General features: G+C 34.4%; 8 protein-coding genes and 2 pseudogenes across 8 annotated transcripts; 6 read left to right on the plus strand and 4 right to left on the minus strand.

Annotated features, from left to right (window-relative positions):
- Nucleotides 1–1,091: 1,091 nt before the first annotated feature.
- On the plus strand, nucleotides 1,092–2,693 carry LOC120130965 (UDP-glycosyltransferase 13-like). Its single transcript, XM_039148105.1, has one exon. The coding sequence runs from the start codon at nucleotides 1,225–1,227 to the stop codon at nucleotides 2,557–2,559; it is 1,335 nt and encodes a 444-aa protein (XP_039004036.1). The 5' UTR covers nucleotides 1,092–1,224; the 3' UTR covers nucleotides 2,560–2,693.
- A 2,402-nt stretch (nucleotides 2,694–5,095) lies between these two features.
- On the plus strand, nucleotides 5,096–6,302 carry LOC120130641 (clp protease adapter protein ClpF, chloroplastic-like). Its single transcript, XM_039147843.1, has 3 exons — nucleotides 5,096–5,594; nucleotides 5,723–5,782; nucleotides 6,018–6,302. Exons 1-2 carry the CDS (start codon nucleotides 5,259–5,261, stop codon nucleotides 5,738–5,740), a joined length of 354 nt encoding a protein of 117 aa, XP_039003774.1. The 5' UTR covers nucleotides 5,096–5,258; the 3' UTR covers nucleotides 5,741–5,782; nucleotides 6,018–6,302.
- A 1,311-nt stretch (nucleotides 6,303–7,613) lies between these two features.
- LOC120130994 lies at nucleotides 7,614–12,474 on the minus strand. Its single transcript, XM_039148123.1, has 5 exons — nucleotides 12,072–12,474; nucleotides 11,061–11,296; nucleotides 10,152–10,922; nucleotides 9,024–9,983; nucleotides 7,614–8,915 (listed from the first exon to the last, which is right to left on the minus strand). The coding sequence occupies exons 3-5, from the start codon at nucleotides 10,204–10,206 to the stop codon at nucleotides 7,822–7,824; spliced, it is 2,109 nt and encodes a 702-aa protein (XP_039004054.1). The 5' UTR covers nucleotides 10,207–10,922; nucleotides 11,061–11,296; nucleotides 12,072–12,474; the 3' UTR covers nucleotides 7,614–7,821.
- Nucleotides 12,475–23,584: 11,110 nt separating this feature from the next.
- On the plus strand, nucleotides 23,585–39,710 carry LOC120131035 (uncharacterized protein At5g01610-like). The gene is made up of 4 exons (XM_039148146.1): nucleotides 23,585–23,862; nucleotides 24,302–24,356; nucleotides 25,066–25,540; nucleotides 39,699–39,710. Exons 1-3 carry the CDS (start codon nucleotides 23,761–23,763, stop codon nucleotides 25,443–25,445), a joined length of 537 nt encoding a protein of 178 aa, XP_039004077.1. The 5' UTR covers nucleotides 23,585–23,760; the 3' UTR covers nucleotides 25,446–25,540; nucleotides 39,699–39,710.
- Nucleotides 31,486–33,946, plus strand: LOC120131003 (probable WRKY transcription factor 3). Its single transcript, XM_039148126.1, has 4 exons — nucleotides 31,486–32,200; nucleotides 32,438–33,048; nucleotides 33,160–33,318; nucleotides 33,417–33,946. Exons 1-4 carry the CDS (start codon nucleotides 31,736–31,738, stop codon nucleotides 33,577–33,579), a joined length of 1,398 nt encoding a protein of 465 aa, XP_039004057.1. The 5' UTR covers nucleotides 31,486–31,735; the 3' UTR covers nucleotides 33,580–33,946.
- On the minus strand, nucleotides 34,357–36,224 carry LOC120130506. Its single transcript, XM_039147739.1, has 8 exons — nucleotides 36,097–36,224; nucleotides 35,785–36,011; nucleotides 35,538–35,670; nucleotides 35,290–35,452; nucleotides 35,059–35,187; nucleotides 34,788–34,982; nucleotides 34,586–34,708; nucleotides 34,357–34,493 (listed from the first exon to the last, which is right to left on the minus strand). Exons 1-8 carry the CDS (start codon nucleotides 36,222–36,224, stop codon nucleotides 34,371–34,373), a joined length of 1,221 nt encoding a protein of 406 aa, XP_039003670.1. The 3' UTR covers nucleotides 34,357–34,370.
- On the plus strand, nucleotides 38,852–40,294 carry LOC120131014 (annotated as a pseudogene).
- Nucleotides 40,112–46,182, plus strand: LOC120130517 (annotated as a pseudogene).
- Nucleotides 46,183–46,208: 26 nt separating this feature from the next.
- LOC120131046 (transmembrane emp24 domain-containing protein p24delta9-like) lies at nucleotides 46,209–48,120 on the minus strand. Its single transcript, XM_039148155.1, has 4 exons — nucleotides 47,948–48,120; nucleotides 47,651–47,860; nucleotides 46,641–46,717; nucleotides 46,209–46,555 (listed from the first exon to the last, which is right to left on the minus strand). Exons 1-4 carry the CDS (start codon nucleotides 48,038–48,040, stop codon nucleotides 46,411–46,413), a joined length of 525 nt encoding a protein of 174 aa, XP_039004086.1. The 5' UTR covers nucleotides 48,041–48,120; the 3' UTR covers nucleotides 46,209–46,410.
- A 1,717-nt stretch (nucleotides 48,121–49,837) lies between these two features.
- Nucleotides 49,838–51,103, minus strand: LOC120131025 (transcription factor MYB106-like). The gene is made up of 3 exons (XM_039148138.1): nucleotides 50,960–51,103; nucleotides 50,729–50,858; nucleotides 49,838–50,639 (listed from the first exon to the last, which is right to left on the minus strand). The coding sequence occupies exons 1-3, from the start codon at nucleotides 51,090–51,092 to the stop codon at nucleotides 49,838–49,840; spliced, it is 1,065 nt and encodes a 354-aa protein (XP_039004069.1). The 5' UTR covers nucleotides 51,093–51,103.
- Between the last annotated feature and the right edge of the window lie 207 nt (nucleotides 51,104–51,310).

Consider the following 51,310-nt stretch of genomic DNA (forward strand, 5'->3'; position numbering starts at 1 on the left):
AATAATTAAAATTTTATTTTTAAAGAAAATTCCACGAATAATAAATAAAAAAATGAAATTACATTCAATTGAAATTCATTGAATGAATGTCAAATTTTTCCACTTCTGTAGAATTGTATTTTGTAGTTTGTGTAAGGTGTTCATAATTCGGTTAAAATACAATTAATAGATTAAACTGAAATTTAGGTCGGTTAACGGTTAATGTCTTTTCAAACTTTGGTTTCGGTTAATTCAATTTAAAATAAATTAATCAACCGAAATTATTAAATATTTAATATATTATATATATTATTTAGATTTAGGAGAGTTTAAACTTCTGTTTTAACCAAATTAAATGACCAAACTAAATGAATAAATAAAATTATTAAATATATAATATATATTATATATTATTTATAAATTCGGTTAATAGATCAATTAATTGAACTTAGTTCGGTTTAGTTAAATTCATTTGAAAAAATTCGGTTCGATTAACAGTTAAAGAAAAAAAATAGTTAATGAAATTTGATTAATTCAGTTCGATCGTTTAACCGAATTAACCGTTCAAACATCTTAAGTTTATGAATAGAAGAGAAAATTCTTATAGAAAAATCTTTTCAAGTAACATCATAAAAAAATATAATATAATTTTTTAAATACTTATAAAATTAATATATAAAATAATACAATTTTATTATAAACGCAATTGTTATTTAACAAATATTATAAGATTATATTATTAAATAAATTAAATTAAACGTACATGTAACTTAATAAATCTAATGATTAGATGTTAAACCTACTTTTAACAACCATAATTCAAATCACCTTAATTACATTGAATGTTTTGGAATCCAATGGGCAGACAAGTGTTTGTTTTTCCCGACATTTCCTGTGAATTTGTGTACAGTTAAGTTGAAAAGTATCAGATGCTATCAACCTAATTTGATTTAAATGATTGTTTAAATAATATTTTAGGTTTAATTTTTTAATATATATATAAAATTTTTGTTAAAAAAATTAATTATTAAAATTAAATGTGTAATCCGAATTCAATTTAGATGAACAAGAGCGAAATTAGATGTGTAATCCAGGTCCATGTATCATATCGAAACCTCGAGGGGGGGGGGGGGGAACTACCCGATGCCCAAGGAGCTTAAGTAGTCCTCCCCCGATAAACCAAACTCCACAGCATCAGAAAGGCAAGCATTCAGCTTGGTCAAATTCAAGCCTTTTTAGCTAATAATGTCTCTTCATGTTGCTTTGCTCCCAAGCTCCGGCATGGGTCATCTTCAACCAATGCTTAGACTTGCTGCCTCTCTTATCCGCCACCAATGTTCAGTCACTTTAATCACTTCTCACCCTATTGTCTCTTCTGCTGAATCTCAGCTTGTCTCCAATTTCCTCTCTGCATTTCCTCAGGTTAACGAGAAGAAGATCACTCTCATCCCCATCGATCCCACCACTGTTAATACCACCGACCCTTTTTCAATCCAATGGGCCACCATTTGCCACTCTGCTCACCTGTTTTCTCCCATCCTCTCTTCATTGTATCCTCCACTCTCGTTCGTCGTCACCGATATAACATTGCTGTCGTCTGTGATCGAAATCACTGAAAATCTCCGTCTACCTAACTATATTCTCTCCATTTCGTCGGCTCGGATGTTTTCACTTGTCTCTTCTTTTCCTTCTATCCCTTCATCGATCCCGAAGACATCGATTCCTCCGCAGGTTCTGGACTCGAGCAGCTACTTCGCAAAGAACTTCTCAGACGCCAGCAAGAGCATCAAGCGTTTCGATGGCGTTCTGATCAATTCATTCGAAGGGCTCGAAAAGGAATGCTTTGAGATGCTTGCTGCTGCAGAGTTAACAGACGGGCTGCCGCCAGCTTTCCCCCTTGGACCGTTTCTGCCATTGCCATTCGAGGGGGGATCTTCGTCTTCGTCTTCACCATTCATGAAGTGGCTGGACAACCAGAAGGAAAGTTCAGTGGTTTTCGTCTGCTTCGGCAGTAGGTCATCAATGTCCAAAGAGCAAATAAGGGAGCTAGGCAGTGGACTAGTAATAAGTGGATACAAGTTTTTGTGGGTGGTGAGGACTAAAGTTGTTGACAAAGAAGAAAAAAGAGACGACTTAGATGAGGTTGTAGGACACCAAGTGATGAACAAAGTGAAGAACAACGATGCGTTTGTTGTGAAAGAGTGGGTGGATCAATGGCGGATACTGTGTCACAAAGCGGTGGGTTTGTTCCTAAGCCATTGTGGATGGAACTCGGTGGTGGAAACATCTTGGCATGGGATCCCGATCCTCGGATGGCCACATGCTGGAGACCAAATGATCGCTGGGGAGGTTACGGAGGCAGCTGGGTGGGGGGTTTGCATGAAGAACTGGGGATGGGGAATCAATAACCATTTGGTGAAAGGGGAGGAGATTGGGAACAAAATCAAGGAGGTGATGGAAAATCAAACGGTTAGAATCAAAGCTGAAAGAATCGGAGAAGTGGCCAAGAAAACAACCGAGGCTGGTGGAAGGTGCGATGATGTGATGAACAAGTTTCTTTATAGCTTGAACAAGAACTAAACAAGTGAATTTCGTGAACACTCCATTGATCTGTTGTGATTTCTCTTTCGTCCGTGTTTTGTGTTATTGTATGCTTAGTCTTTTCTATTACGTGTAATTTTCTATTACGACCCTTCTCTAAAAAAAAGCTTTTTACATCCGCCACTAAATGTTTGCAGCAGGGATATTGTGAATGTCACGCAACTTTGAAATGCGTGTGTTACGTGAATGGACGTGAAAGTTCACGGGAATGAGCAATAACTTCAACCTAACTTGCATAGAGTTGAACCATTAAAATTGGTGAATTGAAAATTATGTTATTTTAATATAGTTCTATAATATTGGAGATAGGATTAACTTAAACTTTTAAAAAATTAGAGATTTAATTATTTTTAGAAAAATAATAAAGGATTTAATTTGGATTCTCTTAAAAAAAATTAGGTCTAATTAAATTTTTGAAAATTTAAGAGGCTTAATAAGTTTTTTTAAAAGACATAATATCAAATTAGTTATCAACATTTACTAAAATGACTAGTTTGCTCTCTATTCTACCTTTTAGAGTACCTTAACTTTCAACGTTTTATTTTAGGGTACAAAATTTAATATTTGACAGAATAATTACTTTGTCAATTATACTTTTTTGGGCATTTTAGCCCTCAACGTTTCATTTTAGGTTAAAATGTTCCATTTTGAAGCGTTAATCGTGTATTAACTAATAATTTTCATTTATAAAGGAGTTTTCCCTCTAAAGTAAAACGTTGGGGGCAAAAATGCAAAAACAAAAAAAGAGTCAAAATGATCATTTTGATAACTAGAGGTTATTATATACCTTTTAAAAATTAAGGCATGAATCTAATTAAAAACATTAAAAAAATTAAAACTTAATCCAAATTTTCAAAAAATTTATGAGACAAAATTAACTTTTTAAAAGATTTTGAGAATCTAAACTAAAATTTTCAAATTTTTAGGGACCATAACTCAGGTATCTCTGTTGAGTTCTGCCTCTACGGCTGATATGACTAAGACTGTAAATGAGACGAGACAGATCGCGAGCTACTCGAGATCGACTTGGTCATGGCTCGATAAATACTCAGATTGAATGTACTCGACTCGAACTTGAGCTCGACTCGAGTTCTTAACGACTGAAATGAGCTAGTTGATACTCGACTCGAAAAGCTCGTAAATTTGAGATGGACGAGCTCCATAGAATTGATACACGTGGGAAACATAGAAAGAATTGACCGGGGAAGTATTTAATATACATTCAACAATAGAATGAGCGACATTTATCCATGTCTATGCGTTTTGAGATTATAGTTGTTGATCTCGATTTCGAATTATCCCTATCTTCGAAATTATAAAGTAAATGTGAAATAATATTTAACAATACCAGGAGATAGAGTCGAATGACAAAAAATGAAGGCCAAATATTGAAAAAGGCAAGAAACATCAGCAATAGCATATTCTTCTTATGGTTATGCTTTTGCAGAATATTCTGCATCTCAAATCAGTTATGGTTTTAAACTCCATATCATGCTTTAATGGACAGCCAACCAATTTGGGTTAAAGGTTCATGGGATGCAATGCAAGGCGCTCAGTCATCTTCGACAGAACTTGTGGGTGAATGAGATCATATTCTATATGGCCAACGAGGTACTGATTTTGGTGGGCAATTCAAATCAATGATGTTAATGATGGAGTCAAATACCTTAAATACTCTATCATCATATTTCTAAGGTGAAAATCAAAGAAGAGTGATGTTCAGTACACGTCATGTTGAAGAAGAAGCAAATGAATATGATCAAGGCAGACAACATAAACAAATCGAGAAGCCCGACGCCATTATTATTTCACTCATCGACATCGTCAAGAATTAAGAAAACAAAAGTAATTTTTTTTATTTTTAGTGATTTTATTAGTTTAAAAAACTTTTATTATTAATTTGTAATAAATTAGTTTGTAATGAAATTATTTTAAACAAAATTCTATGGAACTCATCATGTCGACATGATGAGTCCCGCTATTTTTAATTATTTTAAATTAAAAATAATTGCTTAATTTTTAAAATATATATTTTATATAGAATCATCACATCAATGTGACAATTTCTTCCAATGAAAGTCTTCACGTCGACATGATGAGTCCCGCTATTTTTTAATTATTTTAAATTTAAAAAAATTGTTTATTTTTAAAAAAAATATTTTATATGGAATTATCACATCGACGTGACAAATTCTTAAAAATATATTAAAATATTAGATCCTACAGGTCCTATTTATCTAATTCGATTTAAAAATATTATTTGAATAAACTCATCACGTCGACAAGACGAGTTTACCCTATATTATTGCATTGGTCGCATATATTAAAATAAAAACTTGAGTAGCCTAATGGGCCAATTTATAATTCCGCCTTGCCTAATGGGGCAATTTTGCCCAGGAAATGATCCATGTTGGTTACGAATCTATCGGGCCTAAAACAATCTCCACGTGTCAACACTTTGTTCATTGACACACAACCCCCTAATCCAGATTACATATTGATTTTCAGTTTCTCCTCCCCTCCCTTCATCTCTTTCCGCCTGATCTCTTGAAAGCCTGCACCTAATGTAGTTTTTAAATAATTTTAATATTGTGAGGACGAAATTAAATACCCAGAATTTCATTTTTCAGTGATTCCACTCAAAAAAGAGGAAAAATTCCTCCCTTTCTGAGGAAAAAATGGCGCAGGCCCTTTCAATAAGAAGTAGCTTAACAAACTCAGGAAACACATCTGTTTGTGGAACAGAAGTAGTTGGGAGGCGTCATTTTGAGATAATTGGAAAAGCGCGCATGAAATCTGGGATTGGTAAACAATTTGTCTGCCATGTGTATGCGCCGAGTTTTTACTTCAAAGGCAACCCCAAATTGTTGAAGAACAGGGGCTTTGGGGTTAAAGCTGTATGGCCATTTAAAGGAGGTGACCAAGAATTGGGTGCAAGCTCAGAGCGAAGTGAGGCTGCTAATGAAGATATATTGATTTTCTTTTTCCAATTAGACTTGGCCACTCAAGTTCAGGTTCGATTAGAGCTTCTTTTTTCATCTACGATAAGAATTTTTATCTTTTCTTACCAAGACAAGCTTCTGTGTTTGTCTCTCGGTTCATAGGATTTGGTCATTGGTGTTGTGTGTTTGTGAATTTGCAGCGTGCTTTGAACTTGTAGGAATATGAAATTGCACAGCAGCTTAGAAACGAACTTAATGAGGTTAGAACTGACATCTTTCATCCCCATGGCTGTCAATTGTTAATGGAATGATTAGCTGTGGTAGAATCATTTACTTTTCATTTTACCTTTTCATGTATCAGTTCTTTACTGCTTTATATGTTCTGTACTACTGTCATGAATCTTATGTATTCGGTTGCAATCCGACTCTTTTGGTGATAAATGGAGTTGGGAATGTGTATGTAGCGTGTTTATTAATACGTGTTCTGCTTTGAAGGTTGAAGCAGAAATACTTAAGCAGCAAGAAGAGAAAAGAGGTTCTTTCCTATTTTACGGGATGGATGCAGCCGGAGATTTCATCCCTATCAAGCAGCTTCGCGAGAAGTACAACAAGCCCTGCCACGAAATCTCGCTTGATCCTGAAGACGATGAAGGTGGAGGTTCTTTCTGATCCGTATGTAAAATATCTCTTAAAAGAGTTTTTTTTTTACTCAATTCCTACCGAAAAATATAAAATCCTTTTGTACTAAAAGTTTTAAGAAATTTACTGGGTTAATTGCACTATATGTCCCCAAACTATGGATCAAATTTTAAATTGGTCTTTAAGCAGTTTTTTCATTTCAAACTAAATCATTTGCTTTCTCAACAAAATTACTACGCTAACAACTATTTCATATAAATTTATTTGATTAAATTATTAAAAAAAATGTTTAACCCCTAAATTAATCCAAATTGAATATCGTTGAAATTCCTTATAAGAGCAATTTTACTATCTATTTTATTGTTCATAATATTAGAATTTTAATCATCAACTTTGTTTTGAAAAAACGAATTCATTGAAGCCAGCTCAAACGAAATGGTTTTAATCAACTCAAAAAACTTTGTAAGGTTAAAATTACCTAACCATCTCTATAAATGAGTATGTTAGGACTCAAAGTTCAAGCCGACATCAAGTTAAATTAGTGAATCATTATCCTTATAAAAATAGAAAATGGAGTTCTCATATATTTAATAATTTTCAAATTTATTTTGAAACAAAAAAAAGATATTTAATGATTGTCAAATTTATTTTGATATATTGACGATTTTAATAAAATTCTCTTGTAATGAAAAAAATTCATTACGTGAGGGAAAAAAATCAACTATAAAAAAGAAAACCCCAAATATAAGGGAAAAGAGGGGAGAATTGGACAAATTATTTCACCGACCTGGTTTACCACATCACTCATAATCTTAGTTAATCACATTCATTAAATTTAAGATAACTTTCAGGTAATTATATACTCCTTATTTACGTATAGGAAAGAGGTGAAGATTTATCTTAAAAAATAAGATAAAAAAAATTAATTCAATAAATTTTTTTTGGAGTATTGGGGTCATATAATAAAAATATAAAAACAATAAAAATAATGAAAGGTGATTGGGTAAGAGAGAATCTAGAAGGGGATATAAGACTTTGACAGACCACAAAGATTGTACACCCACATTTTTCAGACAACGATAGCTTACAGAACTTATATCTTCCTCATTCCCTTTCCACGCGCCCTCTCTCCTCGTCTTCCCCACTCTCTTTCCCTCTTTTTTTTTATACTGTATGAAAAATAGAAATATTTTTTAAAAAGAAATAACCAAAAATAATTTAAAGGGGTTGTAAGATAATCTTTTTAATTATTAAGGACACTTTATGAATTCTCTATCCGTTACGTTATTAAATATATCATGTTACTGAAAATTTAATAAAATATTGATCGAACGATCGAGGAATCGTACTACTGCGTAGACATGCATTGCCAGAATCAGCTCAAAAACAATAAAAATAGCTCTTATGGTTGGTTATTCACAAACTGAAGGAATGGTGTCATATATCATACCGTTGGAAGAAATCATGCAACTTTATTTATAGACAATGTAAGATGTTCGTAACCACTCGAAGACGTACGATTAAGTATAGCCGGATTTCAGGCTGCTGTGTGTACAAAAGGCTATCCAGGGACCATGATAAGCTCTTCCCAAGTGTGATTCGAAACAATGACCTAGTTCCCTCTGTAGTATACTTGATTAGGTTAACGCAAGAGATGGTACTAGGGACATCTTTGCCTCCGAGGCCGTCTAGTTGTCTTTCCCCATCCGGTAAGGCTTCGGTCCTCCAGCCCCAGTTTGATATTATTAAGCTGCTGCACCAATGGTGTGCAACTTGTGGCAGCAGGAGGAGAGCTAGTTACTGAACGTCGTCTGCCTCTGCCACAACCGCCTCTGTTAGAATTTCTTGTCAATCCCGACTGCCACGAATGGCCTGTTGCTCTCATAAGCCCTCCAAAAGTCTGAATATCTTGTGTCACCTCGTGCCTCGATAGGTAAACGAGGCCTGGAAGGATGTCCCTTTGGAAATCCCTCCGTTGCCTTCCTCGCCTTCCCAGGCCCTTTCGTGTTCGTGTTGTTAACAATGAGCTAGTTCCTGTTTCTTCCACTTTAAAGTTTTCAGGAACCAGAGGTTTGGGCATATAATCCTCTTCCTTAGTCTCTGCTAGGTTCAAAATCATTGATTCAAAGTAATCGATCTCTTCTAAGGAAGATTCCTCTCCACCCTCATCTTTATCTCTCGAAAGAGCCTCGAGCTTGCTCTCAAGATCCTCGCAAAAAGAGGAAACTGTCTCAACAAACCAATTTAGGGGGTCTGTCGAAGAAGTTTCAGATGAACTGCTACTGACATCTTCCAAATGAATGTGCTGAATGGATGATGAGATGGAAACTATTGCCTCAGCTGCAATCTTCATAAGTTCATGCTGCATGCACTCATCTTGGCTTTGTGCTGCTGATTCCAAAGTTACATCTTCCTTTGCTGATAATTCTTCTACATGAATAGCATCCTCAGGTTCGGGAACGAGTGGAGCTTCCAAATCTATTATTCCTCCAGTCATCTTCATACCGGTGCTCGGAACATTCGGTATAAAAGAAGTTTCATCCTCATCGGCACACGAATTCAAGTCAATATGATTTCTGAAACGTGATAACTTTTTATCTACTTCCTTCTCCATGGCTGAATTCTCTACAACAATGTCTTGGCTTGCATCGACAGTCACATCACAAGGCAAATTAATATCAAATAACCTATTTTTCCGCTTATATTTCCCTTCACCTTCAGATGGCCGAGGAACAGATACATACGGGGAGGTAAAAGAAGACTCGTTTTTCGGAACATAAGGTTTTTCAAAAATGGGAATCCCTAGAATCTTTTTATCACGTAGACATTCACTTATTTCACTCCTGCTAGCATCGGCATTGTTGGAGGATGAATCTGACTTCAAATTCTGTGTTAAAATTTGACCGAAACCATTTCCAATCTCATCTTTTTTGGTTGATTGCTGTGGAGAAGATTGAGAGAAGCTCAGCTCTCCAACATTCAGATCCATTCCTGCACTTATGCCCTCATTTCTACAAGCAGGCTTGGCCCTTATCCATGGCAGCCCTGGTGAATGATTTCCATGCTTTATTCCTCCATCTATTTGAGGACCTCGTAGTGAAACTGAATTGTTAGATGAACTGTTTGAAAGCACCACATTCAAATTCACATCACTTGTAGACTTCATATCACCATCATTTGAGCAGTTGTATGGCTTAGTCGAACCATGAGCAGAGAATTGATCAAAGATCCCCTTGCCAGCAGCAGCACCATTGGCATAATCATAACTGGTTGAAAGGAAGTGTATTGCAAGATCCTTTGATCCCGGTGAGGATCCATAACAAAAACCATTTCGATTGGGCAATTCTCTTACAAAACCTGGGTTAAGTCTTGAATTGCTACTCGCCAGCCACTTCTCTCCGAAATTCCCATTGCAATGGGGTGTTATAACAGCACTCTTACTATAAAGACCAGATGAATACATAAATGTGCAAGGCTGAACTGACATGAACTTCTGGTTTAAGCTACTGGAAGGCTTCTCCGAAGAAGAAACTGAATGAGACCATAGATTTACAGGATCAGAAGAAGCAAATGGACCAAAACTAGGAACATTGAAACCCATGTTTGAATCCGGATTGATGTTATTGGAAATTTCATGATTTCTTCCCGGAACTTCTAAACTGTGAAGCATTCTTTCTCTTGAGAGACCTGCCTTGCTTTGATCAGTTGGTGAAAACGTTGATGGATCTTTGTCAAAAAGACCATGTGCATGCTGGTTCGATAAAGACAACTTCTGTGGCCGGAAACTTTGTGAAACAAAAGTCGAGTTGCTTCTACTGTGCCCTGAAAACCAATATAATAAAAATGGAATTGTGAGTGTCCATTATCATTCAAACAAGACGTGGCATAGAAACCAGACTAATACCATCCAGCCAAAGCCAAAGAGTACAATACAAGAATTAGAAAGGGAATATAATGCAAGTTCAGTAGTTGACAAGTGAGTGTTACCACCTTCAATCACATGGGAAAATAATCCTCTAGCATTCTCATCATTTCCAACATGCATATTGTTTAGGGACTGATTATCACTTTGGTGATGAGAATTCACAGAAATGTCTTTTGGCAAGCCAAGAAGTTCTGGCTTTGGTTTAGCAGACGATTCACGGCCTCCATGAGAGGTATCATGGACAACAAAGTTAGAAAATGTGGAAACTTGGTTTCTTCGATTTGAACTGGATCATTCAAGTCAGCGAAACAATTTTTTCCCCTCAAACATGCATCAGATCTCAGAGCATCTTGCTTCCCACCGCTCTCAGGCTCAATTTTCCCATTTCCATTTGGAAGATAACTTGACATGCTGGATGTTGTGTCATCCCTGAACTCTTCAGCTTCGTCAGTATCAATGTACTTATCTGCTGGAAGGTGAAGATCAAATATTTTCCTTCTCACTTTCATCGGCCTGCTGTCTAGCACCTCAACGTCCTTGGAATTAAGTCCATTTGGGGACAAAAAGGGACCAGCTTGGATGCTGCTTCCCTTCACGGAACTAAGGGGAGAATGAGCATCTTCAACACCAGAAATCGATGGTCTACCACAAACAAAGTTTGCCACAGAGAAGTTGGGGAAATGCCAGTTGTGAGTAACTTCAGTTTTAAGTTGTGACGCTAACAAGCTTGATGATGATGATGGTTCAACAGGAATCGGATTTTTCAGTAATTCTTTATTTTTTGCTTCAACCATCAAATCCCTTTGTATTCTATACAGGCGATGAAGCTCAGACAACTGGATGAAGATACAGAACTCAGATACTTAAATATCGAAAGAAACGAAGTGAAACAAACACTCAAATTCTTTCAAAATGGCCATTTTAAAAATACTAAAAAAAAAGTACGGGCACACCATCAGCTGAGACCTTATTACCTGATTCTGAAATATAGCCTCATGTTCGAGCATTTTTCTCTTCAATCGATCCCTATCATGTTGAGGATATGAATCTGCCACAGCCTTCGGGAAAAAACTATTGTAGTACTGACCATTTGTCAAAGTCTTATCCCCGTAATAAAGTGGCCAGCTACAACTATTAGAATCCTCGTTGAGATCTCTCATTGAATAAAATCCTGGCAAATAGCTTTTCGACTGAATTTTTGTTCCCATTCCTGAAATTGTTCAACAAGTCTAATTAATATGACATACAATGAACAATCATAGCTACAACTAACACTCATGGTTCATCGAAATGCAGAACTGTTGATGCACTATCTTAGAGACATATGATCGAATTTTTCGTAACTTACATGAACATAACATAATCAGTAAAATCCAATTATCACTCACGTTTCATCCCAATCAACTGTTACTGAATTGACAAAACAATTCGAAAAATAAAAAACATCAGCCAGAATCGAATAAACATGAATAGTTGCAAGCCAAAGCAACAAAATATCTATGGCAAAGTAAAATGATCATAAATTCATAACTAACGACACTAAAAGCAGGCACAAAATCATAAATGAACCACCAAAACCACTTTCATGCATGTTTAAAATCCCCAGATAAAGACATAATCTTGAAGAAAAAGGTGCTGCTGAGGGAGGAAATTGTGAACCCCATAATCATGGAAATTTATGAAGAAAGGGGTAATTAAGATGATAAATTAGCAAGCAAAGCTAACAGAGTAGATCTCAGAGATATAAACAAGTATTAACAGCTGATGATATCATTACAAAAAGCTATGATCATCCGTCCAATCTAGTCAGAATTGCAATCAACCCAAATCCAAAAACCATAAATAGAACAAACAAAAGAATAGCTCACAATTATGAGTATATATTTTTTATCCAAAAACAATTAACCAAATCATAAGATGGTAAATAAAAGAAACCTACGAGTGAAATTACAAGAAAGTTAAAAAAAAAAGGAAAGAAATTTTACCTCAGACCCACGTCCTTTAATCACATATCCCCCAAGATTCTCCCATGGATTTATCAGCTAAACTCCATGACGATAATTCAAACCTCCCAGATTTCTCAGGTTAAAAAGCTTTACAACAACCCAGAAAAGAAATTGCAGCAATGATTTTCAGCTGAAACAGACAAGTGGGTGGCTTTCTAGCATCATTTAAAGAGCTCAGATCGTCTAGATAATGAAGAAGAAAAGGGGCTGAAGATTACGATCTACTGGGCCACTCTCTTGTACAAAGAAGAGAAAAATAAAAAGAATGTTTTTTTTTCTTTGAAGATCTAATTTTGATTTTTGATTCTATAGAGAAAGCTGAGAAGAAGAGCGAAGGAAAAGCTTATTGTTTTGAGGAAGTGTTAGAGAGAAATGGGGATAAGAAATCTCCCACACAAACAAATGAACTTCTTCTAATAACAGTTACATGAAATTTGTCTAAACCAGTCTCCTTTTATTCTGTTTTTTTTTGTATTATTTTTTTAAAATATATTCATTATAATTCAATACACACTAATAGTAATTTTTTAATATTACAAATATATCATTATATTTTCTTAATTGATATTTAAAAATAAAATTAATTACAACATGATTTTATTAACTCAAACTCTATCAATTCTTATATCTAATCTAATGAGGACGAAGATACTAATTTTTTTAAACAAAATTTAAAATTTAAATTATAATATTATGAAATGGAAAAAATTAAATAAAAAGTTCGTCCAACCGTAAATGTCTTCAATATAATCAATTTAAATTAATCATAATTTTTAGCATTTAGAAATTAATCGAATTAAGCCAAGTAGAATTTCAAAAGAAAAAAAAAAGTATTTCCCCTAGCCATACGATTAGGATATAATTACTTTTTTGAGAGAGAAATTATGAAATTTATCTCTTTGCTTTATAAAAATTAAAAAGTCGATATTTTATTTTATATAATTAAAATTTAAATATCGTACTTTATTAAAATCAAGAAACTAAAATAATTAAATAACAATGTTAAATTATTCACTTCAAAGTCAATAATTCATATGCGATAACATAATAAAAATCAGTACATCATGCGTTATCAATAAGTTGACCAACTTCTAAACTCTCGCCAGTTATTAGGATGAGATCTTGAAAAGTTAAAATAAAATGACTATGTTTTCAAATTAAACAAATATAGGGATGAGAATTACAATTAAACCATTTTAAATGCCTTGAAAATGCTCATTAATTACTCCATATCATGTAGTTGTCTCCTAATCCCGAAGGGCAAATTGTAAAGCTAATTAGCGTTGTACCAAAAAGATTAGTAGTAAATTACTTGAGCGTTAATGACAATGTACGGCAATTTAAGCAGTGTTTTAATTGGATAAAACATAGCAGACAATGAAGTGGGGCCCCTGATTCTGTCTGAAAATCTACCTGTGTTAAAGGATGAGCCTTAGGAATAAAGTTACTCTAATAAATGCCCTTCAGAATATGGTATAATTACAATATTACCTTCCTTTTAAAGCATTTATTTAATTGGGGTCCGTATAATTTTGGTAGGGTAAACTACAATATTAGTCATCAAACTTTAGATGTTGTCTCGTTTCAATCACTAAATTATAAAAAATTCCATTTGTTCCACTAAATTTATTGAATTGAATTTTTGGTGTTTGTTAAATCATTGATGGGCGATGGCATGGTCATCATCTTCAATATTTCTATGGTAATAACCTTAACTCCTTCAACCGTTGTTTTTAGTCGATCATTATTATGACTCAATAAGCCATACCAACTCAGTAAACCCATCAATTATTGATCAGTCAACATCCCAGGCTTTGTTGATTACGATAACTAGCTATGAAATGTAGTGAAGAATAGAAGAAAGGACATGAATATTGTGACAATCTGTGAACCTCTCTTCTTTTTCTAATTATCCTCTTATCTCATATATTCTTCTATCACATTTCCTCTTCCTTCTTCTCTGTTGTTGATGTATTTCTCTTGTTCTTCAATGAAAATATATCTTGAGCATTTCAATTTATATCAGTGAGAGCTCATAACATTGGTGCTATCGTTGAGAGATTGAGCTATGATGAACGACACAGAGACCATTAAAAACTTGTAGGAGACTGTCGCTCACCGCGAACAGTTATATCATCACAATTAGGACTGACGTCCAAGGCACAACCTGAAACCGATGGATTGGAGAAGATGGTGACTAAGCAACAAATCAAATGATTCAGGGTACGAAGAGTGTTGTTTTTCAACTTGATACAACAACGACCTTAGATTCAACCAAACCCATTGAGTCCCCAAAAAAAACCGTATTAAAGATAACAGTATTTAAGCACAAGTGTCGTCGTCGATTGAGATTCATAATAAAAAAATGGATGTCCCTTGTTCCCATATGTAATAGGATAAGGGGGGTAAGATAATAGGCTGCTCCCAATACCAGGTTGAGAGCAACTTCAGTAGAAGACCTCCGAATTATGAAATGCCCTTCGTGAGACTCGATCCCACGACCTCAAAGTTAAGAACCTTGTGCTCTACCAACTGAGCTGGATAGTCATCTCATGATATTCAGAATAAGATAATTACAAAAAATCATCCCAGTGAAAATAAGTGTGATAACCTTCAATTTGAATTCAATTGTTAAGTTGTTCACTATTTAACATTAAATTCCTTGAGGCTGTATGTGCCGACTGTTGTTGATGATATTGTTGGGATCACCGTACACCCCATGACGCATCGAAAAAATTATCCAACGATCTCATCAGTGATTTATGTAAAAAAAAACAAATACGGGAGGAAGAGTTACTAGATATATACCTTGGGTTCCTGGAATAATAGCAAATCCACAGCAGTCACAAATAGTTTGATTATAGCCTCCACGAAATTGTCTCGGATTCTACTTAGTTCACCTAGAGCAATTTTCTTTTCTCAAAATTATTTTGAGAAATATTGTCAATAAGACTAGAATGACTGTTAGACCATCATAATCCTTTTATACGACTATAACACTAATCCTTTTTTAGATTTATTTTTCTTGAGAATCATCAAAAATTAATAAAAATTTATTTAAATATAAAACATTATGATGCTCTGATATCTTCAAATGATCGTTTGATGAAATTAATTTTAAGATTATTTTTTTCAAAAGAATACTTATCGTGGTTTGAATTTACAAACACTCCAAGCATATCAAATCATTAAAACTTTCAAATCTTGAAAGATGATAAATTTTTTATGTTTAATTTTATAAGTTTTAAAATATTTTTAATAATATTTAAATCGATAAAGTACAATAATAAGAGTTTGTTTTGTGTTTAGGGTGATTATAAAAAATATTGAAGAATAGTGGTTTTCAATGATAAGAGTCTAAGCGAAAATCTTTCAATTTTGTTGGTTTCTACGTCAACTCTAAAATACCATACCATCCAACTATCAATGATTTGGGTAATTTTACACCACCACTTTTAATATACGGTTAAGAAAAGGTATTATCGATTTTGTTATTATTATTTTTAACAAAATCGATAAAAAAATTATTTAAAACATTATTATTTCTACCTAAAACATTAATATTTTTTAACAATTCTGGTAAAATGTCCAATAATAACAAAACTGATAGAAATAATAATGTTTCCGATAACTTTTTACCGGTTTTATTAAAAAAATAACAAAATTAATATTACATTTTTTAACCGTATATTAAAGCTACCGCATGTTATCACTTTCCTAATGATTTAGGGTCTACATGAATAAAAAAGCAAACCAAAAAGTTTAATGGTAAAATTATTTTTCATACTTGGGTGATTATAACAAGACAAACCCTAAAATTCAATCATTATTAATATATATTATCTATCTTTTCGATAATTATAATTAAACTCGATTATTAAAACGAAATTCATATTTAACAAAAGAGGTTATGTTAGTCTTAATTAATATTAAATTTCAGATTCAATTTTGAGTAAGCCTTCCTATGTCTCGTATAAAAAATTATCTTTGTATCTAAATTACAATAAATATAAATGAAGCATACACATGATTATATATTTTTTATTATAGAAATCCACTAGTTTTATTAAAACTAGAAAATATCCAAAATCAAAATGAAAATCTATAAATATAACGTAAAAGTAAACAAAATTATAATTAGGACATTTTTCTATAATTATTGACATAGAAACTAGTTACCTAGATCACATAAGAATCAAAATATAAAATATAAAAAAAATTTAACCAATGCTCAAACAAAATAACAATACGAACAAATTTAACTGTATTGGTAAACGAACCACAAAAGGGATGAAACTATTGGAGGCTACCAATAAATCGTAAATCATAGTCAAGTGACGTGAAAAAACTATCCACAAATGTAAAACGCATACTCAAATCAATATAAGGGTCTAAAACATAGAAGATCATCATTATAATAAATAAGTGTCATATTGATCAGTAATGGCGATGTCAAATCCAAATCTGAAAAAAAAAACGAAAACAACGTCAAAAATCATAAACTACAAAAAGGTAGAAAAAAACGTGTCACAAAGACATATATAAAAAGTGTCATAAAGACGGAGAACATGTCACAAAGACATAAATATTCTTATTAAAAAAATTAAAAAAATGATAATTGACGGACGACAACCATAAACAAAATTACATAAGAAAAGGTTAAATTTATCAATTAAAATTGTCACAAATTATATAAAAAAAAGAAGAGGAGGAAGAAAGCCACTGTACACATGGCCAGATTTAAATCAGAATAAATGTGATCATTCTATTATTCTTAGATAAATGTTTTATTTTTCTACTGCAGTGCCGTAATTTGGTGGTTGCTATTGGTTGGTCGGACCCTTTAATATTTGATAAAACACCAAAAAGGCTAATGTGTGGTTACTTTCGTGTTTATTAATGAAAGTAGGGGGTAAATATCAAGACATAAAGATGATTGTTAGAATCCTAACACGTGGCTTCCTTTTGTATCATCGACGGATGTGACTAAGGAAAGTGGTCAATTTTTGAAGGCTTAATTCCTAAATAAGTGCCCAAACTATCACTTTTGTGCCAAATAAGTGTCAACTATATTTTTGGTCATATGTGTACCTAACGTTACAAACGTTACTTTTTTAGGTGCTCAGGTCGTCAAGGCCGTTAGTTTTCCCGTTAATTGACACATGTCAACACCTAGTAATTTAATTAATTTTATATAAAACTTTAAAAAATAAAATTATATATTTAAAAAAAGAAAAAACATAAATTTTGAAATAAACCCTAAACTTTGAAAACTTTAATTTCAACCCCTAAATGTACGTCGATTGCTTCCCTTTACCATCGAAGAAGCTCCACTCGACCTCCCCTCCCCTTGACGACCATACTCCCTATGAAATCGTGACCGATTGACGATCAATCGACCATAAATTGACGTTTTAAATCTCACAAATCCTAGGATGAAAATAGTAATTCCAAGTGATTTCGAAGGTGAATCGATGATAACTACGACGACATAAAACTAGGATGATGTCAAGGACTACGTCGAGGGCGGCAGTGGTGGCAGGAGAAGGTACTGGCAGCATATTAAGGTCATGATTTAGTATTTTTGGGTTGTTTTATAATATAAGAAAAATTAGGATTTTTAATAAACATAATATTATTTTTAATATTTTTATAAAAAATAAATTTCAAAATTATCAGGTATTGACACGTGACATTTAACAGGAAAAACTAACGGCGTTGACGACCTGGGCATATGAAAGGGCAACGTTTGTAAAGTTAGGCACTTATTTGACAAAAAAGGCATAGTTTGGGCACTTATTTGGGCATTAAGCCATTTTGGAAACAAGATTATTTTAAAATATTTTTTATGGGTAAACTATACCATTGACCACTCAACTATTGGCCCATTTTACTTTTGCCACCGATATTTCAATTTTATCAATCAAAACACTTAACTACTTAATTATATTCAATCAGAACCGTTAAAATTTAACAATAATAGTGATGTGGTAGTTAAAACATTTGGTATAATTACACATCCAGTCACTCATACTTACATATTATATTATTTTGGTCCTAATTTTAATAAATTCAAATAAATTTTATCATCAAATCATATTAAATCGTGTGTCATTATCCAATTGAATGATTAATTATATTTTAATTTATTTTTAATTTAATATATTTCCCCAATCATAGGGTGACATGTGTCACCCTGAGGTGGAAATAAAATGAATCATAGATCAAGTGCTTACTTGGGGATTCAAACCTAGCAACCTTGGAAACTAAGGAGCCTGCTCAACCACTAAGCTAAGATGCACTTTTGGCTTAATGCATTCAATATATGGTATATATAATGTATCAATGTGTAAATTATTAATATTCTATATATTTTAATTTAAATTCATATCTTAACATTAAAAATATTTTTTATTTTTGTCTTAACTCATTAAATACATTTTTTTTATTTTAACTTAAAAAATATATTTTAGTCTTATTCTAACTTAAAAATATATTTTAATCTTATTTTATTCTTAAAAATATATTTTAATTTTATTTTAGCTCAAAAAGTATTTTGTTTTTATCTTAACTTATGAGATATATTTTACTTTTATTTTAATTTAAGATATCTTTTTAAAAATCAATATAAAAATATATTTATAAGTTAATATAAGAATAATATTTTTTTAAAGTTATATAAGAATAAGATATATTTTTAAGTTAAAATAAGAGTAAACTTTTTTAAAATAAAATAAAAAATATATTTAATAATTTAAGATAAAAATAATTTTTTTAATGTTAATATATAAATTTAATTTAGTATGTGAATTTAAATTAAAATGTATAGAATATTAGGAATTTACACATTTATACATAATATATACCGTATATTGAATGAATTAAACCAAGTGTATCTTAGCTCATTGGTTGAGGAGCCTCCTTAGTTTCCAAGTTTGCAAGGTTCAAATCCCCCACAATCACTTGTGTATGCTTCATTTTATTTTCACCTTAGGGTGAATTAGGAAAAATATATTGAATTAAAAATAAATTAAAATATAATTAATCCTCTAATTAGATGAACACATGACTTAATCTGATTTGATGATAAATTTTATTTTAATTTATTAAAATTAGGACCAAATTAATATAATATGTAAGTATCAGTGACTGGATGTGTAATTATACCAAATCTTTTAACTGCCACAGTACCATTCCCGTTAAATTTTAACGGTTAGTAGTCTGATTGAATACAATTAAATAGTTAAGTGGTCCGATTTACAAAATTGAAAGATTGGTGGCAAAAGTAAAATGGGCCAATAGTAAAGTGGTTAATGGTATAGTTTACCCTTTTTTTTATCAATGTAAGTGTAAGGTACTTAAAAAATACCTTGACCATTGCCCCATGTATACAGTAAATATGTTAAAGAGGAATATTTGACTGTGTGAGTGAATAAAATTTGAGTTAGTTGAGTACTTGAATTCACAAATTATATTTTAAGATTTAAATTTTATTTATTTTTTTTTGAACCGAGTTTATAAAATTCAAATCTAATTAAAATATTTGAGTTTCTCTTAAAATTTAATTATAATAGTTTATAATGCTATGCTACATATTGGTTCTAACTTAAACAAATTTCTTCAAATACACATATTTCTTCGTATTCTTCATATATGTAAGATTGACAATATTATTTAATAAATCAAATATTATCTAAAATCATAAAATATACTTATAATGTTATTTTTAAAGAATATTTTTTTTATGATAAAGTAATTATGAGAGTATAAATGAGTCATGAACTGACTGAAGAAAATAATTTATAAGAAAAATTATTATAAAAGGATCAATTTGAATAAAGTACACATTTAAGAGTTTAAATTATAAAAAAATATTTGTTGTAAAAATAAGAATTGAAGTTATATAATAATTCAGTAGTGAAAGTATAACGTGTGATTCAAATTTGATCAAAATAATCCTAAAACAAAAGAAGAATCGAAGAAATCATATAAAGTTAAGGGATTGAATTATAAAAAGATGAATTAAAACAATATATGTTCAAAGATAACTCACACCCATAACATTTCAGGTACTCAAACATGAAACCGTAAGAAATAACATTAATTCGTTTATCACCGAGATCACTTGATTCGTAATTTTAGAAACAATTTTTAATATATTGTATATATATAATTAGACTTTAATCTTAATTGTGGTCCCCGTAGATACTTTTGCAATTGTCATTTTCAGGGAAAATGTGTGAAGCTTTCTAAAGTGTTTAGAAGTAGTAGTGGTGGGAAGATTTTAGCTAAATACATGTTTGGGTCCCACCAAGACTTTTTAACTACGGTGAAGCCACGACAGGTTTTCGTCGACCCCAATTTAATTTCTTTAAAATAATAGGATAAACTATACATTTAGTACATAAACCATGAGTTTTCCGTTTTACTACTTAAACTTTCATTTTTTTTTCAAAATCATGCCTAATATTTAATTTTTTATATTAGTACTCCATCGTTAAAAACTTAACATATTTAGTACCTAAACTATCAACCCCCAAACTTAACATTAAATTTTGAATTACGATACTAAAATGAAACAAAAACTAAACTTTAAGTATGGTTTTGAAAAAAAATGAAAATTTATATATTGAAATGGGTCAAAACTAATAGTTTATGAACTAAATGCATCATTAACCCAAAATGATATTATCTTGACCTAACTTGGATTACTTTCATTATTGCATGTATATATGGCCGTGCTAAGTGTGGTCCAATGATATCATAATTTGGGTGGAGTTGTATTTTAATAATTGCATAGATAGACACGAATCAATTTACCTCGATGCTTAAATGAATTGTTAATGTTTTTAGAGGTTACGGGTTCGAGCACTAGTGGTTACAGTAGGGTGATTGACCGTTCATTATTAAATGGTTGACAATATTTAAAACATATACTTCTTTGTAATCATTTTAGTTTAATATAAAAAAATGCATAGATGGATATAGATATTACTTATTTAACTTAAAAAGATTCTTTTAATATTTAGAATTATTTTAATGAATGAGCTCATCAAATGGTCTTAGTTACAATATTTTTTTATAGAAATTTTGGGTTTAAATAATTATTTATATGTAGAGTGTGTATTATTAAATGATTAAAAAAATGAAATTTTTAAAGATTTAATAAATATATATTTTCTATATTAGAGTGGCTTAGGGCAATGAGAGCTAGAAAGCATCCGAGATAACGTGGCCTTTTAGCATTCATAGAAATCATAGCCTGCATTCAAGGATGTCATAGAAAGTACGAACCAACTTAATTCAGTGGTTAGATGAACCGTTGTTATTTTTAGAAATCATGACTTCGAGCATCAACGGCTGCAGCAAGATGATCGAACATTTATTGTCAAATAATTGAAATTATTTAGAACCTACACTACTTTATAATTACCTTAATTTAATAATTAAAAAAAAGAATGCAGCTTAAAGACAATGCCAATATTTCAAACACAAGAATGCAACGAAGATTAGCTGATTGAAAAGCCTTTGTTTACTGGATATGGCCCAATTGATATATATACATATATATATGGGCTCATCTAAAGGTTCAATTTAAAATAATTAGAAATATCCAAAGGTAGGACTTTTAGAGGTCAACATTTGGAATATACGCATCCATGCCTTAAAATTTACCGGTTGATTCAATATAATGAGCTGCCATTGGAACTTTTAAATAATCTTGATACCTTACTGACTGTTAAGGCTGCCTTTTTTATAGCATTAGTTTTATCACGATTACAAATATAACTAACAGATATTATTGTGATCATTAAGGGGGTGTTTGGATGGAGAAATGTTGGATTCCCATGGGAATAGAATCCACATTCCCATGTTTGGTTAGTCCGGGAATCCCATTCCCGGTAATGTAAGATTACCAATAGTGGATTTTTTGGGGTATATTATCGGGAATGTCATTACCTCCCTTTCCTTAGGTATTATTGGATTATCGGTGTTTTGGACTAAAATGTCCTTAAATTTTTATTTTTTTTCAAAAACATCATTCTCCTGTCATTGAATAATAAAAATTCTACGAAGATTAAATTACAAATTTATCCTTAAATTATTATAGATTTACAAAAAAAGTATATAATTAAAATTTTATATGAAGTTCAGAGGTTAAAATAAAATTTTACCCTTTCATTAAACTTTTTTATAATTTTAATTTTGTAAAAAAATATATATATAAATATTATGAATTTAAATTTTTAAAGAAAATATATAAATATTTTCCAACTTATAATATTATACAAATATATAATACGGATAATTTGGTCAAATATACATTCCAATAATCTTTTATTCCTTTAACCAAACACGGTAATCTTATATTCCTGCTAAGCCAACCAAACACAAAATACAATATTCCCAGTAATCCTATTCCCTGGTAATCTTATATTCTCATTAATAATTTTACATTTCGTGAATCAAACGCACCCTAGGAGTATACCCCAAGTAATGTTCTTTGTCAGGAAGGCAATTTCATATAACAGCAAGGAGCAGCCTCTCTTTTGTAAGGGACTCTCATCTTAGATGGATTTACATAGTTTTTTCAAAAGTATGCTAAAACAATGGCTGTCATCGTCAACTTTTGAGCTGGAAATTGAATAAAACTTGATCCATCCATGTGTGGCTTTTGTCATCTTTTGATCATAATATCATCATATTATAATATTATTAGCATAATTATTAAAGCATCTTGCTCATAGAAAAAGGATTACAATCTTTCCATCAATCACATTGTCATCTTTGTTCATTTTCCTTTCCAATTTTCTGCCTTTTTGGGCTGCTGAGAAAGTGACTGAAGTAGTAACATTGAAGGCTGTGACCCACTAAAGTTGATCTGTAAGCTATCTCCTAGCAATGGGATAGCTTAATTAGGAGCCGAATAAGCATTGCAATTAGAGATTTTCAAGTTCATTTAAGACCATCTCCAGCGCTGCTCCATTGTGGAGTAAAACTCCACTTTAACTGCTCCAGCCCTGCGCTACAATCACACGCCACTCTACATATTGCTACAGTACCACGTCATATCTAACGTGATATTGTAACTAATGTTATATTTTTTAATTAAAATATATTAAATTATAAGATAAATAAAAATATATTGAAATTAGATAAATAATCATATTAATTTTTTTATAATTTTTCAGATTTTTTTATAATTTTTTTATATTTATAAAATTAATATTATAATAATTAAATATTATGAATAAAGTAAAATTGATGGTAATATAAAAATAACGCTAGAGATGAATTATTATTTTATTTTTAAAGTAGAGATAAAATCAGATAAGGGAAGGAGATAGTCTAACTATTAGAAATTAAAATAAAAATGTTCAGATAGCAGAAAATCCGGGGAAAAAGACAACAGATTAGCAATGTCACCGTCTCCCTGCAAATTACATGAACACCCTTCACAAGAAGATAAATGCTCGAGAATCCCGACTTTCAAAAGACACCCGCTTTTTTGTTCCTTCTCCTTGAATGCACAGCTAGCATACGAGCATATTTGTCTGCGGCTTTTGGGATCTGTTCTTCCATCTTTGCCTTTCTTCTTCTTCTGCTTCTTAACTTGCTGAATAAAAAAGGGTAAAGCTTTACTCTTTTAGTGAGGGAGGAGGAGGAAATGGAGAAAGCATTAACAAAAGTTGGGAGCTTGAAAGTTGGTGGGTTATGGATCTCAAAGAAAGCTAAGGAAGAGTTCTCTAACATTACTGAAGATCTTTCTGTAAGGAAATTTTGCTTTTTTGTTTTTTGGGGGTGGGGGATTGCTTTTTCTTGGGGTTTGTGGTGTTCTGAGTTCATGGATTGTGTAATGTGGGATTGCTGGATAATGCAAGATCTGTGGGTTTTTACTTTTAAATACATAAATAAGACTGATTTACAGAACATATTTCAGAGAGATTGTTGAACGAGATGAAAATGTGAAACTTGGGTTGCATTTTTGTGATCAGATTTGTGTGTAGGACATGCAAAGATTGCATTTTTGTCAATTTTCCCTAATTTTGTTTTTGACATGTTGAATCATTTCAAGCTGATTAAAGAGTTTTAGGACAAAGTATGATTCAACAATGGATGTTTTAAAGTACCAAAAGAGCTTCTGAGATCTGATGTTAAAGTTGATGCCCCTTTACCATTTGGTTTCTCTGAAATGTTACTTGCTGCAGATTTTCTCGAGCACGGTTGAAGAGAAGACGAAATGGGTTTTCAACAAGCTGAAAGGTACATAATTGTATAAGCTTTGCCGTGTTTGCTTGTTTTAGTTAGTGTTTTGAAACATAGGCTATAGTTCTTAAGTTAAGAAGAGCGGCCGATTGTAGTATTCAAACGGGTTGTCATGCCTAATTGCGATGCCTGCCTTGGTTCGTGAAAGAAGATTCCGAGCACGAGTTTTTCCCTTCCATTCAACCATTACATTATGTTTGACGGTTAATAAGAGCTGACGATTGTTGTCTGGTTGTCTTCAAATGCTTTGCAATTGTGAGGCCTACCTTAGTTCATGGAAGAAGATTCCGAGCACGGGTCTTTCCCTTGTTCAACCATTACATATGTATGATGGTTAAGAAGAGCGGCCATTGCTGTCTTCAAATGCTTGGCAATGCCTAATTGCGAGGCCTACCTTGGTTCTTGAAAGAAGATTCCGAGCACAAATCTTTCCCTCCCATTCAACCATTCCATTATATCTGACCATCCTGCTTGAATGAAGCAATGTATCCTCATTCCTGTTATGTTCAATCTGTGGTTAAAATCCTCCTCTGTCATTCTTCAGCTTCTTGTCCTTAGGTTTCGAAAGAAAAATTTATGGACGGTCTTTGTTTTGCATGGTGCATTATTGATTGAATCTTTCTTTTGAATGTAATATTGTGAACGAGTTGATTCTGCTTGGTTCTGCAAATTCCTTACCTATACGTTTGTTATGTTCTTCCTACAGGAAAGCCACTGAAAAGCTTGCCGGATCTCCTCCGAGAGTACAACTTACCTCCAGGCCTTTTTCCCCAGAACGTCATCTGTTACGAATTCGATGAAACCAAGGCCAAGCTTGTTGTGTACTTGTCCTCTCCATGTGAGGTCAGCTTCAAGGATTCCTCCGTTATAAGGTACGCGACGCGTGTGAAAGCGATTCTCCTTAGGGGAAAGCTCTCAGGCATCGAGGGAATGAAGACGAAGGTCCTAGTTTGGGTTAAAGTCACGAGTGTGGCAGTCGAAGGCTATAAATCCGACAAGGTGTGGTTCACCGCCGGAGTTAAGAAGTCGAGGCCTAGGGATGCCTACGAAGCACCCCGGGATGCCGTCAGAGTTGAAGAATTTTGAGCACACGATATTCATCGCTGCTTATCTCTTTTGGGGGGTACAGGGCATAGCTACTTCTATATATCTTACTAGTTTAAGATTACTGCTTATTTCAAGTTCAAAGACTCCATTTTCATTTTGTTTAAAATGAGACGAATTTCATTCATCTAATCTCTTTACAAGGACTAATTTTCAAATCTTAACATGGTAGAGGGATCAAAATCACAATTTCATATGCTTTGAATGACAAAATGGACACTACAGTTGTTGCCAAAAATGAATAAAGTTCAATCTCATCTCCCATACAAGATGACATTGGAGTAGGACTCATGCAAGAACAAGAACCAACAGAACATGGCAACGATGGGATGTTGAAGTTACTAGTTAAAAGCTAGCTTAATAAGAAGCAAGGGGTTGTATTGTATAAGTTTAACAATCAAAGGATGCCTACTCTTCATCGTTGCCTCGTGTCCCTGCCATGAACTGTTGTTTGATCTATTTAAACGCTTCTTTTGCTGGTTCCACACCTTCCTTCGGTTAATTCCCACTTATTCCTTTAGGATCTTCAATGGTGATGGAAAAACTTTAAGCTCACACCCTCCTCTTCAAGTGGACATTGAAGTTGGACGCATGCATGAACAAGAACCAACAGCAACATAATGACGGCAAAGTGTAATTATAGTTACTACTTAAACAGCTTCTGTGTAATAAAGGGGGATTGCGCTGTTATAAGCTTAGAGTTTCTATCTTTCAGTTTTCGAAAGTATCAAAATCAAACGTACCTTTACATGTTATCTTTGTCATTTTCATTGGCAAAAAGCATGAGTAGAGCTTCATTCCTTCTCTACAATCCCATCAGATTATAGTTTTCTTGATTTATTTCTTAAAATCTAGACAAAAGAATTCAATTTTTAAAATGAGTCAAACAATTCACTTTGATATTTCAACATAGCCTCTCAGAAAGTTTAATGTATAATTTTAAAAAAAAATATATGTCTAATTCTGATTCATAAGTCATAACCTGTATCACAAAAGATAAAATTAATGCTTTAAATTTGAAACAATGAAGGAAAATTTCTAAAGGCCAAAAAGAACAGAGAGAAGTGGAAATGAAAATAGAACTCACCGTTTTGGCCCGAAAGTGAAAAATCTAGAAATTGAATAAAGTTAGAATTAATAGAATAGTAGAGACTAGGAAAGGAAAATCTTAGTACTACTTGTTTGACAATGATATGAATAATTAAATTACTTTAACTGATTGCTACTCGTAATTTCTCTCTCATATGTACCCTAATCCATTCCGATCCCAAGGCCCATGGATTATGATGTCACACGGATCATCGAAATGGCTAACTCGAAAATTTCTTTTAAAATCTGATTATAAAACAAACGATAAAAATTCATCCATGACAAATAAGATAAAACCTTACAATAATCTGAGTTACAAAATATGGGGAGCTCCTAAAATATCCAAAATAATAAAAGTATTGAATTTACAAAACAGATTTACGACTGAATACACAAGGGTCTATATAATAGTACATTGCCTCTAAGAATAATCCAAGACCTACTATGAGTGCCTCGACTAATCTTGAACTACTGTCGACGATAATGCCTTGTTACTGACCACCTATGAACCTACGCACAGAAATACATTACATACGCTGAGCTTACGAACTCAATTCCATACTAATAACTGTATTGTACAATATGCATTCACTAAATGAGCATGCAAGTGGCATAGGTATGAAGGCATGGAAATACTAAACTACATTCTGAAGTAGGCATCATGGTGCGGCTGAAGGTTCTGCATCTCGAATCTCATATACACCTCTAGCCTTTCTGAGATACCCTTGAGTATCTAGGGTAAGATCCGGAGCTGCATCAGAAACGTACACCCGCCAATTTACGTTTTCGACTCTTAGGACATCTGTGCCCAGTCAGCTACTGAAGTGTCTTGGCACTAACCAGATATCCACTAACTGCCGTGTTCTTCTAAAGAGACTCATGTGTCCTGACTGCTTCCCGAGTGTCAAACAAGACTAATTTTATGTTATCATAGTTATTACTATTTCCAGCTGTCTTGATATTAATTATTGTTCTCACTTGTTGTCTTATCTACTATTATACTGATGTATTTAGGCCCTTCGAGTCTAGTCCCTTAATTGATTGAATTATCTATCCAAAATTGTTTGTTGGTATCGATACTGACCATTGAGTGAGTATCGATATTTCCCTTAAAAAATACTTATTTTTGCCCTTAATGAAGAATATTATCGGTACTATTCTTCTAGTACTGATACCCATGCTTCGTGGTGCCCTGTTTTGGCACAAAAAAATTATCTTTCCATTCCAAAAGTCATGGTAAGGTCCCCGACTGATGTTTAACTGTTATGTCTGATAAAAGGGATAATAAAAAAGTCCATAAATATATTGAAAATACCCAAACACTAAAATCTACCATGAACTTGCTTCAAACTTATGCAACTTACTAAAACATACATAATGAGCTACATGTGGTAGAGTTGAGTTATAAGTGAGTTGCCTTGATAATTTAGACTGCTTAAAACGTCCATGGCTCAACCCAAGGTAAGCTTGTCATTCCCCTTAGCTTTAGAGCTTTCTCCAACCTATCTCACTAAGCAAGAAATCAAATCAAGGGTTACTAATGTTGTTGGGAAGCTTAGAGGGGAATTTAAAAAGTTTCTAAAGGTATGAATCTTCCTAAAATGAACTAAAATCACTTAGGTTTCTAAAACCCTCACTAAATCCATTTATGGAAACCATGGCCAAAACTTGATCTTATGGTCTCAAATGGTAGCTCTAGAGGTGTTGGTTTTGATTATTACCTTTAGGTTGCTGAACTAGAGTTGCAAGGTTACCAAGTTACCACCTTTAACTTATTGAACTTGAAGAAGAGAGAAGATGAAGTTTTCGGAAAGGAAGAAGAGACAAAGAAGAGTTGAGAAAAAGAGGGAGAAGTCAAAAGTTAGATCACCAAAACTAATGGATATTCAGCCTTTCAAAATAAAAATGGTTTAATTACTTCCTTGGTCCTGTTTTTGGTTGCAAGCTAAAAATGCCATTTTTATCCGCTATTAGGCTTAATCTAGGCCCAATTTCACTTAAACTTGGGTTAAGGCTTCCAAAAGCCATGGGTTTTATTCTAAGCTCGATTCAAAATATCCCAAAACTCCTAACCTAAAATTCGGGGGTTACATGTTTGCTTCGTGTTGGATAAGAGATAAGACGAGCATTTGAAAATATGATAAATAGTATTTAAACTATCAATTTTAGTCTCTTTTATTATTTAAACTTTTATTTTTTTAAATCGTACTTAAAATTTAGTTTTTGTTTCATTTTAGTATCCGCCATTACAAATTTTAGTTTTTGTTTCATTTTTGGTACTCATGTTCAAAATTTAACGCTAAGTTTAAATACTAAAACGGGTCAAAACTGATAGTTTAAGTACTAAACTCATTAAGTTTTTAATGACGTGTATTAAAATGAAACAAAAACTAAATGTTATGTAAGATTTTAAAAAATTAAAAGTTTAAGTACTAAAATAGACTAAAATTGATTATAATGTCCGAGAGAACAAATAACATAAAGAAAATGGGACAAATTTTGGCATCATAGAGATATTGGCGATCCTGGCTAGAAATTATGATGGCAAACCATTTTCTTTATGCAAGGAAGAAACAACCTAGAAAATCAAATTTCCAACCCGCCTTCCTTCTTACCCAACTGCCCTTATAAAAACGGACAATTAAGGGGTGCGCTTTGAAGGCAATAACAACCCCCCAAAAGAATGGATTTGAGATATTGTGTTCCTCCTATAGTGAATATGATATTGTTTGTGTTACTCCAACCCTAATAAATTTTCCTAGCCAATTTCAGTGTCGAAGCTCCCATTTTTGTCTCTTGCCGCCTTCTTTCTATTCTTCTTCCTTTTCACCTCAGCTGAACTCCCTCTCAATACCAATCTCATTCTCTTTGACCCCGAAAATTTCTCCATTGTGGCAGCTGTGTCGTTACTTGTCTCGCTCTTTCTCCCGCCTTCGGTGTTCTGGTCTTTCCATTTCTTCATCGTCGTCTCTTGTTCCTGCCATGAATTGTTGTTCAATCTATCTAACCGTTTCTTTCATTGGCTTCATGCCTTCATTCAATTACTTCCGACTTATTACGTTAAGATCTTCGCTCGCAATGAAGGAAAGGAAATTTGAACTCACTTCCTCTTGAATTCGACATTGAAATCGGACATATACAAGAACATGATTAAGACTATATGTTTGCCGAGAAGCGAGTAGCGTGGTTGAAGTTTAGTGGGAGTGTTGTACTAAAAATTTTCTATGTTGCGATCTAGTTTTAAGTTTAGATTTCTCTCTCTCCAAATTCAATGTGTAATTGACATTCTAGTTAAGATTTAGAATGATTGTTTTAAGGAGCAATACCAAAATTTACCCTAAACTTCATTTTTTTTATAAATACTTCAACCTTTGACATGTCAATTTGAATAAAACATCCTCTAATTAGAGAAAAAAACTTCGATTATCATCCCTAATTTTTATAGATGAATGATCAATATATTCCAACCAAATGAACAACTACAAACAGCAAAACAACAACCAAACTATGTCAAATGTCGAGCTATACAAATATTCCTATTCCCTGTACACTCCATGCAACATACCTACCCCACAATTTCAATTTAACCATCTCCCTAATTCTATTCACCATCTCAACATGACCAACTTCAACATCTGCAAAAAGTTTGTGATTTCTCGTCTTCCAAGTTCCAAACCTCAACAATATAACAATTCCAAGCCAATTTCAGTACCCAAGTTTACCCCTCAACCTTCTGCACGGTCAAGCCAGCTCGCCCCCCAGTCCATGATCGGGCGATCAATCTGACACATACGCAACACCTGCAACCAAACAGTTCGAGAGATATCACATTCAAAAAACAAGTGGTCTCTCGTCTCACTATTGTTCAAGTAAAGACCATATTCACTCTCAACAGCCAGACCAAAGGAAATCAATCTCTCCTAGTGGGCAATCGGTCCAACACAACTATCCAAGAGATCAAAGAATTTTTGAGGATGTGCCCTGAATGCCAAACAAGACGTTCCCAGGGCACTTGCTCCCTAACACTTCTAATTTCCTTCTAGATCATGGAAGCCGAAGAAAGAGCCAAGAGCCCATGCACACACTCAACTTTGTTTCTAAGATGCAACAACGTACGCCAGGTCCAACTACACTGCTGAGGACAAGAAAGACTCCAAAAGAAATTATCCTTAATAATGTAGGAGTGAACCCAAGACACCCAAATGAAACCACCTTTCAACAACACCTTCCTAATAAGCAAAAAAAAAAAAAACACACGTGGTTCCAACACTTCAAATTCTTTAAAACGAGACCCCCTTCAGACTTATGATAACAAATCGAACTCCATCCCACACGAGCTCCCTTAGCAGCCTTATCTTCCCCCTTCCACAAGAATATAGAACATAATTGGTTAATATGATGAATGACCGTATCAGGAAGTGCCAACTGGCAACTCCAATAATTTTTAGCAACTATCCTTTAATCATTGATATGATTTGATTGCATAAACAAATATTATATCATATACGTTGTAGAAAAAAAAAGTAAAATCAAATTACATGAAATCAGGCATTTTGTAATCCAAATTTCAAGTATATAAAACCACCGACCGACCAACTAATCTTGACCCCCTCTTTTTAAGCTAACAACAACGCCAGCTCTCACAACCTTTGGCTTAATTTGACTCGTTAGTAAGTTTAATATGATATTATCGATGATATTAAAATTCTTCTCATTTATTTATATGTTTTTTCATTTAAAATTTTACATATAAATTAGTTTTTATCATTTACTCATAATTATCCATAAAAAATAAATTTTATTATAATTTAGATCTAAAATTTCAATCAGTTTTTTTAATCCAACCATGTTTGTTTACAAAGCTAAGCTTTTAACTCCCATTAAAGCTTGCAGTTTGCACCTCTAACTCAGTGGCAGAACCGTGGTTTCAAAAGTCGTCGGGGAGACATAAGTAAGTTCACTTGTGCAAATCGACCATTGTGGGTTGGCGCTATTACAGTTCCAGTCCCAGAAGAAACAAAGACAGAAGAACTCCAAAGGAAAAAGCAAAGCTTTTTAAGTATTGTGGCGTGGACTTTTTGATTCACTGAATTTCTTGTCTCAGATCCATTTTCCGATCCCAAAAGTAAAACTTTGAACCCAATTAAAGACGAGACTTGTTTTTTTTGTTTTGTCGTTTTTTAATGGACGAAAGCCAAGAGCAGAAGCCATCAGCTCAGCCGTCGAAAGCGATGGTGGCGGCGGCTTCACGGCCCTCGATTACTCCCCCACCTCGTCCTTTCACAGAGGCGTCGTTCAACGGTGGAGCACACATGATGGGCTTTAGTCCGGGTCCCATGACTCTTGTTTCCAACTTCTTCTCCGAATACGACGAGTTTAAGTCGTTTTCTCAGTTGCTTGCCGGTGCCATGGCCTCGCCGGCTGCAGGGAAAAGACCCAACTTTCCTCCTGTTACTACCATCGAAGGTCAGGGTGGTGTCTCCGGCTCAGGCGGTGGAGGTGACCATACAGGATTACGGTTCAGGCAGAATAAACCGGCTGGTTTGGTGATAGCTCAACCGCCATCGATGTTTACGGTGCCGACAGGGCCGAGCCCGGCGAGCTTGTTGGAGTCTCCTCGCTTTAGTGTGTTTTCACGTGGTTCCCAGGTAATTTTTCAAAGCTCAATTTGTTAATTCCAGTTAAGTGGAAGTTAAGATTTGAGCATCTGTTGGTGTTACTCATAAGGCAATGTCGGATTTGTAATCTGTCAGCTTGCGCATCGCATTGGAAGATTGATATTGTAAAAAAGAAAACCCTTTTCAGAATCAAACTCGCAGCTTATAATCCATGGCGGTATGCTTATATAAAATTTAACCGATTTCCCCTGTATATGAACCATATAGGGACCTTTCGGAATGACGCACCAGCAGGCGCTAGGGCAGATCACCGCGCAGGCACATTCGTTGGCACCTGCTGCATCTTCGGCATCGGTTGCCAGTGTGACAATGAACCAGCAGATGCCACACGATTCGACTTTTACTATGAAAGAACCATCAGATGCATGCCAATCTGATCATGGGTCCCAACCTGCTTCACTTGTTGTAGATAAGCCTGCTGATGATGGGTATAACTGGCGTAAGTACGGGCAGAAACAGGTTAAAGGGACTGAGTTTCCGAGAAGTTACTATAAGTGCACGAATCCTGGTTGTCCGGTGAAGAAGAAAGTCGAGAGATCGATAGATGGCCAAGTGACTGAAATCATTTACAAAGGGCAGCATAACCATCAACCTCCGCTGCTGAATAAGCGTGGGAAAGATACCGGAAGCTTAAATGGACATGCAGGTAATCAGGGGAATCCCGTATCAGCTAGCCAACTTGAGAGTGGCAACTCAAACATAGTGATTTATAAGGACCAAGAATCTAACCAAACTACTGGGACGAGTGACAGTGAAGAAGCTGGTGAGAATGAAGTTGTAGATGAAAATGACGAAGACGAACCCGACCCCAAAAGACGGTGCGTAAAAAAACTATATAATCCATATAATATACTCGGTTCTGTCCTTGAGGGAAAGCTTTCCTGTCCTTGAGGGAAAGCTTTCTTCAACAAAATTTCTTTTATACGCAGAAGTACAGAAATCAGGGTCACGGAGCCAGCTTCTTCTCATCGGACTGTCACGGAACCCAGAATTATTGTGCAGACGACTAGCGAGGTTGATCTCTTGGATGACGGCTATAAGTGGCGAAAGTATGGACAGAAAATTGTCAAAGGCAATCCTCATCCAAGGTAATGCCTCCATGTTGAATGTTTTTGCTATTACTGACTATATATTTGTGATCTACAATTATTTTAACCATTGCTGATGCATCTTTTCGGTTCTTCAGAAGCTACTATAAATGCTCAACCCCGGGATGCAACGTCCGTAAGCATGTTGAGAGGGCTTCGACAGATCCCAAAGCCGTTATAACAACATACGAGGGAAAACATAATCATGACGTACCGGCTGCCAAAACAAGGTGCCACAACACAGCCAATAGTAATGCTTAACATGCAAGAACGCAAAACATACTGCCCGAGAGGTATAGTCGACAACCTGTAGCACGTCTACTGTTAAAAGAAGAGCAGATAACATAACACAACTATGGAAGGTAAAATCTGTCATATTTTCCTAAGTTTTTTATTCACACTCACGGTTGATGTTTTAATGGAGGCCATTCACTCAACCGATATGATATACGAAAGAAAAAAGGGAAACATAAGAAAAAAGTCAGTTTGGAACAAACTCATTATCGGGATCGAATCGAGGTGATGCTGTTGTTGCTTGTAAACTAGTACAGTGAGCATATTGTGTTTAGTTCTACCATTCCATGCATTCTTTTGTACATGGAAATACTGAATCAATGTTGTCTGACATGATTTCGAGCCAATAAGATATCGAAAATTCTTGAGTTGCAGCCTGCTTTATGTTGTTTAGCATGTAAACAATCAGTTTTTGATTGAAGGATTTGTAAATGTTAAGATTCGATTCAGTCCAATTTGAATGAACAACCCAAATAACAGCTTTTGATGCCAAGATTCTCCGGTATTTACTGGTGAAGATATATAAATTACAGTGGCAGCAGCAGTATAAAATGAATGAATGAGTACAGGTATACATGGTTTAGATGACAGTTAGAATTTACCCACAAATTTCATTTTCTTTTTACGAAAAAATGAAAATTTTCACGTATTTCTTCATGAAGACAAAAATCCTTTCATTTTCAAAAAGAAAAAAAAGAAAAAATATTAAAAAAAATGCCAGAACTATTGGCTTTAGAAATCTTCCTGTTGCCTGTTCATCAAATTGAATCGTCTTCTTGACTGGTTACAATGGTGGGAATTTGGCCATGATTTACAAAATCAATCTGATTCAAGCGCAAACAGCACAAAGCTTGCTCTGGGAGCTCCTCTGGTTTATTTGCCTGCCATTGTTTACCAACATGCAAATGTGATCAAGTTTTATATTGATCGATTTGGTTCTGTTCGGTTAAAATAAAGTCGAAGAGAAGTTTACCTGAATGGTTAAACCCAGATTTACTATCCCAAACTGCATGCGGTCGATAAACGATTCAAGTCCTTTCCTAGATATGTAGCTAAACCGGTGTATATCTATATCAATCTCGAAGTAGTTCTCCCCCTGGATGATGTATCAATGATTCGAGTGAGTGTCCGATACATATATGTTTGATATTTATAAACATTTTAGAATAGATTACCTGATAGAAACTGTGTTGAGGACGTGAAAGCACTGGTTTATCGTTATAAGCTTGAATCAGCTTCTTTTCAGTATTACCAATTTGGAGGTCGTCAGGGTTAACTAACCCTGCCATAATCTTTAGCCTCTCTCTGAATGGAACAATGCACTCTTTGGCAAACCCTCTGATCCTTTCCATGTCATCGTCAATAAATTTCTGCAACGGAGTTTTTAGTTCGAGGATTCGATTTGAATGTTCTGAAGTTCGTAATTAAACCGAGGAGATTGATTACCTTTATGCTTTCTTGGAATTGAGGGGATATATCTTCTTCAAAAGTATCCGACACCTTGAAATACAAGACAAGGCTCAAGCCTTCCCCATCTGCATCGCCGAGAAACACTTTGGCAGGATAAGTTGGCACCTGCAAGAAGAAACACCGGAACGACGTAAGGGATCGAAATTGACAGAGGTTGTCGTGTGAGATAATGCAAAGAGGCATGAGATCAAAGATAGGAATAATGACCTGTATATTAACAATCAAAAGTGGAGGCACTTTGTCGTGTGGTTTTACTTTCGGCAGTTCAAGGTGCTCTGCAATGTGGTTCATTTTTCTCGGGCAGACGAATAAATCAACCCCTATCGGTACATACGGGCTATAATCCGGAGCAGGGGCCTTTTGTTTATCACTGCAAATGATGTATGAGATATGAGGTGGCATTGGATTAAGAGTTGGAAGTGGTGTATGAATGGTAGGGAACTATAATGGCTTGCCAAAAGAAAGTAGGTCCACGAAGCTTAAAAACAGATGGTGAAACCTCCGACCAGGTTCCTGGACTTCCCTTCTCTCCGGAGTGAAGGATTAGAGTTCCGGCTTGGGGACGGTACAAGTACTTCTCAGTTCCACCTGTTGAATGTAGATTTGTTAACTTTGTGATGGGGTTCATTGATAGAGTATTGTGTTATTAGTTCACATCCAAAAAACACAACGGTGGCCGTGGCACCAGTAGGAGTGAATTACCTCCGAATATACTATGGCAATCGTCGTCGAATTCGGACTCCATAATGCTAACCGAATCGAACCATTCTTCCTCTTGACATTTCCCATCGGAAGAAACCTGACTGTGGTTATATTGTAGCTGTGTCATACGAAATGACATGTTAGACATCTCGGTGGTCGAAGCGCCATTCTCGTATTCGGCGTCAACGAACTCGCTGACTGTGTATTCCGCATCACTCATGCTGTTCCTAGATTATCAATAGAAAATATAAATAAAACATCTAAAATATATAATAATTTAGCCGGCTTCCCTTGTGCTCCATGCATGCCTACCTGCATACATCAGGGATGGGAGGGGGAATCTTGGCGGGCATCCTTCCTCGCCTGCTCAGCCCAAAGTGTCGTCTATGCGGCCTAGGTATGGTGGCCACTTGGCCGTACACCGAGGCGCAGCCACCCATTTCTGCCGGACAGTAAAGTGCTTGAGCTGCTCGACAAGATGATCACTGTCCAAACTGAGGAGAGAGAAAGGTTAAAATCCCGGCATGGACGAGGAACCTCGGGTTCCTTTCTCTCTCTCTCTTCTCTGTCTTTGTCTGTTTTTATTAAATTCCGATCAGAGATCGAAAACAATGGGGAAGATAGAAGGGATTATGGAGACAGAGTGTCTCCTGTATAGGCGGATCCTTGATTTGAACAAACTCCCGTTTTAAATCCCCTCCCTCTGTTTCTCTTCCCCCCCCCCCACGTCCTGTTTTGTGTTTCGTTTTCAATCCATTTGCTCTCTGCTTTTCTCTCCTCTTTACTATATTTGCTGTTTTTCTTCCTATTTCTTGCCCCATATTTCGCGGGCTTTTACCGCTCTTGTCTTATCTTAGGTGGCGTTGTTGTTGATTATTAGGCTTAGCAAGAGGACTAAATTAAAATAAGACAAGATTTCCGAAACAAATAAACTTTTTAAATAGTAATTTAATTAATCTTAACCAATACTTCTTGATAATAAATTAACTGATTATTTTTATTTATATATTATATTAATGGATTACAATTCTAATGGTAATGTCATTAACTTTAATTATCAACCAAAGGTTCTTATTAGCAAACAACAAACGCCATTAGATGATAATCTACAAATAATTGAACAAACGTTCTTTTTTAACTAAACAATGGCCAACGATTTTTTTTAAAATTGAATTATTATTTATTTATTTTAATGGAAACTGATCAATACTTAAAATTAATTAATTATTTTTGTCTGATTTTGAGACAAAATAATGATGGGTTTTAAATATTGAAGCCACATTTGTTGAAGTATGGTGAAGTAGTTGAGCCATAAAGGCTAATAGGGCTTTAGTTTTATATGTTTAATTTTGTCTCCCTCTCATCTCACCAATTGAAGTATTTGCTTTAAGTCCTCAACTTTTCTTTTAGTTCAATTTTGAAATCGAGTCACTAAGTTATTAACAATGAGATGATGTAGTAGGTTGATATCAACGTGTGCAAACATGTAGTTTTAGTTTACCCAAAAATGGATATCATATTTTAGTAACTAAAAAGTTGGTTTACCATACAAAATTAACGTAAAAAGTAAAGAAAAAGGTAGGGTCTTGAAGTAAAAAAGAGAGTAAAAAACCAATCTTTCTCGTGTTGTTATTACGGCCACAGTTGTGAGTTGTGAGACGGATCTTATGGCAAAGCAAAGAGCTTTACAAAAGACAGATCTGTTTGCTTGGGCGGTCTAGTTTAACTATTAAATCCAGCAGAATTTGAGTTTTAATTCTGTGTAATTTTCAAAGTTTTCGACATGTAGTACTTGCTCTAACACTCCATTGTGCTTCACTACTGAACATTCCTAAGCTTCTGGTAAAAACCAAAAGTGCAGATGTTTCACCATACGTGGCTCAACTAACAAGAAAAATAGTTTTCAAATGCAAAGAGAATTATCATCAACAACTAAAAAACCTACATTTTTGTTAGTTCTTACAAATCTGAAGCATCTCTTATTACAATTCACACGTTTTCATACATAACAGCGACGACAGAACATAAGTGAACCTAAAAAACACCTTGTTTTTCATCAAAACTTAAACGATTGAGACAACATGAGGGACTTTGCCATCGTCATCAAAAGGCAAACTTACATAATCTTCCTGCAAATTCTTCAGCCTTGGAATATGCATAGAAAACTGTATATGCAGCCAAATTATAAATCATAATCACCATGTAGAATGCGGTTGTGCTGACAATATTGCAAATAAAGTACCAGCTTTTCCATTCATCACCAGCTGAATCACCCGATTGCATAATTGAGCGCAATACATTGATCGATTCATCGAACTCGTGTTCTCAGGAATAACAACAATTCCTTTACCACTTAGACTACTTGGTTTGTTGGTTTGTGCTTGTGTTTTAAGGTTGTTTTCAATATTCCTCAACTGAATTATTGAATTGATGTTTGGTAAATTCATGATATCAATTTAATTAATAAATTGAATAATATTATTGAGGTAAAATATATTCGATTTTAAAAGTTACCTTTGATTTTTTTAATTTCTTTATGGATGATTATATGTAAAAGAAATAGAAAAATATATTAATGAAAAATAATTAGAAATTTTCAAATTTTTAAAAAGCCTTTTTTTTAATTTTTTTATCGGATCAAAAGCCCAGTTTTTAAATGGATTTTTACCCTAAATTCCAATTTCGCAGTCACATGCCAAAAACAGAGTCCCTCTCCACGGCAAGCACTTTCAATCTCCCAAAAGAGCCCAGTTTCAACCTGTTACAGGGTCACGAACGCCGACACCATGCATTTTAGCACCTCAAGAAATGGCAGCTATAAAGCTATAAAATCCAAATTCGTTCGTTTTATATCGTTTCTTCTTCTTCCGTAAGACCTTATTTAACACTCGAGAATTTCCCTCCAATCCCACAATCTTCTTGCCCTTTTTCACTTTCGATCCCTTATTTCAGCCTTTCCACTGTGTTTTCCTCGTGTCTCCTCAGGATTACAAAGGTTGGTCTTTTTCAGATCTTTGGTTTTCTACAATCCCCAATGTTTATTTAGCTGCTGGGTTGATAACTTTTCTGGGGTTTTAATTAAAATGGAAACTGTTAGCGTACGAATGAGATCGGATCATTTAGACAAAGAAGGATTTAAGGAAACCCGTGAAGAAAATTTTGAGCTAGAATCATCCATAATATTAGTGATGGTAGCATCCAATTTCATTCGATGAATGCCTTAGAGATCTTAAGAGAGACTGTTAGGATATTACGGTACAATTTGTCCGGTTTTATGATCATTGCAGCTTTGTTGATTTGCCCAGTATCTGCTGTCTTTATGTCTAATTTGCTAGTTGATCATTCCATTGTCAAGAGATTAACTGTTAGGCTTTTGTTAGTTGCCAAAACCTGTGGACTCCCATTGAGGCCTTTTATCAGACAGTCATCTCATAGGTTCGCGGAGTCGGCTGTTTCATCGGCAATGTGCTTTCCTTTGTTCATTTCATTGTGTTTGTTATCGAAGGCCGCAGTGGTTTATTGTGTAGACTGTACTTATTCGAGGAAATCAGCCGATGCTTTGAAGTTTTTCGGGATAATTTGGAAGTTTTGGAGGCGGCTAGTTTTCACATATGTGTGGGTGTGTATGGTTATAGTTGCTTGTGTGACAACTTTCTTTGTTTTCCTTGTTGCGGCATGCAGCTTTCTTTCTGTTGTTGGCTTTACACCTGATTTAATTGTGTATGCGGTGATACTGATGGGACTAGTGTTCTCGGTTGTTTTTGCGTATGCAATCGTTGTCTGCAATATCGGAATTGTAATCTGTGTGTTGGAAGAAGTTTCGGGACCGCAGGCAATGCTTCGGGCCGGTGTTCTAATCAAAGGGCAGACTCAAGTTGGTCTTTTGATATTTCTTGGTTCTACAATTGGTTTAGCAGCTGTGGAAGGGTTGTTTGAACATAGGGTTAAGGCGTTGAGTTATGGAGGTGGGTCTTCTAGGATCTGGGAAGGGCCACTGTTGGTCATAATGTATTCGTTCGTCGTGCTTGTCGACTCCATGATGAGTACAGTCTTCTACTTCAGTTGCAGATCTTACACTATGGAGAACTCGGACGGTGAGTGTCAATCCATGTTGGAAACACCATAACCGCATCCACCGGATTGTTAGGTGTTCAATGGCATCATCATGTCCATCGTTATGTTATCGGCTAATATTTATGAGTTCCTGACAAAAATACAGCATACTCGGAGTACCGATGAAGATTATTTTGTTGTTGTTTCATTAAAACTCCAGCGAGAAGGGTTTTGCTGCTCATGATATGCTAAAGATGATCTTCCAATCACATACATGGTTCAGGTGCATAAAATTTCTTGTGATCTACCAGCCATGGAATAAAACAATATAGATGATACAAATAATTTGATTCAATATAAATGCACAGTAACTATTCGTCAATTGATGTAAGATATATTTTCTTTATTTATATGGTTCCATATCCAGTTGTTGGACCTTTTTCATGTTCCTTTTCCTGTCCCACTTGCTTTTATATTCTTTCAAATGCTTAAATAAATAGTGACCAAAGTAGAGCTTGTAGTATTTTTTTTTAATTATATAAATATCGAATATCGGATATGAGTATGTATCTGATACGAATATGATTATTTTCTTTTTAAGTAGTCCATGTATTTGGAGGATCTTTAGAGGTAATATCCATTATCTCCATATCCTTGTGTGGGACATGAATGTCAATATTTTTTTTTTCAAGTTGTCTATGTGTTTGAAGGATCTTTAGAAGTCGAATCCTCGTATCCACTATATCCTTCAGGTCAATTTTGTTGATACTCATTTAGTTCTTAAATTATTAGTTTTGGTTCACTTTAGTACCTAAATTTTCATAATTTTTTTCAAAATCATACCTAATATTTCGTTTTTGTTTCATTTTAGCACCCTATTGTTAAAAACTTAGCGCGTTTAGTACCTAAACCATCAATTTTAGTCTTTTAGTACCTAAACTTTCAAAAAAATTCAAAAATTATCGTTAAAATTTGAAATTAGATACTAAAATAAAATAAAAATTAAATTTAGGTATGGTTTTGAAAATATTAAAAGTTTAGGTACTAAATATGTAATTTACCCTTTAAATTAAATGAAAAGTTTTCAGTTTCTAGGGATCACTGCTTGCACTTTCCGGTTCACTTGGGGTTATCAGTAATATAACTGGTTAACATGCTCTGCAAATTGACCTGAAGGTTCAATTTAGTAGTATCTAATTTTTTAATTCAATTAAGTACTTGAATTTAATTTTTTTATTCAAATTGGTATTTAAATTTAATTTCATCGTTCAAATAAACATTTAACTTTGTATCAACTTGGACTAAATAGTTAAGCACTAATTTGAAACAAAAAACTAAATTCAAGTATTTAAGTAAATTAAAAAAAGCCTTTAAAATTTAAACTGAACCTTAAATTTTTTAAATTTAAATATTTTATTTCAAAAAATTAAATATTAAATTCAGATACTAATATATATATATATATATATTATATGCTCAACAAAATTTCATTGTTCCTAATAATAATTTGAAGGAACATGTGGTGGACGATCAAATTGTAAATAGTTCACTTTATAAATAAAATCCCATTGCGTGTCCAGTCATCGTTTGAGATGAGCATTGTCCAGACATGATTTTAAATTAATAAAATCATAATGGCATTTAATATTATGAAAAATATTTAACATAGATTATATTATTAGAATGACAATTTCGAACATAGATAATAAAATAAATATAAACAATAAAAATATATTTAATAATATTATTTCTATTAATTTTATAAAAATTAGTTTATGGATCGATATTTTAAGTACTTTGTGCTTTTCTCCATTCTCACTTTTATTTCATTTAATTTTTTGTTCATGACGACATTAATAACAGTAAAAATTATTACACGAAATAATTAAGAAATATGATGCGACAAAATTTCAAAAATTATAAAAATGTTTTTTTTAAATAAGATTGGATTATTTTATAATAAAGCACAGCTTCTATTTTTAGTACGGAAACTGAAAAATAGAAACAATTTTATTTTTGTTTATTTATTTACATTGACCTTTGTATTCCAACGAACTTTCCCCCAAACTATACCAGAAAATATAAACCACATAAACCATTTTTTGCGATTATTTGGATAAATCGTTGGCCATGAGCTCGGGCACATCAGGCGGAGAATCGACGGCGCGTGGAACGAGCTCGACATCGTCGACCGATAAGAAAAAATAAAAGGCGAGAGTGAGCCGGACTTCGATGATCTTATGGCATGCTCATCAAAACGACATCGGCGCTGTCCGTAAGCTTCTAGAGGAAGACGGTTCTTTGGTCCACGCTAGGGATTACGACAACCGTACGCCTCTCCATGTTGCTTCACTTCACGGATGGATCGACATCGCCAAGTGCCTCCTTGAATCTGGCGCAGATGTCAACGCTCAAGATCGCTGGAAGAATACGGTGCCATTTTAAAGTCCTTGTCTCTAGTTATCTGATCATTTAACTCTTTCTACATATATTTTATTTCTGGATTTTATCTGAAGTTTGTTGGATTTATTGTTTGTTTGATGATGATAGCCTTTAGCTGATGCAGAAGGAGCTAAGAAAAATACCATGATCGAGCTATTAAAATCATATGGTGGATTGTCTTACTTAAGTTCAAATTTTGCTTTGCTGTTTTTCATCGTCGAGTATGATGGGCGATTAATGGCGGGATATGCACTCTGTTTTTGGCTCTTAATAATGCTTGTGAATTATCTCTTGTGATCTGATTCATTTTGGAGCTAGATAGAAATGTTTACTAAAGGGAAACATTATTAAAATTTAGAGCTCGTTTGTTTTGCATTTTCTTTTGTGAGCTCAAAGTTAAAATTTTAGTTCTTGCAGGGCCAAAGTGGAAGCCATTTTGAACCAAAGCCAGTCCAGCCCCCTCTACCAAACAAGTGTGACTGGGAAATTGATCCTTCTGAGCTGGACTTCTGTAGTTCAAATATCATAGGAAAGGTGTGATTTCAACTTCTTAATATTGTTAACTTGCAGTCGCAGACCAGAGCTTGCTTGTCGTGCATGCAAATTGTTTTAAATACGAAATGACATCGAGAACATTGGTTATTTCATTGTTGCGTGATATATCGACTTCGATTTTAGGCTATACTTGGTAAGGATGGAAAATGAAAAAAAAAATTATCTCATGGTTAGGGTTCATAACTACCTTCTTACGTGGCAACTTAACCACTGGATTAAAACTTTTTCCTTCCTCCATTCGCTCCTCCTAACCAAGCAAAGCCTTAATTCTTATCAAAACTAAGATCGAATGTCTTCTATCATCGTGTGCCAATAAAGAATATGATAAAGACCCTCTTATGACTAGCATAATGGTGATCATCTCCCTGGAAAGATGGAAACCATTTGGTGAAATCGAGATTTACCATGCCTGAATTTGACGATCGCAATGACAATTACATTTAAAAATTAACCCTTTTCATTTAGTCTCTAGAAGCATGAATCATCTCCTATAAACAGAGATGGCTGAATGCATACTCCCTTTTTCTCTTATTAGAAAGATTTATTATAAGCTCATGAGTAAGGAAATGTTTCTTTTAGATAATATAAGTTTGAACTACCTATCAAACTTCTTTAAATATTGGTGCGTTCCTTTTAAGTGTAAATTAGTTCTGTTTGGAACTTGAGTTCTTATATAAGCTGCGAAATTTCTGATTGTCAGTAAGTCAGCTTGCAAGTACCTGGATTATTCTCCGTATATGATCCGGAATATTTGCTTTTTCTGATTATATCCTTTTCTTCCAGGGGTCGTTTGGTGAGATTTTAAAGGCCAGTTGGCGAGGAACCCCTGTAGCTGTCAAACGCATTCTTCCATCACTTTCAGATGATAAACTAGTTATGTAAGTCCGCCATTTTATGAATGTACCTCTGTTCTTCACTTCCCAAGCTCTTTCCCCATGAAATTGTATTTCTTTGATTTATGCCCTATGCTGGAAAAGTGAAAATTATTTTCTCATTGACAATGAAAAAGCAACCAAAGGAAAGATTTTTTCTGTAATGACATGAAACATTTTCTATAATGACAGTAATTTGCTTCAAGTTTTGAAAGTCACGTCCACATTTTTTCGGGTTAATCTGATGCTCATTGTATCGTGATTGATTTCCTATCTACCCTGATTTTTTCACTGAAGAATGCAATTCTCTGTGTTTTCTGCTCTGTTGGTTCAGTCAGGATTTCCGGCATGAAGTGAAGGTGCTTGTAAAGCTCCGCCATCCTAATGTAGTTCAATTCCTTGGAGCTGTCACTGACAAGAAGCCTCTTATGTTGATCACTGAGTATTTAAGAGGGGTATATGAATATATATATGTTTCTCAATTCAATCTCTCCGTAGATTATTCTATTTTGAAACTTAAATTTTACTTTAATTACCCTTTTTATGTTATCATTATGTGTAATTAAAGGGTGATCTTCACCAGCATCTCAAGGAAAAGGGTGCGATTAGTGCATCAACAGCCAACTTTGCATTGGACATTGCAAGGTATACAAGAATGCTTCTATTTGAAGTTGTATAGTAGGTGCAGCTCTATGTCAATGTATCCTGCTTTTGCGTACACGTAAAACTTGGAGAGAGTGAGAAAATGTGGAACCTATGTTGCTCGGACAATCATATTCGGCACAAGGATACGAGGACGTGTTTATACTCATATCAGATACATTCTCATATTTAACACTCACACCTGAATCTAAGTAATATAGCATATAACTATATCATAAATCACATTTCCTTTTTCTCCAAGTAGGATAAAATCATTATTTTTTATTCGATTCTAATTTCACTTCCTTTCTACTGAAATACGCATTTGCTGTGTGATTGCATTTGATTTTCTTCCATATGTATGACTATTTTCCTAATATGAATTTTATAAATTGTGGATAGGGGCATGGCTTATCTTCACAACGAGCCAAATGTCATAATTCATAGAGATCTAAAACCAAGGCAAGGCAAGTCAATTTCAATTTCAGTTTTTCTGTGCAAGTAGTCCTGTTTTTCTTCTACTATTATTTCAGGGCTCTATGTATTTTATTGACAGCGGGTTTATGTGGTGGAAATTTCTTTTTAAACTTGGAATGATTAATGAACTAGGCCTTCTGAAAACACAAAATTTAACCATTTCCTATGATTCCTTCGCTTTTTCTCCCATGGTTGAAATTTGAACCGCATTGAGTTTTTCTTGTTATAAAATTCATTTCTTTTACTTTAGGAATGTGCTGTTGGTCAACACCAATGCTGAGCATTTGAAAGTAGGGGACTTTGGCCTGAGCAAGCTCATCAAGGTTCAAAACTGTCATGATGTCTACAAGATGACTGGCGAAACAGGGAGTTGTAAGTGCCTCTTTAGATATCCTTTGGATAAGTTATGATCCTCGGATTCTCAGGTTCTTTACTTGTATTTGAATAGATCATTACATGGCTCCTGAACTTTTCAAGCACCGGAAATATGATAAAAAGGTCGATGTTTTCTCTTTCGCAATGATACGTTATGAGGTAATCTTCTTCCTCTCTGGAGATGATATTTGACCATATACCATTTGAGACTAGTTCTAACGTATGATGTTGTTACACCTGCAGATGCTTGAAGGAGATCCACCATTCTCCAATTATGACCCTTATGAAGCAGCCAAGTATGCTGCAGCAGGACACCGACCTCCTTTTCGTTCAAAATCATACATCCCTGAACTGAGAGAGTAAGCCATTTCTTAAACTTTTCTACTTTACTAGAAATTTCCATGGTCCGTGCTTCGCTGAATACGTCATCTAATCATAACTTGTGTTTGATAATCATAAGTAGGTTTTGTAGACTACCATATCTGCATAAAGATTTGCATATTTTTCACCTTAATGCTGCAGATATGATGCTTAGTGATTAACGCTAATAAAGTTACTTGACAAACAATTGAAGTACTGCACCTGGACAAGTGGAATTGCTGATTGTTTTCTTGTTGAATTTTTTTCTTAGCTTAACAGAAATTTTGGGCTGCTGACATGAACCAAAGACCTTTCTTGGATATTCTCAAGAGGCTTGAAAAGATCTAGGAAAAATGTACCCACAAATCATCATTGGCATATATTCAATACATAAGATCCGATGAAATCGGCGATGAACATTCCGTTTCCACTGATCACCTCCGGCTAGCCCATTTGTGTGGATGGATGGTACGTGTAAATAGACTCGATATGTATAGATTGTGATAGATTTTTGCATGACTTGGTTTCATCTATCCATGTCATCCGCAGCAAGGGATGAGTGTTGGATATCAGTATACATCCCCGTATTTTTCATATATTTACAAGATCATATTTTCATACCCGATTTCGAGCATGTTCGAGTACATGTTAGATATAAATATTTCATTAAAAATCAAGAGCAGGAATACATAGTTAACAAGAAGAGCTTGCCATTTTGTTGTATCCCACTACCTCACTCCCTCCCCAAACTTCATCCATTATTAAACGTAAGGCATATTCAACAAAGATCTTTGTCAAAATATCTTAAACGAGTACAAGATAAGAAATGAAAATCTATGGTCTTACAAACTTAAATGAGCTTCTTCTTCTCGAAGAAGGATTTCAAGTGCCAAAACTGTAATCCGGCTACGGATAGGCAAAGAAACAGTGAGAGGAACGACAGCCAGAACATTTTGGAGGTCGTAGCTTTGTTCAGCTCCTGCATTTCTTCTTCTCTGGAAATCAACAGTCATATGCAGAAATAAGATTTCTTCAAGAGGAAGAACTATGTTGCAACAACTGATAAGATGCTTTCCTTACCTTTCCCGCAAATAAAACATTTCCTCGTGAATGGATTGAACAGTCTCATACAGATTCTTCAGCTCCAGTTCCATTGCCTGGTGAGCATCAAAGTAGGTTTATTTCCCGATGAAGGGTACTCTTAGAGATTCGAAAGCAATAGGAACACAAAAAAACCCTAGCATGCCTAATTGCTAAACGATAACGGTAAGCATAATGATCGCACAATAAAATAACACCAAGATTTTATGCGGAAAATCTTTTCGGGAAAAACGACTGACAGAAGAGATTGTGTAAATATGAACATGTATTGTGTGCATCTACTTTACAGAAACCCTATCCATATCTCCAAAGATTAAGCCAAAAACAGTGAAAATCTCGTAAACAGCATAGAGATAGACGTGGTGGAACTTCATAACCTGCATCTAATGCTAAGTGAAGATCGCTTATATGATGAAATATCGAAGATAACAAACCTTGACCATAGAGAAAAAGCAGTAATTTTCCATAAGATACTACAGTGAGATCCTTTAGCTTAAGCAAATTGGGTTAAAGTCATGTTTCGAGTAGTTCCAAAGTACTAAACTGCAGCCGCAACGCATAGAAACGGCCGCATCATAACAGTTTCCAAGGTCACTGTGACTATTAATTTATAAACATTGCGAGTTCTGCGAAACAAATCATGTCAGCACCAACCACCCTGCATTACAGAATGTTCGCAACCGTACCCGCAACAAACACCGCCACCGCAATTTAATAGAGTGGTTCAATTCACGAAGGGGACTCTAATGACAATTAGAAGAAGCCTACTTAGTTTTTAACACTTAGAACTACAACAAGCAACAAAAATCTCCTCACTTTCAACCGTGTTTCTCATCCATGTGATTTTAAATCAAGGGAAAACTAAAGAGTTTTGCAATGTGCAACTGGATGTGTATGTATTTAAAGTTAAACCCTAAACTAAAAACAGCAAATTAATGAAGCAAATTGGATTATTTTTTTCTTTTTGTTGAAGGGATTGAAATACTTACATCGACTTGGCCTTTCTTAGCAACGTTAGTCCAATCCTTAGCGTGGACACCAGTCTTCCAATCAAAATCAACGGTCACCGTGATCTGCGGCGAATGCTCCGGCACCCAAAAGCAAGCCATGTAATCTCCTTGCTCCGCCGCCGTGAATGCAAACTGCCCACTCTCCACCTTCTCCGCCGAGTGATAACTGTTCCCATACGACGACGTTACCTACAACAAATAATTTTACAGCTAAAACTTCATTATTGCTCTTAAAATTCAAAGCAGAAAACAAAAGAAGATTGTTTTTTTAAATACCTTGACGGTGAGCTTGTGAGAATCAGGCAAAGGGTGATCTTCATTGGGTTTAACAACATGGTACTTTCCGACTGTCATTGAATTGCTTTTCATGTCTTCCGCGATGCATTTGGTTTGACCCGATTGCAGCTCGAACCGTAAAGATTCCGACGCAGGGACAAAATAACGACCAACAGAACCAGGACCAGAACCGTAAAGATAGCAAATCAGTGGCTGCTAGACGAATCAGAAGAGATCGGGAAAAAATTAAAATAATAAATAAGAGGTCAAAGTTAAAAGGCTACGTGGTGGGGTAGGATTGGAACAGTCACGTAACTTTGAATACTTTTAGATCCTCTTAGGCTTAGCTTTGTCCTAAAACTAAAATCCCAGATCACTATTACCGCTTAGCTGTCTGTCTTGTCTGCAAAAACTACTCTTTCGCGATTCAAACAGTTTTCTTCATTATTTTATTTTATTTTTTAATCTCCCATTATCAATAATTAATCATAAAATTAAATTAATTTTTTGAATAAAAATAATATATTTTTTGGATAATTAAGATTTTTATTATCAAAAAATAACAGAAAAGTGCTACAAAACCAATACAATCAAAAGAATAAAAGAAAGGAAACCTATTTACAACAAAAATCATAATATGCCCGAGTGATAAAAGTTAGTACTATCTATTCTATTAGCATTCCAATTATTAAATGAAAAAGTGAGTACAAATGAGGAGGAGATACCTCTATTTATAGTGGAATCTCCCCCTCAATGAACTAATAAATAAGTACATCGACGGCCCAGATCGAATACAATATCCTAAATCCTCAAATGAAGGAATTGTATCTACAAGATCTTCTCTTAACTAAGGAAACTCTATCAAGTTAGTTATATGTTGCCTTAGATAAAATATTACAAAGTTAATGGAAAGAATCATGAGGATTCTATATTAAACCAAAGATTCTCCTGTCATAAACGTGCAAGGCTCTTTATCTCCATAAAATAGGCCAGTCTTCATAGGTCTAGGAAGGCCCGAAACGTTACTTAAGTAATCTTGGACTACTTTTATTATGTTAACTTCAATTGTGAGCTTGTGGTACGTGACAAATGCAATATATAGGCGATGGTGCAATAGTGTACTGAATGAACTAGCAGTGGGTGTAATGATTGATCTTTTGACACTTACATTCCCACTTCGGCTACTCTCTGAAAACAGTAGGTGCGATGATCGAGAAGAATAAAGATAAGGAATGCTCAAAACCAATGTATGTTAAAATGGTCCTAATAGATTTTAATCTGAATATGCTTTGATTAGCAGTACAGTTTTATTGTATAATCGTTAACCTGAATATGCTTTGATTTAAGATTAATAAATTACTGACTAATCTATTATCATTACGAGACAAAACAAACTCTAACGAAATGAACCAAAATCAAACTATTTGACATCTTAAATTCTTGTCTACGAGAACCTATCTTTAGTTGCAAGTCTTTCAAGGATTGATAATCATGCAATAATAGTATGTTTTGGCGTACGATAAGAAATTAAATTATTTTGTGCCAAAGAAATTTGGTCCTTTTAATTCTAATCTCACACCAAATCAATCTAATGTCCTCAGGTTTCAACTCATAGAATATTTTAAGTCATATGCTAAAATTAATCACCTTTGACAATTAACAATTTTTTTTAATAAAACTATATAAATCCAACAACTTTAATTAAATCCTCATTAATATTAGCTCCGAAATTTAATTACAGTGTAACTCCTCTTCTCATAAAAAAAAGAATTCTAATTATCACTGAAATCATAAGTTCTAACACTTTAATTATATGTTGATTAACATTAGGTCAAATTAACCACATGATTATTGGCGTATTCAAACTCCCTTGTAGCCATACTCGACTACTTAACTTAATAAATTTAGGATATTATTCCAGTAATTCTTGTATTCCTCAGAACTACTACTGCTACTATCAGCACCATAGTTCGTTTCCTTCAAGTTTTCACCGGGCGCCGCCATTGACGAATTCTGCTGATGATCATTGCAAGAATCCCAAACCATTATATCCGAATAATTGGTACCTTCCATATTCATGTTTTCATCCTTGTGTGGATCTTGATGAGGCCATGTGGCCATTTCGACATTCAATCCCATGTTGGTGTCTAATAATGTTTCCTTATTTTTCCAATCACTTCCACTACAGTATTCAATTCCATGGTCGTTGATTAATCCGTTAGGTAACATGTTTTCCATGGAGTTCAAAGTCGACGCCGGAGACTGGAGGTTGTCGGAGTTGAACGTGAACAATCCGGTGACTATGCCTTGCCAAGCTGTGAGCACATCAAGGCATTGTGGCCTAGTTGTTGGCGGAGCCATAGCAGCACTGTTAATGAGCTGTGGACCCGAGGAGGAGGAAGAGGACAAGCCAACGGCTATATGCAGATTTTGGGGAGGATTTGAAACCAGTTTCGACTCTCGAACCAACCTAGATTCCGCTTCTAACCGAGCACTCTCCCATTGAGCCATATGGCTGAGGTTAGCTGCATCCTTGGGGTTACCGGTTGCGGACCCGAGGGCATCGGCTTTAGGCTTGTGGGTGACCGGATCGATCCCCATCTTGCTCAATCTTTTCTTCAGATGTGTGTTCCAGTAGTTCTTGATCTCGTTATCTGTTCTTCTTGGTAAATGAGCTGCAATTGCCGACCACCTATAGACACACACACATATATATAAATCAATTTAAGTAATTTAATAATTTATATAGTATCAGTGAATCAAATGACGATAGAAAATCACTTGTTTCCGAGAAGGACATGGAGTTGAATGATGGTTTGTTCTTCATGTAGACTGAACTTTCCCCTTTTGATATCGGGTCTCAAGTAGTTAATCCACCTGAGTCTGCAACTCTTACCACATCTTTGAAGCCCTATATTACATCAAAAGCAAAGGTAAAAAAAACAGTAATTAAAATGCGAGATGTCTGATCGAAATGGAAAATAAATAGTATAAATTATTAATGATTCTCACCTGCTTTTGCAGGCAAAGCGCTCCAGCTTCCATGGCCATGTTGTTCGATGAAAGCCAAGAGCTTTTGATCTTCTTCGGGAGTCCATGGCCCTTTCTTCAACCCCACCTTATCGCAACATGGAGACCGTCCCATGTTCTTGGTATAGAACAAGTGAAGAAAAAAACCAAACACAAAAACTTTTTTTTCCTTGGAAACAAGACAGTGAAAGAGAGACAAAACAATGTCGGAAATGATGGTTAACTACTTGAAGTAGAAAATATGAACTGCAATATATAGGCGATGCTGCAATAGTGCAGCGAATATGGAGATGGTCCTTTTGACCGTTGTACCCTTCATTATAAATAAATTTT

Source organism: Hibiscus syriacus, unplaced genomic scaffold, assembly GCF_006381635.1.
Source record: "Hibiscus syriacus cultivar Baekdansim isolate YM2019G1 unplaced genomic scaffold, ASM638163v2 tig00001674_pilon, whole genome shotgun sequence".
Classification (NCBI taxonomy): domain Eukaryota; kingdom Viridiplantae; phylum Streptophyta; class Magnoliopsida; order Malvales; family Malvaceae; genus Hibiscus; species Hibiscus syriacus.

What these genes read in the sequence shown, in the direction of transcription:
- LOC120131025 (XM_039148138.1), bottom strand. Translation starts at nt 51,092, where the DNA reads ATGGGACGGTCTCCATGTTGCGATAAGGTGGGGTTGAAGAAAGGGCCA. An exon ending in CGCTTTGCCTGCAAAAGCAG is followed by an intron (nt 50,859 to 50,959) that starts GTGAGAATCATT and finishes GATGTAATATAG; the next exon opens with GGCTTCAAAGATGTGGTAAG. An exon ending in CATGTCCTTCTCGGAAACAA is followed by an intron (nt 50,640 to 50,728) that starts GTGATTTTCTAT and finishes GTGTGTCTATAG; the next exon opens with GTGGTCGGCAATTGCAGCTC.
- LOC120130965 (XM_039148105.1), top strand. Translation starts at nt 1,225, where the DNA reads ATGTCTCTTCATGTTGCTTTGCTCCCAAGCTCCGGCATGGGTCATCTT.
- LOC120130994 (XM_039148123.1), bottom strand. Translation starts at nt 10,206, where the DNA reads ATGCATGTTGGAAATGATGAGAATGCTAGAGGATTATTTTCCCATGTG. An exon ending in ATTTTCCCATGTGATTGAAG is followed by an intron (nt 9,984 to 10,151) that starts GTGGTAACACTC and finishes ATTGGTTTTCAG; the next exon opens with GGCACAGTAGAAGCAACTCG. An exon ending in GAAGTCAGATTCATCCTCCA is followed by an intron (nt 8,916 to 9,023) that starts ACAATGCCGATG and finishes ACGAGTCTTCTT; the next exon opens with TTACCTCCCCGTATGTATCT.
- LOC120130506 (XM_039147739.1), bottom strand. Translation starts at nt 36,224, where the DNA reads ATGGGTGGCTGCGCCTCGGTGTACGGCCAAGTGGCCACCATACCTAGG. An exon ending in CGTGGACCTACTTTCTTTTG is followed by an intron (nt 35,453 to 35,537) that starts GCAAGCCATTAT and finishes CATCATTTGCAG; the next exon opens with TGATAAACAAAAGGCCCCTG. An exon ending in CTCAACACAGTTTCTATCAG is followed by an intron (nt 34,709 to 34,787) that starts GTAATCTATTCT and finishes TACATCATCCAG; the next exon opens with GGGGAGAACTACTTCGAGAT.
- LOC120130641 (XM_039147843.1), top strand. Translation starts at nt 5,259, where the DNA reads ATGGCGCAGGCCCTTTCAATAAGAAGTAGCTTAACAAACTCAGGAAAC.
- LOC120131035 (XM_039148146.1), top strand. Translation starts at nt 23,761, where the DNA reads ATGGAGAAAGCATTAACAAAAGTTGGGAGCTTGAAAGTTGGTGGGTTA. An exon ending in ACATTACTGAAGATCTTTCT is followed by an intron (nt 23,863 to 24,301) that starts GTAAGGAAATTT and finishes TACTTGCTGCAG; the next exon opens with ATTTTCTCGAGCACGGTTGA. An exon ending in GGTTTTCAACAAGCTGAAAG is followed by an intron (nt 24,357 to 25,065) that starts GTACATAATTGT and finishes TTCTTCCTACAG; the next exon opens with GAAAGCCACTGAAAAGCTTG.
- LOC120131046 (XM_039148155.1), bottom strand. Translation starts at nt 48,040, where the DNA reads ATGAAAAGCAATTCAATGACAGTCGGAAAGTACCATGTTGTTAAACCC. An exon ending in CTCACAAGCTCACCGTCAAG is followed by an intron (nt 47,861 to 47,947) that starts GTATTTAAAAAA and finishes TATTTGTTGTAG; the next exon opens with GTAACGTCGTCGTATGGGAA. An exon ending in ATGTTTTATTTGCGGGAAAG is followed by an intron (nt 46,556 to 46,640) that starts GTAAGGAAAGCA and finishes GTTGATTTCCAG; the next exon opens with AGAAGAAGAAATGCAGGAGC.
- LOC120131003 (XM_039148126.1), top strand. Translation starts at nt 31,736, where the DNA reads ATGGACGAAAGCCAAGAGCAGAAGCCATCAGCTCAGCCGTCGAAAGCG. An exon ending in TGTTTTCACGTGGTTCCCAG is followed by an intron (nt 32,201 to 32,437) that starts GTAATTTTTCAA and finishes TGAACCATATAG; the next exon opens with GGACCTTTCGGAATGACGCA. An exon ending in AAAGGCAATCCTCATCCAAG is followed by an intron (nt 33,319 to 33,416) that starts GTAATGCCTCCA and finishes TCGGTTCTTCAG; the next exon opens with AAGCTACTATAAATGCTCAA.